The following is a 62,864-nucleotide window of genomic DNA, read 5'->3' as shown; positions in this document are numbered from 1 at the left end:
CAGAGGTCCATTTTGTCCCCCTTGCTATTCAACATCTACATGAAACCGCTGGGAGAGGTCATCAGGCAGTTTGGGCTGCAGAATCATCAGTATGCTGATGATACCCAGCTCTACCTCTCTTTTTCAACTGATCCAGGTGAGGCAGTGGCTGTACTGAACTGGTGCCTGGTCGAGGTAATGGGCTGGATGAGGGCCAATAAACTGAAGCTCAGTCCAGACAAGACGGAGGTCCTGTGGGTGGGTGGTTCGAGCTCCTGGGTAGGTGACTTGGACCTTGCCCTGAATGGGGTTGCACTCCCTGTAAAGGACAGGGTCCGCAGCTTGAGAGTGCTCCTCGAGCTGGAGCTCAGATGATAGCGGTGGTGAGGAGCACTTTCCTTCAGCTTCATTTAATCCATCAGCTGCGTCCCTACCAGGAGGACAATTGCCTAGTGACAGTGACACATGCATTGGTTACTTCCCAGTTGGATTTCTGTAACTCGCTCTACATGGGGCTGCCCTTGAAGACAGTCCGGACACTTCAGATGGTGCAAAACAGAGCAGCCAGGTTGCTGACGGGGACTGGGCATTACTCTCACATAACCCCAGTCCTCTACCAGCTTCACTTGCTTCCCATTGAAGTCCGGGCTCAATTCAAGGTGCTAGTTATTACTTATAAAGCCCTCAACAGCTTGGGATCTGGATGCCTAAAGGAACGCCTTCTTCCGTATTTGCCCTCCCACCCCCTGAGATCGGCAGCAGAGGCCCTCCTCCGGGAACCCTCCATAAAAGGCATTAGGAGGCAAAGTACCCGGAGGAGGGCCTTCTCTGCGGTGGCGCCCCGCCTATGGAATGTGCTCCCCAGAGAGGTCCGCCTGGCGCCGTTGTTATTAGTTTTTCAGCTCCAGGCTAAGACCTTTTTATTTCAATGATATTTTAATAACTTTTAATAGCAGTTTGTAGGTTTTAATATGCAGCCAGGGTGGATCTGGATTTTATCTGTATTATGTTTTATTTTATTTATGTAAGCCATCCCGAGGCTATGCAATGGGACAGCATAGAAATGCTCTAAACAAATAAAATAAAGATCATGGTAAAATTCAATCAGTTGGGGTTTCAAGGAAAATGTGCCTCATTTCACATTTCCACACCAATCCATGAGCCAAAGCTTGTTATCATTGCAAATCTGTGTCTCTCTGATTCAAGCAATGTGTACAACAATGTTTATATTGGAGAAAACTGTACATGAAAATATATTTGGTAAACAGCCAAACTCACCGTATTAGAAACATTCCTTTACAACAGGGGTTCTCAGACTTTTTAATAGGAGGCCAGTTGAAAGGCTGCGGTGACCCTCGTGGGCCGGTGAGGTGGGGGTGCCTGGGGGCGAGGGCCAGTGAGGTGGGGGTGCCTGGGGGCGCAGGCCGGTGAGGTGCCGTCGGGCATGGCGAGGCGGCATCGGGTGTGTGCGGTGGTGGCTCGCTCACTCGCTCGGAGATCTCCCAGCGGGTCCAAAACCATCTCCGAACGAGCCACCGCCTCCCCGCCTGCACTGCGAGGCAGCAGCGAGCGCGTGCATATGGGAGGCAGGCGGCAGCGGCAGCTTGCTCGCTCGGAGACCACCTCCGCGCAAGCAAGCCACCAGCTCCCTGCCAGCCCAGCAAGTGCGCGCACAATTGCAAATGGCACAGGCCGGAAGGATGGCCATGGCGGGCCAGATCCGTCCCGCGGGGCGTAGTTGGAGGACCCATGCCTGACAAAATAGGTATGTTAGGATATATTATGTATTAGAGGAAAGTTGCACAGAAAGGTGCCTATGTTTTCATTCCAATGTTTGCTTGCTTTTAAGGGGAAAATTGGGATGTACCAATTTAGGATTGGAAAAATGAGATACTGGGAGAAAATGGAATAGACCAGTCCACCCTCCCCTACTGCAAGTATGCTAAACCATCAAGAGTCGAGGTGCTGAGATCTATATCCAGTGTATTTCCAATCTGCCTTCACACCTGATCTATCCAGTTTACTTTCAGCTGGGGAAAAATAAACCAGGAACAGCATGTGCCAGATTCGCAGAAGGTGGGTGGAGCAGTGAGGAAACCGCCTGCTCAAAGGGATGGACGTTCTGATGTGCATTCAAAGCCACGTTCTTATCCACTGCTCCTTGGTCTGGACGTTCCAGCTGCTGCTGTAAGGGCGTTGCATTTCCAGGTAGCAACACAAGAACCCCAAAGCTGGCTGCACCTTGGGTAAATAGGAATGGCCAAGGTACCCCGTCGGTATTTGAGAGTGTGCGGGAGGCAAAGGGACAAAACGCCAGGCAATGGAGGAGCAGCTTGTTCACCAGTCCCTGGGAATGGGCTTCATTGCGGGGAGGTCTAGCAAAGCCGGAACTGGCCCTGGAGTGCATCCGGATCGTGACGGGAGGAGTGCTGCAAAATCCAATGGAATCTTTTATCCCATTGCCCGTCATGGGCCAGTCTGGGACCTGTGTGACAAGCCCACATTCAGACAATGAAGGTTCTACTTTTCCCCTATCCTTTCTCCTTCAGCCACAGCAATCTGGAACTGGAGGGGCAAAGAGCCTCCATCGGCAACGTGCTAAACGGCCCTTGCTAGATTTCTCCTCCTGGAAGAGCTGGTCTCCTCCGTTCAGCAGTCATGGCTCTCGGCACACCTTGTGCGTGGAGGACAGCCTCCCCCTGGCCTTTCTTGACTCCATTGCTGCTCTCTCTTGTTTGGCGATCCCAAACTCTAAGACTAAGAGCGGGAGGGACGAACAGCCCCATCCACTGTCTCCACACCACCCTACTGGGTCAGCCTTGCCCCTGAGCATGCGGACAGACACCCACACTGGGGCGGGCATTGGACCCTGTTCTTGCACTTTTGGGAAGTGGAACCAGGAGGCTGCTTTTTTACTTTTTGTGTACGTGGCGGGGGGGGGGATTTATGCTGACATGCACTTCGGCCAAAAGGTACCTCCACTCGAACATGTTACCGGAAATGCAAACACACATGAGTGTGACTGAATCCTCCCCAGAAGAAATCTGATTCCAGCAATGAGCAGATGATGGAAGGAAAGATGCCGACAACGTACAAAGCACAGTTGAAGGGGATTTAGCCAGCTGCACAGCTAGCTCCCAATTTGGGAAGGCATCCCCAAGAGGACTTGAGGTGAGAGCCAGATGGTTCAGCATTTAGTTGGCCACCAACCCTCCTCCCCATCCTACGGGGTCGGTCTTCGCTGGGGTTGCAACAATTTGAAATGTGGGGACAAGCTCTCTCAAGACGAGCTGCTCCAAGCTGCTCAGGGCACCAGTTGAGCTAAAACATTTAAGGAGCAGGCACCTCCCTCTTGTTCTGGCTGCTGACCTGTGGATGCCCTGAGATGCGTCTGGATTGCGCAGCCTTGGGCAACTTCCTCTTTGCTGGAGTCACTGTCGATCTCGTGACTTAATTGCTGCGGCTGGCTGGGGCTGGGGGACTTGGTCTCCCAAAGGAATGGGGCTCTGGAGAACAATTGTGCCATGTTTGGCGAAGGCCTTCCTTTGAAGAGCCAGCGGTCTGTTGTCAGATCAGCTTCAGCGGTCCTTTTGCGCTCAGGGACTGGCCTGGACATGCCTAATAGAACCCGCGCTTTGTACTTGTGTGTCTAGAAATTCCACCTCTTGGGGCAGGGGCTGGGTGTTCAGGAGACTGCCCTGAGCAGACACATCCGGGCAGGAGGGAAATGATCCGAGGAATTCTGAGGGAGGCTACAACGGTGGCAGCAAAAGCGTCACCTGCCAGGTCTCCTGAACCCAGAGCCCTCCAGATGTGTTGGAAAGCAGCTCCCGTCACTCTCCGCCAGCAGAGCCGTTGCACCACACTTCCTTCATTCCCAGCCAGCATGAGCAGTTGGGACCCGCAGAAAACATTGGCCCGATTTGGGTGCTCAGGAACAATGGCTAATCAATGGGTGGAGGGGGAGCAGGATCAGGCCCACTGTCCACCCTCCAGCTCTAGGCCCCAAATTCTGACTTAATTCAACAGTCTGCAGAAAGTAGCTTTGCTCAAGCAAGTGAAAGGATCTCAGTTTTCAGATCGCGAGGAATGAACACTCGGGCTCACGGGGAAGATCTAAACGTCTTGAACCTCTGCAGCTTTATTGAATTGGTGCCCCAGTTCCTGCAGCAACTAACAGCAGTGAGCCCCCAGGTAGAGGCAAACTCAACTACAAAATCACAGCCCAAATGCAGACATTTTTATAAACTGCGAGTCACATACACTGAACAAAGTGTTACGTTTCCCAATGATGTTATTACAATGGCATCTTGATGACCTAATGTTCTAAACCAATCAGAAATACTGGTAACAATAGTATGGAAAGTATTGCTGATCGCTTTATTGACATGTCATTTCAGTAGATTCCTTGCAGTTTGGATCAGCCCCTGTGTCTGCTTAAACATGCAAACGTGTCTGATTGAGGAACCATTCAGGAAAACTAGTTTGACACCTACACCTTGCAGGTTCTTGCCTCTTTTGAGCCAGATGATTAAATGGATCCATTCAGAAACAAATGGACACCTTTGTCTTGCTCTCTTCAGCTGATGGGAACACCAGTATTTCCCCACTGATAATGTTAGCCTACAGCAGCTTCTCAGTCCAGCTAAGAATTCCATCTTCTTAAAGTAACAGCGACACTAAACAACAGACACATAAACACATAGAAGCAGAGTGAGCCAGAAGGGGCCTCCCAGGCCATCTAGTCTGCCTGGCTTGGAATTCTGCTGCTTTCTGAGAAACAGGCACAGGTTTGATTTTATAACACAAAGGCACAGATAAGCAACCTTTTCTAGGATGTATCTGAATTTTCCCAACACAAGCACCCTCTAGATGAGTTGAGCTACAGTTCATATCATCCCCAGCTGTGGAGCACACCCAGCTGGGGAGTTTTCGTCTTGGGATGATGGAGTGGACAAAGAAACTCTCTTTGCAGTGGGCAGAACTGCTACCCTGGGAGACCAGATTTGCCTCGAGTGATTTTTCCAGGGAGGGACATGGAGGATTCCCTGCTTGAGAAAGGCATTCAATGAATTTGGGAGGAAGCCAGAACGAAGGAGCAGCTCCTCACTCCCCCGCACATGCCAAGAAATCAGCCTTTCCGTAAGGGAATGCTTCAGGGAAGTATGGAGTGTGTTACCTCCATGCGGTCGGCATGTCTCAGACTGCCAGGATCCTTCCGTTCCTTTGTCTATTTGCTGCCAATTTTCTTTCAATTACCTGAAATGGAGTTAATTTACAACTATGCACTTCCAAAAATCTAAAAATCCCTTCCAAATGCACATTTTCATGCTTCAGCCTGTGAGGGGAAATGCCATTTTCTTTTGTTTTATTTCTCATATTTTCTATGACTAGAATTGCATAAATCATGGAATATTTTTAAAAAGGCTCTGTAAATCCATGTAATCCAGGAAATTCAGGAAAAGAGGTCAGCTGCAGAATACACAGGTTGGGTTCATAGAAATCCAAACTCCTTTGAATCCTTCGAGTGCTCCCCGTGCTACCAGTCAAAGGTTTATTAAATGATTGTTTTGCTTCTTGTTCTCCCCAGAGCAGGTTGCGGAAGATATGCCTGGGGCGTGGGTGTGGTTGGGGTTATGAAAGTACAGATTAGAATCACTCCCCTAGAAGCTGAGGGGCCCCTGTATGTTATGAAGGCTCCGGGTCCTGAGAGGTTAAACCCTGGGTACTTTGGGAATTGGCAGGGGAACTCTCACATCAGTTGGCCTCAGACTTTGAGGCCTCATGGAAAATGGGAGAAGTTCCAGAGGATTGGAGCATGGTGCCAGTGGTCCCAGTCTTCAAAAAGGGTAGCAGAGGGGACAAGGAGAATTATAGGCCAGTTAGCCTAATGTGCATTCTGGGAAAGATGATGGAAAAGCTCATAACAGGGAAAGCTCTAGAAACCCTGATAGGGAAGGGAGGTTGGCATCCACACAACGTGGCTTCCACAAAAATAGGTCCTGCCAGACGAACCTGTGACAAGGTCATGCATGATATCCTGGTTGAGAAATTGATGAGCTTCAGGATAGATCGATGCACCGTCCAATGGATTAGGGCATGGTTGATGGACTGCAAGCAGAGGGCGACTATCAGTGGGGAGTCGTCAGGATGGCAGCCGGTGATGCGCGGAGCCCCCGGGGCTCAGTTCTGAGACCGACTCTGTTCAACCTTTTTATCAATGACATGGAGAGAGGATAGCCAGTCTGCGGACTAAATTTGCAGACGATGCCAAAGAGGGGGCAGTGGCCACAACTGAGTAGCAGATTCAGGAGGATCTGGACAGGCTGTGGGAGTGGGTGGGTGACAACAGGATGGCAGCCAATGTGGATAAGTGCAAGGTCTTGCATTTGGGACACAGGGATAGGTGCCATAGGTACAGGATGGGGGACAAGTGGCTGGAGAGCAGCACTTGCGAAAGGGATCTTGGGGTACCTGGCGATAGAAGTTAAACATGAGCAAGCAGTGTGACAAGGCGATTAAGAAGGCAAACGCCACCCTTGGATGTATAGCCAGAAGTGTGGCTCCCAGATCGAGGGAGGTGCTGGTGCCACTCCATCAGACTCTGGTGTGCCCACAGCTGGAGTCCTGTGCCCAGTTCTGGGCTCCTCACTATAAGAGAGACATACATAGGCCAGAATCAGTTCAGCACAGGGTCACAAGGATGGTAGCCAGACTGGGAGGGAGGTCATACGAGATGAGATTGAGGGAGCTGGGTCTTTTCAGCCTGGAAAAGAGGAGACTCTGAGGGGAACGTATAGTGACATAGAGGAGTGTGAAGGGGTGTCACATGGTGGAGGGTCATGACCTGTTCTCCCCAAAGGTGGAGGAAAGGACAATGATCCAGTGAGGCAAAGCTCAAGGAACCGGATGTTAGGTTGGATGTCAGGAAGTACTTCCTGGCGGTTAGGACCCATAGGACATGGAATGGGCTTCCAAGGGAGGTGGTGGAGGCTCCATCATTCAGGATATTCAAGGAAAGCTAGGACACTAACATGTTGGAAATTATGAGTGGAGCTGGCTTGTGCTGGGGGTCAGATTAGATGGCCCAGGAGGCCCCTTCTGACTTGCTATGCTTCTATCTCGTGCAGGTATTCCATCTTTTCTTATTTAATGGATTTTCTCTTCCATTAAAATCTCTTCAGATAGCCAGAAGCAGGTAGAAAAACATAGGAGGGTTACAAATGGAATGCAAGGACACATGGACACTGGCGAAATTCCACCAATGAGGAGGGGTTGTCATTGTCCAATTCTCTCCTAGAAGCACCTTCAGGCCAGGTGACTCAGTGACTAAAGCACCATCTGGCTGTGGATTTCAAAACCCTGCCGTGTCAGATCTTCACCTGGCTGGAGGTCTTTTCCTGCTTATTCCCAAGGCTTGTTCTCCAATAGACCAAGTCTGCCATCCCATGCATGTTTAGACAGGAGGCAAGTCCTGCAACTCGTGGACTGGCCAGGGAATTCGGGCAACCCCGGGGCATTTTCCTGCCTAAAAATGCATTGGATTGGGTTCATCCTCCAGCTGCTGGGCCACAACTCCCAGTATGGAGAGTGGCTGGGCCCAGTGAAGGAATGAAAGTGGTAGAAAACAGACAGTTGCTAAGCAAGCGTTTAAGAATACAAGGAGTGGGGAGAGCTGATATCATCTGATTTCTACTGCCTATTTGCACATCCTGAGACTCTTTGCAGAGGATTCATTATCAGCCTTTCACGAATTCATGGAGCCATCTATGTCAGCTCTAAGGAGTAACATGTTTCCTAAGGCAGATGTACCCTCCTTCCACAGAGTGATCTGCTCTTCCTCCTGGTAGCTCTCTTGCTTTGCAATGTTTTTGCTTCCTATGTGCCATCAAGTGTCAATTTTCTCTCTTAAGTTGAGAAAAGTGAGAAAGGCTTTGCAAAGCTAGGTAAAACAAACCCTCTTTCCAAAGCCTGAACTACTCTGCATATTCATTTGGAAAAGACTTTGGAAGAGCTGAGTTGCAAGGCATTTACATATCATAATTTGGTTAGGCAGCTGAGTTTGTAAACTTGTGGTAGAAAGGAATCTGACTGACCAAAAGCAGAGGGTAACCATTAGTGGGGAATCATCGGGATGGTGGCCAGTGACAAGTGGGGTCCCCCAGTGCTGGGGCCGATCCTGTTCAATCTTTTCATTAATGACATGGAAGAAGGGGTGAACAGTCTGCTGATCAGATTCGCAGGCGATACTAAAACTGGAGCAGTGGCCACAACTGAGAAGCAGGTACTCCAGATCCAAAAGGATCTGGACAGACTATGGAAGTGGGCAGGAGACAACAGGATGGCGTTCAATGTGGATAAGGGCAAGGTCTTGCACTTGGGGCACAGGAATAGGTGTCATAAGTACAGGTTAGGGGACAAGTGGCTGGAGAGCAGCACTTGTGAAAGGGACCTCGGGGTGCTGGTCGACTGCAGGCTGAACATGAGTCAGCAGTGTGATGCAGTGGTCAAGAGGGCAAACGCCACCCTTGGTTGCATAGCCAGAAGCGTGGCTTCTAGATCAAGAGAGGTATTACTACCACTCTATGCGACTCTGGTGCGCCCGCAACTGGAGTATTGTGTTCAGTTTTGGGCCCCTCATTACAGAAAGGATATAGCCAGGTTGGAGTCAGTGCAGCGTAGGGCCACAAGGTTGGTGGCCGGTTTGCAGGGGATGCCGTATGAGGCGAGACTGAGGGAACTGGGTCTCTTCAGCCTGGAGAAGAGGAGACTCAGAGGGAATCTGTTGGCGACATACAGGTATGTGAGGGGATGTCACATGGAGATGGGTAGAGACCTGTTCTCCCCTGCAGAGGAAGGCAGGACGCGCTCCAATGGAGCAAAGCTCAGGGAACCAAGGTTCCATTTAGATGCCAGGAAGCACTTCCTGACAGTTAGGACCCCGAGGGTGTGGAATGGGCTTCCACGGGAGGTCGTTGAGGCCCCATTGGTGAGTGTGCTCCAAGATAGGCTGGACATGCTCATGGTGGGCATGTCGTGAGTGGAGCCAGCTGGTGCTGGAGGTCAGACTAGATGACCCAGGAGACCCTTTCTGACTCGCTCTGTTTCTATGTTTCTATGAGTCTGCTTAGGCAACTAGAAACCCTTTGTCCAGTTCTTCAGAAACTGAGCTGCTTTCCACCTGAGTGCTGGGTTCCATCTTTAACAAACTCTTGGAGACCACAGCCTAGGGACTGGCTGGGCTGAAAGTAAAATGGGGCATGGCCAGAGGTACTCACATTCCAGCCAATCCAGCTTAAAGCCATTCCTGCCCATAACTGAGCTCCAGGAGAGGCATTTCAGCCTTGCAGATGGGACAAATACTGAGCAAAGCTGGAACGCCATCAAATAATCCATGGCTGGGCTAGGGGAAGTGGGCACAGCCATCTGGGGCTCTTTGGAAGGTGAGATGGGGTCCCCAAGGGCTGAGTTGGCCCACGGGCTTGAGGTTCTGCACCCAAGTATACAGAGAATGAACTGATGGGCCGTGTCGCTGCTGGGTGCAGGTGACCTCCTGGGGACGGCACAACACATGTGGCTGAGCCATCTCCTTGGACAGGGCGCATTCCACCTCTGCAGTCTCCTGCCAATTGTACTACAGATGACCAGCTCCTCAAGCTCATGCATTTCTTGGTGAGCAGTCCCTTTGGCAAACAGCCTGTGCACTCAGTGTCTTATAGGGCGGCCTGTGCCCCACTGCCTCGAGCACAGTCCTCCCTTGGAAGGGCTATAGGTTCAGTTTAGTTTCAAGACCAAGAGCCCTAAAGCAGGACCTGGCTGCAATGGATCTGAAACTCGGTCCAGTCAAGACCGAGATACTGAGTGGTTGGTTCCTCAGACCAGATTGGGGGGTGGGGGTTGATCTGTTCTGGGGGGGGGGCACCGCTCCCCTTGAAGGAGCGGGTTCGCAGCTTGGGGATTCTCCTTGCACTGCCTTTATCTCTTGAGGCTCAGGTGGCCTCCGTGGCATGGAGTGCTGTCCCGACAGGAACAGCCTGGCTTCAGAAATCCACACTGCGGTAATCTCCAGAGCAGATGTCCTCAGTGCGCTCTGCATGGGGCTTCCCTTGAGGACTGTTCACAGGCTCCAGACTGCACAAAATGTGGCAGCCAGGCTGATGACCGCGAACAGACATTCTGAATCCAGGCCATAAAGCGGCGCTTTCCTCACCACAGAAGGGAAGGAGGCTGTTCCCAAATCCCAGGCAATCGGACTCCTCCAGATCTTTATTCCGTGCCAGGGTTCCCAAGCAGACCCACCTGCACTTGCTCCTGGGGTAGCGACATCCACCCTGGAACCACTGGCCCAAAGCACGCCTGCGTTTTTTCCAACCCGTGGGAGGAAAATCAAGTGACACACTGGGGCACATGTGCCTGCATGCCGGCTGGCGTGCGTGCAGTGCGGCTTCAGCATCACTGGCCCCCGCCAGACCTCAAGGTCACCAGTCGCCCTTCGCCAGGCTGGCGTGACTCAGGGATACTTGAGTCATGCCTCCCGATTCTTCAGAAACTGGCGTGACGCGGGCCCAGCACGTGGTGCTGGCGCACGGTGCTTTCTGCCTCCCTTGCCAATTCGTGCAGGAGGGTCTGCAGCTCTGCCCTGGGCCCCCGGCCTCGCAGCCAGGCCTGCTTTCAGTTCTGCTTATTTCCCCCCACCCCCGTGCCAGGAGGAAAGATTCACCATTGTGCAATAGGAACCCCGTAGTGGAACGTGTGGTTGTGTCATGGGACATCGGCAGGTCAATCCCCGTGCAGGCACCGCAGAAAAAAGACTGCAGCCTGCCAAGAAAGCCGAGGTGCGAGAAGGCCGAGGCTACTCGTCTGTTGCCCGTGGATGGGGCTGAGCTCCGTACCAGCAGTGTGAGGGACTCCTTTCACTCGCCCCAGGTAGCAAAAGGTACTGGGCCGGCCCTGTCTGCCAGGACAAACAGTCCCATTTTGTGACTATATATTTCACAGAGAGCTTGTGACAGTCACATTAGCTCCAGAACAGCCAGCACCAGATCGGGGACTGGAGAGTAACAGATTAGCTGCCCAAACATGTGGCAAGCAAAGACATGGCCCCAGCAACTTGGGTTAGCAGAGAATCAGTCTGCGCACCAGCAGTCAGCCACAGTGCAAGGAAGGGCAATTCATTTCATGTCTACCTGAGAATGCCTTTTGTTTGCACTTAGAAATAAATGGCCTCTGCATCCAGGTGCTCCGAAGTCCCCTGCAAGAAAAGCTGAATTTGGACCTGCACCATTTATTTATTTGTATTTATAGGTGACCTTTAATTGCCGAGGCCTTCCTAGGTGGCTTACAATGCATAAAACATACTAACAGAGTAAAAACACATTAAAAACCAATTAAAACACAATGAATTAAACATCTACAAAAACAATTAAAAAGGGCTACAGCATCCAGGCTAAATGTTAAAAAAAATCCTAAGAAGGTATGTCTTTGCCTGGCGCCAAAAGGAAAACAGAGATGGCACCAGGCAAATTTCCCTGGGGAGGGAGTTCCAGAGGTGGGGAGCAGAAAGTTGTCCTCTCATCTGTATAATGGGGTTCTGCTTCCCTCATTGAGTATGTTGGGAGGGGAAGGAATTGCTCAGGGCACTAAAGCCCTCTTAGCACCAGGAATCTAAGTTTATCAGGAGCATTTTATCCCACACTCCCAAGAAGCTTAGGGTATCAGACACGGCTTTCTGCGCTCCTTGTTACTTCCACAGCAACCCTGCGAGGCAGGCGGGCTGCTCACTGTCCTCTGGCGGTTCTGCCACCTCCTTCTGTTGCAGGCATAAACCTGGATTTTATGGAATGCTAATAAGTCACGGGGTAACAACATGTGCAGCTGTGGAGGCTCGAAGCCTCTAGATGCTCTGCCTCCACAGCCCAGTGCTCCAGCAATGGTCCACTCGAGTCCCAGTCAGGCATTTTAAACCTGATGGGAAAGAGGGAACAGTTCCATCGCAGGAGCACCCCAGAGCATGCCCCTCACCTTGTCTAGAAGGTTTCACCTTAACCATTCCCCTGCATTTGGGGAGAGAAAGGCCTGAGCTGTGCAGTGGTAGAATCCCTAGGGCCAGTTCAGACCGTGGGTGAAGGATCCTACCTTGGAATTCTCCCTCTGCTAGAAAAAGAAAATCCCTGCAAGCAGCCATGAGGATCTCAGGAACTGTTCTGCTCTCTGAATGCTAGCTTTCTGTTAGCAAGGGCTTCTTGAAATATCTAAGAGCAATGAACGGCGTGGTTGCATATGTGGTTCAGTTCATTCTGCCATCTGTGCATTATTGGCATCTCCCCTTCCCCCATGACCATGTGAAGTGGATTTTGGACCAAGCCATGTGCCACAAGCAAGGGAAAGAAGAACAAAATCGTTCCTTGTTGATTGGTAGGAGATTCCAGAAAGATCCAGAGAAGAGAGAAGCACTTCTTTGCACACTGCACAGTAGATCTATGGAATTCACTTCCACGAGGTGGCGAGATGGCCACCAGTGTGGATGGGGACTGGACCAATTCCTAGAGAAAGCTACCAGTGGACGCTAGTCCAGGGGGCTACATGCTAGGTCCAGCCCCGGACGTGGCGAGTCCCTGTAACAGCAGCCGTGGGAAAGCACGGTGGAAGAGTGCTGGGATGAGGAGAAATCCACGGTTTGCTTGTGGTTCCCAGTGGGCAGCTGGCGGGCCACTGGGAGAACAGAATGCAGGACTGGGCAGACCCTGTGGCCTGATCCAGCAGGGCTCTTTTTAGGGCCTTATTTATTTTATACCTCCCCATAGGCAAAACTCTCTACAACAGCTAATAAAATGCAATAAAATGCAATATAAAATCTAATAACAGTTTTAAAAAAGTAAAATTACATTTAAAAACCTAAACTTTTTTTTTTGGAAACATAGAGAACTAAGACTAGTCTACACCACTGGGACTGCGAAAAACAGCTGGCGATCCCTCCAACCCCTATGCCATTTGGAGTGGCAAATGCCTTGGCAAAGAGGGCGATCTCAACCTGGTGCCAGAGAGATAGCAGAGCCGGCACCAGGTCGGCAGCAGTAGGGAGATCATTTCACTTTGGGGGCTACCACAGAGAAGGTCTTCCTTTCTGTTGGCACCAGCTGAGGGCTTTCTTACAGAGGGCTTTCAGACGCAGGCCCAGGTGTGGGGTGCAGCGTCCAGGTAGACTGCAGATGGGAGAAGCACTCCCTTGAGTATCGTGATCCCTTGCTGTGTAGGGCTTTATAAGCTAAGCCTATAGGTCAGGGGTCCTCAGACTTTTCCACCAGGGGGCCAGTTGAAAGCTGCTGGTGCTGGGCGCAGGCCGGAAAGGCGGTGCTGCCGGTGCGCGCGGGCCGGTGGCGCATGTGGGCGCACGTGCTGAGGCGAGGCGAGGTGAGGCGAGGTGTGGGCGGGTGCGGGCGCCCAATGAGGGGAAGCGAGGTGCAGGTGGGGGCAGGCATGTGCCGTGGGGCGGGCGCATGAGGCAGCGGCTTGCTCACTTGGAGATTGTTTTCTCCAAGCGAGCAAACCGCTGCCTCCCCGCGCGCGGGGTGACGTGGGCGGTGGCAGGCTCGGCAGGTCCAAATGGACATGGCAGGCCAGATAAATGGGCATGGCGGGCCGGATCCAGCCCCTGGGGCCTTAGTCTGAGGACCCATGCTATAGGTGATAGGCCTTGCGTGGGGGGCAGAAGTAGGTAGTGAGCCAATGTAAGTGGGCCAGAACTGGTGTTAAATGTTCAGACCTTCTGGTCCTGGTTCATTATTCGGGTTGCTGCATTTCTGCAAACTGAAGCTTTGGAACAGTCTTCAAGGGCAGCCCCATGAAGAGTGCAAGGCAGCAATCTAGTTCAGGGATTACCAGACAGAAGATTCCTGACGCCAGGCTGTCCCTGTCCAGAGAGGGGCATAGCTGGGTCGCCAGCCAAGCTCACAGCAGGCACTCCGTGGCACTGAGGCTGCCTGAGCCTCGCGTGACAAAGAGGGTTCAAGGAGCGCCCGCCGAGCCACAAGGCTGCTTCCTCATTGGAGCACAGGCCCTACCAGAATGGGTCGAGCACCCCCCAGGCACCCACTAAACGGCTCCCATTGTCTGGCCTGAGCTTCAGTTTGTTAGCCCACAGCCAGGCACTGGTTTGGCACATCCACAAGCTCGGCTGCTGCTGCTGCTGCTGAGGAGAAGTAGAGCTGTGTGTCAGCACTGTTGCCACACCCCCCAAGCCTTGAGCTTCAGGTAGATGTGGGGACGAGACCGACTCCTAAGGAAGCCCATGCCAGAGAACCCGTGGGGCAGAGGAGCACTCCCAGGTGCCTCCTTCTGGAGCCAACGCTCCTGGTGGGAACAGAACCTCAGCAACGGGGTGCGAGCCTCTCCCAGACCAGACAGCTGCCCCGGCAGCATAACCTGCTCGGGGGCACCGAAAGCCACAGAGTAGCCAAGAATATCAGCAGGGCCACAGTCCCAGTCTCCCTCCCAGCGCAGGTCACTGCAGATGACCAAAGCTGTTTCTGTGCCAAACCCCTGCCTGCACCCCGGCTGAAATGGACCGGACGGCCAGTCTCACCGTGTGCTGCAGATGGCTGGCCAAGGACCTTGTCTGGAAAGGGAATGCCGGCCACCAGCCTAGCGTTGTCCGGTCTTGGGGTCCGAAGAGGTCTCACCACCGCTGATTCAGGTGGCCAGGACCACTCCCCCTCGCGAAGAGGCACGGATCACCTCCTGGCCCAGCCATGGTTCCCTCCCTGCCAGCTTCTCGGCCAAGGGGGCAAGAATCCAGCAAGGGGGGGGGGCTGCACAAACCTGTCCAAGCACCTCCTCTGCATCCTCTAGCCCCGTCAACTGACCCCCGCCCCCCGAGGACTGGCCCAGTCGGTGCCTTTGCTCTTGGTCCGGCCTTCCCTCCCGAGGCTTGACTACGCCCAGCCTGAAAGTTCTGGGCAGAGTGACCCAGAAGGGCGGCCCGGGCGCTGTAGGGCTTGCAGGCCTTGCAGGGCAGGCGAGCGGGCGAACTGCCCTTAAGCATTTGTCGGAGCAGGGAAATAGCACCCGGGAGGCGGCAGAGCGCGGCCGTGCGGCCACTCCGCCGGTCCGGGCTAGTGCTGTCCTTCCCATCGCGCCGCGTGCGGGGAGGGCTGCCCACCCCAAAGTGGGCAGGAGCGGCGAGGCGAGGCGAGGCGAGGCGGGCGGGCGGCGGGGAGGGGAAACGCGCCGCAGCGCCGCGCCGGGCCGCGCTACATAAGGCGGGGCGCGGGCGAGGGAGACGTCGGCGGCGGTGGCTGCGGCTGCGACGGCGCGGTCGGCTCCGCTCGGCTCCGCTCCGCTCAGCCCCGACTCCCCGGCCCGGCCGGCTGCCGGGAGGGAGTTGCGCCTCCGCCTCGCCCTCCGCTTCCTTCCGCAGCGCTCAGTGCGACCTGTCGCCGACGCCGCCCGCCCGCTCGCCCGCCGCAGGTACGAGTCCCGCGCCTCGCAGGGGTGGCTCGGCCGGGCTGCTGCCGCCCGTCGGCGCCGCCCCGTCGGGCAGCTCGCCGCGCCGCGCCGCCACCGGCCGCCCTTCGCCGACGGAGCCCTCCGCTGGCCCGGCGGGCGCGCTTGCCCGCTCCAGGCTCCGCGGGGTCGCCGCGCGGAGGCGCCCCAGGCCCGCTGCCTCCTTTCGCGGACAGACGGGCAGCCGAAAGGCCGCCGCGCAGAAGCCGCTCCGCCGCGATCCGGGCGGGGCCGGGCCGGGGGTGCCCCGTCTAAGTTTTCTTTACCCCCCCGTGTTTTTTTTTCTTTATGCAGACAAAAAGCGTTTACAGGGCTGTTTTTATTTTTTGTAATTTGTAGGCGATTTTTTTTCGCCCGAGAGCCAGATGAACGCCCCCCCTTGCGTCCCCCTCCCCGTGGGCGTTCGGCTGGCCGCAGGCCCGATGGACGGGGGTGATAAAACCATGATGGCTAAAGAGTAAATTAAAAGGAAGACTTTGGGGGCATTGGATTGATGTCAGCTGTGAGAAAAGAGAATTTATAGATTAGTTGTTCCTGTCTTTTCTTACCCTTGCCCTTCTTACCCTTTCTTGCCCTTACAACTGGCATTCCGGCAGCCCTACTCCAGAATCATGGAAACAACCAATCTGCCATAACTGAGATTGTTATTCTTTATCATAGAAACTGTCATTAGACTGCACCTCACAGTGGTCTCTAACCTGCACAGAAATGAAGAAATGCAAGTTTCCCAGAGGGATTTTGTCGGGGCAGAAAATTCCGGCTTTCAGGGCTGTTTTGAGGTTCTGCCTCATCTGTGCACACACGTGTGCTTTCTTTGGTGCTGCACGCACCGTGCGGGAAGCGCTTGCGGCGTGGGCCAGCCTTCCCTGTGGTGATGAGGGGCGCTTGGCTCGCCTGCGCCCCTGGAAGCAGGGGTTCTTCCGAGCCCCTCGTGACTGGGGAGGCGCCGGTGCAGGTCCCCTGTCAGCCGCTAGGTGCCTTTGGGCCCATCACAGGCTCAGCCGCACCTGCTTGATGGGGCTGTGGTGCAGGTGACGTGGAGAGGCGGGACACAGCAATAATACCTGTCCAAAACAAAAATGACGCCACGGTGTTGCAGGTCCGACCTCGTGGGGCCCCCAGCTCGAGTTTCTTCCCCAGTGGAAGCTAATTTTGAGGGGTACTGAAGTTGCAGGGCAAAAATCAGTCCTCCCCACATCCTGCACCCCCCCTCCCCGCACACACAGTGCATTCCAAGTAGCGCTCTGCAAAATTGACAACACTCCGTTTTGGTGCAAACATTTCCATGTTTGGGGGTTTGCTCATTAGAAAACTTATTGGCTGCTCCCTAGTGCACACTTTCCGACACTATTTCAAGCGCATTGTTGTTGAAGAAGAATGACTGATTTGAGATGTTCTGGGACAGAGTTCAGATGAACTGAAGCAATTCACTCTCTTTCCTGTAATTTGGATGAGAAATTAATCAACTGGCAGTGCCTTCTGTGCAGCTGAAATAAATTCTAGTAATTCCTTCTCAATGTGCATATGGAGATATAAATTAATATATGCACATTTCATGCAGATTTGTTTCCCATGGGCCTGGGTTCTGAATCTTAGGTAACTTGCATGGCACCTGAGCAGCCATTCAGTCCTGTGTTGTATCATCTGCATGTTGCCGGTGCGTGGAGATGACTCCTGGTCCCTTGATGGGATGGATGAGCCAGGTGACCAAGTTACTACAGCCTGAGGGAGTTCAGTCTGGGGCACTTTGGAGACTGAATGTCCCCCCACCCCACCCCACCCCACCCCCATGTGCCAAAGGCAGTCTTAGCAGGCAAGTACCCCTGAGTTTAAGAAAACAACCCAAACATCAAAGGAAGAAACAGGGTGTGAGGGTCTGTTGTATTGTGAGACCAAAAGGAGGGGTGTCAGTTTATTCTGCCTTAAGAAATCCTGCAATGAAAGTGAGATCCTGGCCATGCACTAATTAGGGTTCCCTTGATTGTGCTTGGAAGGCCTGTGCTTAATTAGGAAAAGCCCCCTCAACAAAAGCCCCCTCAACAAACCTGGCAAACCTTGCAGGGGCCTTATCAGATGTGTGTTTAAATAAAGGTGCACCAGGAAAGGGTTCTGTTTAATCACTGTCTGTTAAATTTAGAACATACTGCTAAATGTTTGTGTTTGGGGTGGCAACCAGGGCGTGGAGTCCACTCATCCTGTGTTGCTGGGAAGGAGAGGATGATCTACCGGCCATTCTGGCTTCATGTTGTGTCCTGTAGAAAGTGGAGACATTCAGTCATGTCCTCTCCGATCACCACCCTGCACACCAGCTTCTGTTGGGAAGGCCATCCACCCGCAGCTTGGATCAGCCCCATAAGTGCTCTCTTGGGCAGCAAGTGCTGCCATTCCAGGGAGAGAAGCCGCTCGCCTCTGCATGCAACCCCAGCTTCCCCCAAGAGCCCCCAGGCGTTCCTCCTTCGCTTGGCCAGCTGCACGGCATGTGTTCCCATGGACTCTGCTAAACAGGGTCGGAGGCTGGCAATTCATCAGCATGCAGCTTAGCTCAGTGCTGCTCCTGGCTTTCAGATGGGCAATGCAGGGCTGCCCAGGATGCCAGGTTTCTTTGTTGCCTGTTCACCTTGCACCCAGCCCTTCCGAGATGGCTGCTGCTGTAGAGAACTTGCTGCATTGCTGGGGTCTGAGATCGTAGGAGGCATCTGAGCTCCAGGTGGCATGAGCAGAGGTGGGCAGCTTGCAGAGGAGAGGCCAGCAAAGTTCTAATAATGGCAGAGAATTTCGCCCTCACACATGCAGAGAGGGCTGCTTGGCGCAACAAGCAGCAGCACTTGATGCTTGGCTTCTCAAGCAAAGATGCAAAGATTCCACCAGTCCGGCAAGCCCTAGTTTCTTTGCTAGAAACTCTAATCAGCAGCCATTTTCTGAGCTCATAGTCCTGTGTTTTTCTTTATGAACTTTTTCTCTTAAACAAGGAAGGAAGGAAAGGAGACAGACAGGCAGACGGCAAAATCCACGTGTGTCAGTGTTTTGTCTTGTCAGGAGGTTAGACTGACCAAGGCTCCCCTTGGAGCAGGCAAGCTATCTGGTCTGTGCTGGCATGCACCTCTGTGGGTGTCAGTCTTAAGCTGGCACCCATCCTGAGCGATAGTCCTGATGGAGGGGAAGAAGAATCTGGGTAGTGCAAAGGGAGCAGCATCGGATGTGGACAGAGGAATTCCAAGCTTTGCAACGTAATCCAGCTGGCCCAGCACGTAGCCTGGCCTACCTCGCAGGGTTGTGGTTGAAGCTGAGCATTCTGCTTTGAGCTCCTCAGAGGAAGAGCAGAAGGCCAGTGGGATATAAATAGCCTGGGGTATCACGTCCAATTCTGGCCTCAACAGGACAGGCTGGGAAGCTGGGACCGGGGTGAGGGGCCTGTGCTTCCAGGAAGGCCGCACCGCTTTCAGTCCGTGAGCTCAAGGCTGTTTGCTGCCCTTTTGCTTTCTTTTCCCACCCGGAGAGCCGGCATACAGGAAAAGGTCCTCAATTACATTCCTGGCAGCTGATTGCTGGCTAGAGAAGTCTGGACTCAGGGGACACGGCGGGGAGAGAGAATTCGGAGGATGCACCAGTAAGGCGAACGTGTTGGGGCCGGCCCAGCCTGCCGCCCTGGCCATCGGCGGCGCTCCAGCCAAGCAGTCCTCCCCACAGAGCTTGCTTTTGAGATGCTGGGTGCTTTCTGGGGCAGCCGGAGCATTTTCGACTCTGGGCTTATGCACTCCCTACTCTTTGGATGGGCGCCTGCATTACTTCACTTATAAAAGGTGGCTTACCAGGTCTGACAGCTTGCCTTCCCTGCACCTTTGCTCCAAAGCTCTGCCTCAGTGGCACTGCTGGGATGGAAAGTGGCATCCACATGAAACCTGACAGGTCCTGCCTGGAGCAAAGTGCTTGAGCCTTGGCAAGGCTTGCACGGTTTCCATAAGGGTGCACATCCCTAGACCTTTCCTGCCACCTGCCCGCAGCTGCGCTTGGTCTCAAGCAAGGAGGAGATGAGCCACTCAGCACCTTTCCTTTCTTCTCCACAACCTGCAGGTTGCAGAAAGCCAGACGACAGCATGCCGGGCTCCTGGCTCCTCCTGGCTGCCTTGCTGTTGGCAGGTGGCGTGCTCGCTGCCCGGGCGTCACGCACGCGGAGGGAGCTGGCTCCAGGACTGCACGAACGGGGCATACGGGACGCGGGTGGCTCTTACTGCGAACGGCACGGGGCCTGCTGCCACGGGCGGGACGACGCCTGCACGGTGCCCTACCTCGATACCATCTGCTACTGTGACCTGTTCTGCAACCGCACCATCTCCGACTGCTGCCCCGATTTTTGGGAGTACTGCTTGGGCATCGAGCCCCCATTCCCCGTGCAGAAAGGCAAGGCTGCTGGTGGGGCAGTTGGCTCTTTGGGGAGGGGCAGTGCAAGTGGGCAGCAGAAGGCCTGCGGGTAACTGGCTAGCTGCTGTGCGAGGAATGCGATGCGTCTGTCCTCTTGCTGAAACGCTGGGGGTCTGGGCCGCATCAGGAAGGGAGCTTCTGAGCTTCCTTTCCAGCTACAGATCTCCCTCTCCCATGGTGGAAAGGGGAAGGGCTATATCTTGCAGTCCCTGGGGCACCCTTCTGGGGGACTGAGGATTGCAACCGTTGTTAACTGGTGGAACTCACGGCCACAAGGTGTGGGGTTGTAGGAAAAGGCTTAGACAAAGTCCCGGGACAGCATAGGAAGCCATGACAGCTAAATGAAACTCTTGTGCTGAGGGGCAGTTTGTGGTTCTGATTATTGGCTGGGGAGGGAGGGAGGAACAGGCAGGGTTCTCATGTGTAGGGGTCACCCCAGCTCCCTGAAACTGCTTGCAGAAAGGCTCGCAGACGCTCAGCCCAAAGAGTCCCTCTCCGGATACCCTCTTTCCCACAGCAGCTCTGCATCCCCTTTGCACCTCTTTAAAGGAAATGCGATTTCCTCGCTTCTGCATAATAGCGGCCTTTCTCTCTTGCCCTGGGAAGGGTGAGGGAGATGCCCCAGCGTTGCCACAGGGCTTTGCAGAACGTCCATCCTGGCCGCACGAGTCCACGGGGCGAGCGAAAGCACTCATTGGGCACATGGTGCCCCTCTTCCAGGGGCTGCTCTCACGAGCCAGCCGTGCCGCCGCTCTTCTGTGGCCCCTCTTGCGCGGTCTCAGGCACCCGGGTGCTGATGGGGAACCATTTGTCAGAAGTGCCCTGCTGAGCTGCTCCGATTGCTTCCAGTGACGTCGCTCAGGAGGCAACTGGTGGCAGAACTGAGCTCCCCTCCCCCCGCCCAGCTTTCCACACGTGCCCCCTCAAGCTGCCCCAGAGGCTGGGGGACCTTCCCAAGCAGATCTGGCAGGCCCGTGTGGGAGGCCACATGGGGGGCGGAGAGGAGAGGACTGCAAAGCCCTGTGTACAGAAGCCCTGTGCCACAAGCTTGGCATATAACACGTTTTTCCTCCTCTCCTCTTCCTCCTCCTCCTCCTCCTCACTGAAGGTTGACTTGTGATGCCTCTGGCCACTGGCCTGTCCGACACATGCAGGGGTCCCCCAGGTCTCCGAACAAGCCCTTCCCCAGGCTTGTTGTCTGGGTGCATTTTCAGCCGAGCGTACCTTCTCTCCGCCACCCTGGCACAGCCACTCATCCCAGCCCCTTGCATCTTAAAGCCCGAGTCTCGGCAAAGAACAAATGTTCCGGGGCTGAGCCTTGGGAAAGCTGAACTTTGTCTCTGAGCTCTTGATCCAAACTGTCAGATCAGGAGCAGGAACCCTTCTGTATGAAACAAAACTTTGTTTTTTCGACCTTCAGAAGTTTCAGCCACCCTTTGTCCTCTCTGAAGAGCCGAACCCTTCTCCGCACTTGCCGTGCCGAGTTATGGGGAGAGCAGAGATTCCAAACTAGGAGATATTGCCACTGCGGGAGCAGGGAGTGGAGGCAGTTCCTGAAGGGCACAAGAGGGTGTGAGGTGCCCCCGCCCACATGCTTGGGGAGGTTAAGGCTCTGCATGAAGGCTTCACCTCCCTGGCTGGCAAGCAGCGGGGTGGTGGCACTCGCTTAAGTGCAGACACTCCTCAGCATGGAGGGCCCGTGTCTGTCCCCCCCGAGCAGAACCCTGAATGGCAGGCCGTTGTGTAGATGCCGGCCAGCACACCCATTGTCATCAGCTGGAAGTCACGGAGTCCTAGCTGCCCGTTCCACCCCAGCACGGTTTACATCACAACGGAGGACCACAGAGGGTTGCTGTGAGCTTCATTCGCCCTCTTGGGGACTCTGAGGATTGTAGCTTAGCTGGGGGCGGTGGGGGTGCTCAGGGAATGCTGGGCGGGCTGCCAGCATCCATGCTCCTGAAGTCCCTGGGAGTCCAGGGGCCAAGAAGTTCCTAGAGCAGTAGTCCAGGTTGAGTCTGGATGGAGAGACACATGGAGCACAGTGAGGCGTGTGGTCCAGCAGGCAGACCCCGGGCTGCATCAGGTCTGTGGAGAGAGGATCTGCCACGCGGCCTCAGGTGTCTCGCAGCAGCTTCGCTCTCTTGCCTTCAAGAGGCTCTCTAAGCCCAAACCGCACATGTGGCTTCCGGACCATTTCTCTCTGCCCCCTCCTGCTGGCTGGAGCAGTTTCGCCTTCCCAGGCGTGGAGCGTCACATTCCAAAAGCTGGAGGGAGGGAGAACAACTGGAGAACATGGCCAGGTCAGCCTCATTCCAGGCTGGGAGTGAGCCATTCACTGAACGGAGGGCAGTCTCCCAGCAGCTGCAGCGGTGAAGAGAACGTCAGAAAGAGTTTGATGAGCACCCCGCCGGAGGGAGGCTTCTTTGTGTCCAAGGAGGCATGAGCAGGCAGCTTCTCACGCCCCTGCCTTCCTTGTCTCCTCCTCTTTCAGTCTGCATCCGCAATGGGCACAAGTTCCCCGCAGGTGCGACATATCGGGACAACTGCAACCTCTGGTAAGTCGGTCACTTTTGGGGCACAGCTTACCACCTAAGGGTGCGGCCGGTACGCTCCCAGGCCCAGCTCAAGGAGCTGGTTCTCACCCCTAAGCCTTGCCTGGCTCAGGACCACAACCCTTGATGGGGGTCTCGGCCTTTACCGTGGATTGTCTAAAACTGTTGTGTTCCTGCCTGCTGATTTTATTGTGTTTCTAGGGCTTTTGAAAGCGACCCCAAAAGGTGAGTGGCTGGGTGTCCTGCCAGCCCATGCAATGCTGAGCGCACATGTTTATGGGTGGGGCAAAGCACCAAGATCTGGGGGGAAATGGCCTGTGCAGGAATGCGACTTTTGCTTTTCTTTCCAACTGCCTCATGAGTCCTGCCTTCTCTGAAACGTGGGTGGAGGGACCACCCAGCAGCAAGGAATGGATGGTGAGGGAGAAGGCTGGGCCGTCACGTATCAGAACAGGCAGATGCCACGAAGGGAAGATGTGTGAGCCAGTGGATGCCGCTCACAGCAGAGGTGAACGGGGCACCAAGCCTGTGGGGTCTACTCTGTTTCCCTTCTGCAGCCCTGAGACCCTCCCACCTGGTGCTAAAGCCCTGAGGAACCCTGGCCCAGGGACGTGTCTGAGGGCCAGGACCGGCTGGCGCTCACTCTCCTCCCATGCAAACGTCCCCCGTTTTGCATGCAATGTATCTTCATCTCCATGGCATAGCTGTGGTGGAGGAGCGTGTCTTGGTGCTCTTGTCACCCAGAGATCTGGCGGCAGAGCCAAACCTACCTTCAGCTGACCCCAGGCATTTAGAATAACATTCTGAGGGCCCTCATCTATTGGACTGCAACTCCCAGCAGCCCCAGAAAGCATGGTCAGTGGCCAGGGGATGATGGGAGCTGCAGACTAGCAGCAGGTGGCTGGCCACGGCTACCACAGGCGGCAGCCAGCTGGCTCGGCACGGAGCGCCGTGTCCATCCATCCGCTTCGAGCGTGTTTGTCCTCACTGATGATTGTGGCAGGTGCGAGTGTTTTTTCTGGGGCTGCAGAGAAATGGCCTCGTGTGCATCTGACGCTCTTGCGGGGGGCGGGGGGCGTTGCCAGTCGCAGCTGCATGGGGCAGCCCTGGTTCAGACGCCTGCGCAGAGTGGCACAGAGCCCCCTGGTGCGACGGCCTGCTGGAACCCTCTGACCAGGATCTGGGCTGGCACTCCAGAGCCAGGGCAGTCTGGAGTCTTCTAGCCTCTCCCACAACAACCCGCCAGCTGGTCCACCCTGCTGCTAGCCACACTGGGCAGGGGGAGGGGGGGATGGCAGGGGGGTGAGGACAGCCATGCCTGCCCTGATCCTCCAGAGCTCCTCTGCTGCCCTCAGGTGTAGAGGAGGACGGGGGGGGGGGGAGATGCAGGTGCGGGGAGAAGTTCCTCAAAAATGCAGCAGAAGTGTGGTATGTGTGAGTATATGCATAAACCAGGAGTACCTTAGTTATTTTTTACCACCAGCCCCACCTTGGCACTTGAGCTTCTGGGGGCCGTCCCTCGTTTCCTGTATCTGCTCTCTGCTGCTCTGAAATAAAAAGCTCCCTGCAGGCCAAACTATTCTGTGCATGCTCAGGGTATTGCGCACCTGGACCTGGCAGGTGCCAGTTCCACCTCAGCCATGGGTCAGCCCTGGCCATCTTTGACGCGGTCTCTGCAGAAGAGGAGGCCACCCTCCTCCCCGAAGCCTCAACCTGGAGATATGGCCGTCCCCCTGAAAAGCCCCAGAGGGAGAGGACCTAGCAGCCCTGCCCCTTTTCCAAGGGGGAGTCCCCACCGAGCGTCTCGTTGCTACTGAGCAGGCCCCGGCCAGGCTCGGGCTGCAGGCCGGCCGCTCCCGCTGCCCGGCAGGTCCATAAAAGGAGATGCAGTTCCTGTCCCGAGGACGCCAAAGGAAGGCGGCTGGGTGGGGGATGTGTGGCGTGAAGGCGTATGGCTGAGCGAAAATGCCAGGCATCGTATGAAGCGTAGCTAATGCTGGAGCTGGCGCCTTGTCCACCGGGCAAAGTTTTGTGGTGGGTCCGCGAAAGGATCGCAGAGGGCATCTTCTGCGGTCTTAGCTGCGTGTATTAAACCAAAATGCACATTATTTGCCCCAGATTTGGTGACCACATCCAACCTGGTGCCTTCCAGATGTGCTGGATGCAACTCCCGTGGCTGCAGCCCAGCACATGTAGAGGAGACCAGGCGCTGAAGAAGGCCGTGGAGCTGAGCGTTGCATCCAGGCTCCTGGGAATCGCAGCTTTTCTGAAATGAGGGTCTGTGTTCCCTTAGAAAGACTTTCTTGTGCCCTGGTTGCATCTCATCTGCTGAAGAATTGCATCTAGTGCTGGCCACCGTACTGAAAGAAGAGTGCCAAAAAAAAAAAAAAAAAAGGAATGAGTTCAAGGGAGGACAACACAGGTGGTCGGAGGAATGGGAAAACTATAAGGATGAAGGAAGAACAGGAAATGTAAACGCAGTAGAAGGAAAAAATGGCCTTCTGCTAGTACCCAGAGGAGCAAAGAGTTGTTCTCTACGGTACCCAAATGCAAGAACTGGATCTAATGGGCTTATGTTAAAGGATGGTAGATTTGGGGTGGACGTTAGGAGAAGCTTCTTAACAGGAAGAGTAGTTTGATGATGGAACCAGTAACATGAGGGGTGGGAGAAGTTTTCCCCTCAGGCAGAGGCTTGGCAGCCCTCTTGTGAGGATGCTGCACCCCAGAATTCCCTTGCATTGAGTAGGGGGTCTTCAGGGGACCCTTCAGTGCTATGATTCTATGAAAAGACGGGGGAAGTTTGCACAGGAATTCTCTGTAACATGTAGTCAGGGATCAGCTGTAAAAGGTGCAACTCCATCTCTTCTGATCGCGCTGTGCCTGGCCCTGGTTGGCCACTGCATTTTTTCTCCTTCTCCACAAAAAGCTTTATATATCTGAAGCAGTGCAAACATTCTGGACTGCATCTAAATGCTCTTCTCACGGGTGAAGCTGTGAAGACGAATCCATCCCATTGAGGGCCCCAGTCGGGACCTTTTTGGCAGTGGCACCCCAACTTTGGAACCTTCTCCCCAGGGAAGTTTGCCTGGAGCCATCACTTTAATCTTTTCAGTGTCAGGCAAAACCCTTTTTATTTTCCTGACATTTTAATATTTAATTGGTTTTATCTTTGATTTTATCACTAATGGTTGGATGCAGTGTGTTGTTTGTTGGTATGTTGTTGTTTTTTGTAAGCCGTCCAGAGACTGTGGTATTGGATGGCATAGAAAAACTTTAAATAAAAAGATAGATAGGTAGATAGGTAGATAGGTAGATAGGTAGGTAGGTAGGTAGGTAGGTAGATAGATAGATAGATAGATAGATAGATAGAGCTCAGACCTGCCAGCCTTTGTCAGAAAGCCACGCCACCCTCACCACCCCGCGCTTCTTCTAGCCATAATTGGTGCCACTCCTGCTTCTGATAGTAACTTCTGTGGATCCAGACTTCCGCAGGTGTTGCCCTTTCGCGCTTGGCTCGGGCTCCGCCTGTGGTGCTGCGCCTGACCTGCTCTTCCCTGCCTTTCCTCCTCAGCACTTGCAGGGCACATGGGCAGTGGGACTGCGAAAACCACGCCTGCCTCATCAACAGGGACATCATCGATGCCATCAACCGCGGGAACTACGGGTAAGGATAAGATCCTCATTATCGTCCTGGTGGGTTGTGGGCTGATGGGAAGAATCCAGGAAAAGCTGTTGGGAAGAAGGTTCGTCGCAGGAGGTGGGGCTGGCCGAGGCTGAGGCTGAGAAGCTGGATTGGAGCCAGATTTAGTCACACTTGGGATGGACCCTTGGGAACTGATGGGGCATTTCCTTGCTTTGTCTCATCCGTATTGCACCTTTTCTTCCGAGGAGCCCAGGTACATCGTCCTCCGCAGTGGCCCTATGAGGCAGGCTAGGCAGCCCCTCTGGCTGGGAGGGGGGCCTTTGAGGACACGCGGGGGAGCTTGGGAAGGGCAGCTGAGGTGGAGGGGCTTCTGACGCCTCTCTTCACCCAGCGCGGGTCAGTGCAGGTGGCTTGCTTGCAGCCGCTCTGTGGGTGTGAATCCATCTTTCACCTGGTCTTTCTTCAGCTGGAGGGCTTCCAACTACAGCCAGATGTGGGGGATGACACTGGAGGAGGGGATCCAGTACCGACTGGGAACCGTCAGGCCTCCCACCTCTGTCATGAATATGAATGAGCTGCAGGTAAGGCTTCTTGCTGGTACAATCCAGAGCTCTTAATATAATACCAGGGGCCAAACGAACACCACCAGTCCTGAGTCTCAGTTTTCCTGCCTGTAGGGCTGTGTGAGCTATGTGCGACTGCAGGCACCCCCTCCCCCAATTATGGAGGGACAGCCCCCCAAAATACCACCGGGGCTTGTTCTGGATCTGAAAATGCATTTTCAAACTGGTACAAATTACCTGATGCTGAAAGGGTGGGCAACTTGTGGCAGTCCAGATGTTTTGACCTGCAGCTTCCATCGGCCTCAGCCATCATAGCCATGGGTGAGGAATGATGGGAGTTGAAGTCCCCATAATGGGAATGAAATTATGCCTTATTTCAAAGTAGTGCCAAGGGCTGGAGTTCCAAGAGGCCCGTGAGGCTCTGCTGCAAATTAGGACGGGCCTGCTGCCACTGCCGGTCAGGATGTGGGGCTCTGCCCCACACTTGCTAAGGGCCTCTCAGCAGGCCTGCATCTCCAACTGAGCCCCTCCATAAGTCCGAGAAGTGCCTTGGTGGTGGACAGCGACTGTATCACTTCTGACGCAAGGTGGAAGCCGAGTTTCCGACGGCACCTCCGAACGAAGCCTTTGCTGTGCATTCCCAGTTCGTGAAATTCCACAGGAGGTCCAGATGACATCGTGATCTTCCACTTGCGACCCTCCCGTGCTTTTCCTTATGCCTTTTTGCTTTCCACAAAATAATCCTTTAAGCAGGAACAGTGGGATCCTTTGACTGGCAGGACTCGGAGCGCCCTTGGAAAAGTGCTTTTTGGTACCACTCTGGGTGTGTGTTTGGAATGGGTTGTCGGGCAACCGCAATGAACTGTGGAATGATCACTGTCCTGGTTATGGCTTGTTCCCAGTGGGGAGAGCTTCCAGTCAGCTCCCAGTCGGGGGAAATCACTGGCACTCCCCCCGCTCCCCAAGTGGGGGGGAGCCGCGTGGCTTTGTTCGAAGGAGAGCCCCGGGGCCTGGGGGACATTTGGAAACCAACACAAACTTGGCAACTTCAGCAGTTCCAGCTCAGTCAAAGAGTTGGGGGTCCATCCTGTGCTGGCTGTGTTGTTTTTTCCCATCCTGGGAAGGCTGCAGCCCCTCAGGACATCTGCAAAGGGCAGCTGAGTCAGCAAACCCGGGACCCTGCTGCTAATACAGTGCATTACCCAGGACGTTAATCTGCACACGTATGCACGTACACACACACACACACACACACGCACGCACACACCATGCTAAAGCAAACATGAGGTCAGAGGCAGCCGGCCGAGCTATGAAAGGGAGGGAGCCAGGAAGAGCCCCTGACCTTTCTAGAACAAGGGAAGGGGCCGGACTGGGCCCTTGGAGCCCTTTCTGAAGCAGGAGGTGCCAGGGAAGCAACGGGGGCCCTGTGGCCCATCAGGCTGGGAGAACAGGCTGCCGGTCAAAGGGACCGACGTGGGTTCAGCCATGAACGTCATTTGATGTCGCTCTGCTTTTGCTTTTGAGCTGTTTAGAATTCAAGGTCATGCAAGCTGGGAGAGGAGAGTGTGGAAATGGTTTGGAGGTTTTGATGGGCTCACCTGGGGGGATTAAAGGCCCAAGTGGATGTTGTCAGGCTGGATGGACACATCCAGCCGTGACACCTCACGCCAACGCTCCTGCAGGGTGGTCCTGGGCCCCTTCAGGCAGGCGTGGCTGACCGGGGAACTCTGCAAGCCACGGCACCTCTTTTTGCCCAGCCCGCCACGGCTGCAAGCGAGTGCTGCGCTTCTGCGGTGTGGGGATGGTGCATCCTGTGTTGCGATGGGGGGCAGCGGGAACCGTGGGACTTCCTTCGGTCTCCGCGTGCATCGGGCTGTGCCCTTAACCACTCCCAAGCGGCACTCCTGTGCCAGGCTGTGTGAGGGTGAAGGGCCGGAGGAGGACTGGGAGAGCCCCCTTGAAACTTCCACTCTGCTGCAAAGCCCACAGGTTCCGCTTCGACCGTTCCCTCCGCCCCCCCTGCCCCCCCGCCCCCCCGTCCAGCAGGCCAACTGCACAGAATTGTTGGGAGGAAGAGGGGGACAATCCCAAGCCGCTGTCAGATCCTCTGGGAAAAGGTGGCACTTCAGCACAGCTGACTGGTCGGGTATGTGCTGGATCCTGGTGCAATGGCAGCTTTGTTGTGCAAAGTGCCCCCGCCCTCTCTCACACACACTGGCGTTCTGAACTCTGAGTGTATCTTTCTATCTGTCTGTCTACACACCTGCACACACACTCTAGACTGTGCCCTGCTTCTTCTTCTGTGCCCCTAGTCTTTATGTATTACTCATTTATTTAATTTATACCCTGCTTTTTTTTATGAACTCAAAGCATCTTCCATTGTTCTCCTCCTCCTGCTCACCATCTTTTCCCCACAACAACCCTGCGGGGTAGGTTGGGCTGCGAGTCTGGGACTGGCCCAGAGTCTCCCATTTGGCTCCAGATCCACGCAGGGACCCGAACCCGGGTCGCCTGAGCCTCAGCCCCACACTCCTGACCACTGCTCCGCACTGGCTCCCTGTTCTGTGCTTGTGAGCGCGTGGAGCCATTGCAGAGACACCAGGGCCCCTCCTCTTGGAACCTGATCCTGGAAAGCATAAGCTGTCGTGGCATCCTCTAGGCCTCCCTCCTGTGGCAAAGTCACCAGGCAAAAGGGATCAGCAACCCCGCCACGCAAGGGTGCTTCCAGATGGGCCTCCTGGGGACCATCGCCCTGCCTAGCGATGGGAGAACCAGCAATGTCAGAAATTGCTGAAATTCTCTGGCATTCGCTTTGGAGCTCATTTGGTACACTCCCTATTTGATCCTGTATTTTGGCTCCTTTGAAAGGAAGTAGTACGTATTTCTGGACATATCTTTCAAAAGTGCTCATTTCCTCCCTTAACTGAAGTATGAAAACACTTTTTCCCTGAAAGGTGCACATTTCCGAGTATGCATTTCCCTCCAAATATTCATCTTTGGAATACAAACTTGGGAACCTGCAAAACAAAAGCATTCCTGCTCACAATCCATTTGGGTTGCAAACAGGAAGGTGTTGGCCCAAACAGCAAAGGAAATGCGCCCTTCAAACAACCACACCCCTGCTTCACTGCTTCTCTGGAATTCCATGAGGCACCCCGAGGACAATGTCTTCACCCAGAACCCTCCTGCGCATTCCCTCCCATGCTGCTTCCATCATTTTTCCCACCACGGAGAAGCCACGCCAGAAGAAAAGGCAGCGCCACAGCTTGGTAGCCCCAGCAGCTCTTCATCCGAAAGGCTGCTGGTTGCTGGGCCGGGGGGCCCGAAGAGGGGAACCACTGTGGCTCGGCTCCCGTCCCCACTTCCCCCGCAAGGCCCACTTTCCTGCGCTCGGGCTGACTCACTGCATTTCCCGCTTCCTCTGTTTTCCACAGGTGAGCATGGATGCCAATGAAGTGCTGCCCCCACGTTTCAATGCCGCCGAGAAATGGCCAGGGATGATCCAAGAGCCGCTGGACCAGGGCAACTGTGCCGGTTCCTGGGCCTTTTCCACTGCAGGTAGCAAAACTCACAGGTGGAAAAGAGGCACGGTGTAGGTTAAGCCTTTGCAGTGCTGCCAGGGCTTACTGTGGTTTTGAACATCTCTTTCATATGGTAGCTTTAATCTTTTAAATGTTTTATATACTGAATGTTATATTTTATGTTTAATTGTAGTGGATTGCCAGTGAGTTTTGACTATTGGACAATATAAAAATGTAATATAAGCATAAATCCAATGCATGATGCAAGGGCAGGGCATCCACGACTCCGCTGGGGAGGAGTTGAAATTGGCCTCCCCACCATCAGGAGCTGCGCGTTGCAAGGAAGCTAGGGGGAAGCCAGTGGTGGCCAACGTGAGTGGCCCACCCCTTTTCTCCCTCCTTTTCAGTGGGCTGCCAGGAAAGGGGCAGATCCCCCTAAACGGAAGGCTGAACTGATGATGCACTGAGGGCTTTGGAACTGTGGCACATGGTCCTTCCCTGCTCCACATACTCAGGAACAAGGAGGCTGCCTAGTGCCAAGCCAGATGGGCCGCCTAGTTCAGCTGCATCTGCCTGGGCTGTCAGAGTTTCAGAGAGGCCCCCCCACCCCACCTGCAGCCTTCCCTGGAGAAGATGGGGATTGAAGCAGGGGCCTTTGGCACGCCCCCCGAGAAAGGCAGAGGCCGTCACCTGGGAAGGCCAATCTCGACCCACTGATGGCGACCGGAGGTGCTTGTTTAAAGTGTGTCTCCCGTGCCTGGGGAGAGCAGGCCCAGGTGCTTCACCAAGGTTCCCCTCATGGCAAGGGGCTCTTGGCTAAGCCAGCTGCCCATCACGCAGCCCTCGAGGCGGTGGGAACGTGTTCATTTCCCCCGAACCTCTCGCTCCGCTTGAGCCCTGGGTATGCTCTGAGTACCACAGTGCTTGGTCTTCAGCCCCGGCCGACGCCATGTGTCTTCTTCTCCCCAGCGGTGGCCTCAGACCGGATCTCCATCCATTCCATGGGCCACATGACGCCTGCCTTGTCCCCCCAGAACCTCCTCTCCTGCAACACTCGCCATCAGCAAGGCTGCGGCGGGGGCCGAATTGACGGGGCCTGGTGGTTCCTGCGCAGGAGAGGGTAAGCTGCTCCATTCGCTCTGGCCGTGGAGGAGCGTGGGACGGGCCTCCTGTGCAGGCCAGGGGCATCCTCGAAGCGTGCAGGCCGGAAGAGGTGTCCGTGCGTGTGCCGCCGGGCTGCTGCGGGCTGGAGCCTTCCTATGAAGCGCGGCCCAAGCAAGGGCATGGACTTGCATGTGCTGCTTGATACCAGAAACAGCCATCCTGATGTGAACGAAAATGCAGGCAAGCTCACCCTAGTGTGAGAAAACACGACTGGGTGACCTGACCCGTGAGCCAGGCCTCTTCCGTCCGCCCTTCAGGTTCTGTGGTTCTTGATCCTGACACTGGAATTGGGCTGGGCGACTCTTTAAGTGGAGAACACTTCAAAGGGTGTTCTTTGGCAGCTGTCCAAAGAGAGGGCTGTTTTTGGTAGGGAAAAGAAAAGGACATGTGGCCACCCTAAGCTGGCCAGATTTTGATGCTTGTGCACCCCAGGAGGCCACTGAGGAAGTGAAATGTTGAACTGAACCAACATTAAGAGTGGACTGTCCTAGCACAGAGCAGTGCTGCTCCAGCTGTTGACCTCTGCACTTCTGTCCTGGAGCAGAACCCTGCACAGGATTTGGGGGAATGTATTAAATCATGCCTGGTCCACATGGGGTGCAGCAGCTCGCCTGGGTTAGCAACGCTCTGTGGAATGCATCCTGCCATGTTGTCCTAGAATATGTCCAGGTCCTAGAACAAGATCTGCCCGGACTGCACCTGTCACCTGGCGAGAAAACCGCTGGAGAACCAACCACGCCCACGCACCGACCGCAGCAGGGGCTGGCATGGGCGGGGAATTCGCGAGGGGGCTTCCCCGGCCCTCCTCCTGGCTCCTGTACCCTCACAACCACCTTGTGGGGTGGGCTGGGCTGAGAGTCTGGGACTGGACACACGTCCCCCAGTGAGCTCCATGGCTGAGGGCGGACTAGAACCTGGATCACCTGAGTCCCAGCCCTGCACTCTGGTGGCAACTCCCTTGGCCAGCTCTTGCCGAGGAGGCGAGTGGGCTGCGGCGTTCAGAAGCAGCGTTGTGTCCGGCCCTGAGACCCAGAGGCAGTGAGAGCTGGTCGGGGTGGATGATTCTCAAAACGCTGCCAGTCGTTGTGGGCCGGGGCAGGGAGCATTTGGACTGGGAACAGTCCAGGTGTGCCTGGGGGATGCTACCATCGTCCTCCACTAGGATCCTGATGTAAATCCCTTCCCGCGTCCGAGCGGCTCCGAGCCCTGGGCGTAAACTTCACTGGCAGGTTAAAAGCACGACTCCTCCGTGATCGCTGTCTCTCGTGCCTTCCGTGCACGTGCACGTGTACGTACCCTCGCACGCGGCAAGTGTCCGATGCCGCATGTCGTTTGGCCCTTGGAGATGAGCCAGCCTGTGGCCAGGTCACTGTTCAGCACCACCCCCTTTTTCTCACCCTCTCCCCGTTCGGTCTTCCAGGGTGGTGACGGATTACTGCTACCCCTTCACCAACCAGGACAAAGACAGCTCTCTCCCTGCGCCGCCCTGCATGATGAGCAGCCAATCCACAGGCAGGGGGAAGAGGCAGGCCACGGCCCGCTGCCCCAACCCGCAGGCCCACTCCAACGAGATCTACCAGTCCACCCCTGCGTATCGCCTCTCCTCCGACGTGAGTCCCTTCGATGCTTCCGGGGTCATGAAGGGAACGGTTCCAGTGCTGCAGGGAGCAGGGTGGTATCCCGGCCGTGGCTATCAGTGCATGGGGGAGCTGGAAGGGTGGGTTGCTGCACGCAGTCAGCCACGGATGCTCCAGGTCACCTGAGCTTCTGCCACGGATGCTCTGAACTTCTGCCGCCATTCACATTTATAGCCTGCTTTCCCAATTTATTTGAATGGAGAAAACGCGCTTTTCCAGTGGGAAATGTGCACTTTCCTCCCATTGACTAATGGATAAAATCCCAATTTTGTGGGATTTTGAAAGTGTGGATTTTAAAATGTGTGCATTTCTTAGTGTATGTTTATAAATGTATGAATGTTTAAAGGACACGTTTCACTGTGGATTCAAGTCCAGGCATGCAAGCTGTGAACATATTTAGGGAAAAGTGCTCTGGTTTGGATTTCGAGTTTCTGTGCAGATCATTTAAGTGATCTGCAAAGAGAAATGAAATTCCCCAACGTGCCCACATTCAGCCTGGTTCAGCTTCCCTCTGCCACCAACAGGACTCGGATGTTGGGTGATTCGGTGCAAAGGCGGTTGGGATCCTGCACCCGTAAGCACTGCAGCACACTTCATTGACCGAAACCGAGCCTCCCCGGCCAAGAGACAGAATCCAAGTCCAGCTTTGCATTCAATCACCCAACTTCTGTGTGACGTTGTGCTGGAATATGAGAGTAAAATTGAACGGGGAAAGGCGAATTTGGGGTTCATGGGCCAAAAGGGAGGGCCACTGCTTATAGCATTGTGGGAGAGCCCCTCTTTGGCAAGCAGATGCCCCAGCTTCAATCCCTACCATCCCACCCAGGCTGGAAAAATCCCTGCCGGAAATCCCGGTTTAGCGCTGGGATACACGGAGCGACGGTTTGCCTCAGGGTAAGGCCGCGTCCAATATTCGTTGTTTACAGATAGAATCTGGGCCCTGAAGCAACTTTCTTGCCAGTTTGTTTGTTTGTTTCTAGAATATCCATTAGTCACATTTCTCTGGGCAGTTTACAAGACTAGAGAAAACTGTAAAATACAACAACATAGTAAAATATATTAAAACTAAATTTAAATCAATGCAATTGAAGAAGCAGCCAGGAGTAGCGCAAAGATCTAAAACTGCACAAGCACAATTTTCATTTTAGCAGAAGGGCCAAAATGCTTGAGAAAGCAAGGCCTTTTCCAAGCACCCAAAAGAGGGCACCGTGGGCACCAGTGGAGGCCTCCCGCAAGTGGGGTGCTCCCCCTCACGGCCATGCGCCTCCCTTTTGCATTAGGAAACCTCGGTGAGGCCTCTGTGGCCACAGTGTTCCGAGCCAGTTTGCATCAAAGGCCTGACAAAACGGCTTTGCACAAGGTCCCTGCCCTTTATAGCCACTGCGCTTTAAGAGGATTTTAGAGGAAAGTGAGCCAGCCTGGGGTAGTGGGACGTGTGGAGGAGAGGGCTGGAGGCACCAAAGGCCTGCTCCCACCTGGCCTGGAGTGCCCTGGGGGCCTTTGGGCTGGCCACGGATGCTCCTCCTAGCCTACCTCCCCGGGTGGCTGCTGTGAGAAAAAAATGGAGAAGAGGAGGATTATTACGTAAGTGACCCCGACGTCCTTGCAAGAGGAAAAATGGTAGGAATTCAGTATGATAAAATATATACATTGATGGAGGAAAGATCTGTCCAAGGCTATGAGCCATGATGACCAACTGAAAGCTCCCAATTGAGATACTAGACCATAAATGCAGCTTCGTTATACTTCCTCTCTGTCCTATGAACTCAGGTTGTTTTCTGGAAAAGGCAGGGGCCCTGAGTAGTCAGAAAAAGAGCACCGACGGTTAGCAAGGAGCTGCAGAAAGAAGGAAAGGTCTCTCCTGATTTTCCTAGGCTGAACTCTCCCCTCTTTCCCTTGTGTCTGCAGGAGAAGGTGATCATGAAAGAGATAATGGAGAACGGGCCAGTCCAGGGTGAGTTGTGACCCTCCCACGAGGCCCATGCGCTTCCTGCCACATACAGCCGGGCTGAGGCTGGTCTTGGGAGGAGGGAGAGCCCCTCCGGTGTGGTGGTTGGGAGGGAGGCCTGTGGGTGGCGGTCCCGGTTGCTGAGAGGCTAAGATGGAAGGGAGGAGAGCGATGGAGGCCGCTCAGGCCTCCTTGGAAGGAGAAAGGCTGGTATAAATAGGGTCCGTGCACGGAAGAAGTGTGGCAGGCTGAGGGCAGCGGTGCAGCGCTTCAGGCCCGGCACCCCCGTGTGGGGTCGGGAAGCTCCTGTGCAAAACCCCGAAGGGCTGCTGCGAGTCGGGGCCGGCGATGCCAGGCTGCAGTGCGCGTGCGCTAGGATCTGCCTTCCGTGGTTTCCCTGCATTTCCTCTGCTTGCCGGCAGGCGCACAGGAAACCAGTGTGCGCAGAGTCCGTCCAGCCGGGGCTGCACGTGGAAAACAGGTACCCACAGTAGTGGAACGCGGGTGTGGTGACGGGGCACCTGCGATCCGGAAGGGGACACAAAAGCCCCCAGAGCTGCTCTGGTCTTTCATTATGGCATAAAGGTGCGTTTTGGCAGTGCAAGGAAGCACTTGGGCTGCTGCCAGCCCGCCTGGAGGCTTGTAGAGGGCAGCAGGCTGGACAGAACGTTGCTACGGAAGCATCGGGGGAGTCCCTGCTGGGGGCTGGCGTGCGAAAGAGGGAAGCTCGGGGCCAGGCACACTCCCAGACTTGTTAATGATTTCATCAGGGCTTTGTTAATGATTAATTTAGGCAGAATTGGACTCTGGCTTCCAGCAGCTTCCAGAGGTCTGAAACGGAGCAAAGCGGCCTTCTTGAAGGCAGGGCGCTTGCTCGTGGGCTTGCTGGGCGAGTGGCGGGCACTTCCCTGACCCGAGCGTGCCAGCCGGACCCCATCGCTGTGCACAAGGGGCCGTGCACATAGACTAATGCCACACGAGCGGGATTCTGGCCCGGGTACAACCCGCCTCCCAGGCACCTCTGCGCCTCTGCGGAGGGGGCAGGTGCTCGTGACGGCCAGGCGGGTGCATCTGGCGGGGCCTTGCCCTCGAGCCCCACCAGCTCCTCACTGCTTCTTCAGATACGGATGGCTCCTCACTTGCGCCTCACCCCTAAGGTGGCAGCTGCTGTGGGAAGCAGTTGAGCCGATGTGCCCATTAGATGCCCAGGAAATTCAGTCCCACTTGCTTCTGAGTAGATCTGCAGAAGCTGGTCCTGCCTACTTCTGAGTAGGCTTAAGCCAATAACAATCCCATTTGGTCCCCCTGAGACCTCCCCCATTTCCCACTAGTTCCAAGAGCGGTGGGATCCGTAACGGAATGCCCAGTGCCCAGGCCGAGCCGCCATGCCCAGGCCCTGGGGAGCGGAGGAGCCATTCTGATGCGGGTAATCTTGGGGAGCAGCACGCCTCAAGAGGAGGCGCTTGTCCTCCCATTGTCTCAAAAGTTTTGGGAGCTTTTGCTGGAGCAGCCAGAGGGAGCAAGCCCTGGTTTTGCATTCACACAAACATCCACGGCACTTAGAAAGGAAAAGGAAAGTTTATTCATCAGACGAATACAGAGCAAGCACAAGCTTTAGCCCCATATGACCCACACACCAAACATTCGCATCGCATCCCAATCTTACTCTGTATTTCTAAAGAGAGCAAGAGCTTCCTTCTTAACGTAAGAGGGACACTAACAGAAAGGGGCCAGTCCTAAAGGAAATCAACCCTGACTGTTCTCTAGAAGGGCAGATACTGAAGCTGAGGCTGAAATACTCCGGCCACCCAATGAGAAGGAGGGACTCACTGGAGAAGACCCTGATGCTGGGAATGATGAAGGCAAAGGGAGAAGGGGGTGGCAGAGGGGGAGGTGGTTGGACGGGGTCACTGGTGCAGTGGGCATGGGGTTGAGTGGACTCCGGGGGATGGTGGAGGACAAGAGAGGCTGGCGTGCTGCGGTCGATGGGGTTGCAGAGGCCGTTTGTGGCAGAACAACAGCAGCAGAAAGTGGGGGGGGGGGGCAGGAGGCGTTACCTGTCCTGCAGTAACGCTCGTGTGTCCAGACCTCTTCCAGGGGGAGCAGGAAGAGAGAGAACAGAGAGCGTCCTTCCTAAGGCCCCGGCACGTGTAGCATTTCGCTCTGCCCACGTGGCCGATGGGAAAGAGGAGCATCCCAAGCTTACGCTGATTGCTGGGGTGGGGCCCAGGGGCTTCTTGGTGGATTCAGGGGTTGTTTCTCGGAGTACGAGGGGAGTTCCTTGCCTGCGCTGGCCCGGTGCTGTAGAGGAGGTGACTTCCAGGTGTCTCAGGTCATCCTCCTTGCAGGGCTGCTTTGCCTGAGCAACTTAAGGGGGAAATGCCTGACCCCTTGTCCAAAAGAATCCCAGCATCCGTGCTTCCCTCACGCAGGCTAGCCCAGGATACGAGGCCCGAATTCAAACCTCCACAGCATGGCCTGTGTCCTAAAAGCCTGTGTCCTAAAAGCCTGCCTGGGCCAGGGAGCTTGTGGTTATGGTGCTACGCGCATCACGCCACAGCGGTGCCAACGGATGGGGTCCGGAAAGGCGGGTGGTGCTGCATCAGGCAAGGGGCCCTCCCGTCCTAGACCGGCTGCTCACTCCATCACCTTTCCCTTCCTGTGCAGCCATCATGGAGGTGTACGAGGACTTCTTCATGTACAGACACGGTGTTTATCGGCACACTCCGGTAGCAGCTGGGCAGCACAGACGGCACGGCACCCATTCCGTCAAAATCACTGGGTGAGAGGATGTTTAATGGGAGAGGCTGGCTGGGGAGGCGTTCAAGACTTGCCTTTTTACTGACCACGGGGCGCTGTTCCACTCAGTCAGTCCAAATTCTCGTGCATTTCGGGAAATGCCTGGTGAATTGGGCTGAGGTCCGATTTAACCCAGCAATCTGCTTCTAGCAGGGGATGGCAGCTTCTTTGAAACTAAAAAGCAGGGTTGAAAATGGTGCCTTCTCCTGGGGTTTGAACCCTGGCTGGAACATCCAGCACGATGAAGCAGTCTTGCTTGAGGGAGCAAATCCTGTGATGTTACGGTTCGGCTGGGGGAGGGCAGTTCAGAATGCGAAAGCAGAGACACGCATCAGCCCACACAGTCTCGCAAGTCAATGATCAGCACATTGACTGGAAAGTGACGCTCGGACATGTGCCGTGCTGGGCCGTTTCACCACATGCCTGAGTGTGAGGGTGTGTTCAGAGCTGCTGTTTGTCTGCTTCATCATTGTGCTGCCCAAAGGCCGAAGCTCTCCAGGCAGCTAACAAAAGCTAGGCTTGGCAGGCACGGGCACCATTTCCCTGAGGCTAAACCCACGATCTCAGGGCTGTGCTCTGAGGGACCCTCAAGGCATCCAGTCTGCTGGGGCTCCGGCGTGAGCGGACCCGAGTCGTGCCGCTCAGACTGATGCCCGGGCCAGGAGAGGCAGCGGTGTGTGCTGTGCTTGTGTGCTTGCGCTCCAGGGTTGACCCTGGATGAAGAAAGCTGGAAGCCAGCCGGTGCCCTTCCCCCGCTCTCCTCCTTGGCCCGTGGACCCTGGTGAAGGCCTGACCCTGAGGCCCTCTGGATGCGCAGGGGGCAGCTCGCCTCCTCCTTGCAGTGCCGCGAGTTGGGGCGGGGGCCCTCTCTCCTCATCCCCCTGCTCTGCGGGCAGCATCTGGGCAGCTGCATGTGGAATGTTACGGGTGCCAGCTCTCCGCTGCTCATGGTATGAGGACAAACAGCTGCCAAGGGAGGCCCCGTCGGGGAGAACGGCAGCTCGGAGAACGAGTCGCGGCCAGATAAGGCCAGCGAGGCAGCGGCTTTTCTGTCTGACGTCAGAGAGCTGCCAGCCGCGTGAAGGGAGCCGTGAGCTGAGCAGCTGGAGTGGAGTCTCCAAAGCCCCCCCCCCCCCGCCTAAGCTGGAACAGCGTAATTGGCTGCAAGATACAGACGGCCTTCTGCTGCTTTGCAGACAAAACCAGACTTCCTGAGATTGTTTTCGGGGGGGCAGGGGGGAGCCACGATGGCCTCAAAGGTAGGATGGGCCTGTCCGCACTCTCTGTGGTGGCAGAATCCTTCGCAGACCAGAATCCAAGCCACGCACCTGACGAAACAGCTTCCAGCCCATGGACACACCTGCCTTTCGAAGGGGGTCATCCCACACGTCGGGATGGGAGAGGCTCTGCCACTGCCGGCACACAAAGCGTCGGCCCTCAGTCTGCTCCGTCTCCAGGCGCAGATGGAAGAGGCCTCTCCTGGGCAGCCACCTGGCCTCATCCGCAGAAGGCCACGGGGGATTCGGACAAAGTCGTCTTCCAGCTGGGGCCCTCCCTCGCCCTCCCACCCCACACACTGCTTCTGTCCTTGGTTCTTTTGCAGGAAATCTGTTAAGGAAGGAGAAATTAAAAAGCCACACAATGCCTTTTTAGTGGTGGTGCCGGGAGGGCCCCATCCCCCAGATGTGCTGGACTGGAGCCCCGTCGGAGTCTGACGACATGAATGATGTGGGGTATCCGGGAGGGGGCTGCTGCAGACGTGGGGTGTAGCCACACCTCCCCATAGGCTCAGACGACTCCTTCAGCAGAGTATTGCTGCGGGTCTTCATTTCCAAGGGGCCCGCAAACCGTTTTGGGCCTGGCAGCAAAGCCCCGGAACATCAGATGACCTTGGCAGGAGCAGCAACAAAGGCATAAACACAGAAGAACCATATCCTATAAGCAAGATTTTATGCTATGCAGCTGAAGGAAAGCTGGGGGGCGGGGGGGAGTCATCAAAATCCAGAGCCAGCAAACAGATCTTGAGCTGGCACCAAAAGCTTGTCCTGTGATGATTTTGTTGCATGTGTGGCCTCCTTTTTCCTCTTGCTAGGAACCTGAGGCGTCTTACTTCGTCCTCCTCTTCTGCATTTTATCCTCACAATGACAACCCTGTTAGGAAATGCGCATGAACGAGGGGATGGAATTTGACTCATCTGGAGCCACAAGAACCCTGGGAGGGCGAAGGAGAGCCTGGCAGGTGGAGTTGTGGAGCAGAGTTGTGGGGCTGCGGGCTCAGTGGCCAGGTTTGGCTCTCTGGGGCTCCCTGGATCGCCATAGCCTCTTCCTCTGGGCACCACCACCTGCCCTGCGCTCCTGCAATTGTGTGGCCATTTCCTGACCTTGGTGGAGCATTTTTCTCCCCCTAAAAGGCTGAAATGCTTCTTCTGGGGCTTCTTCTGTGCCAACAGCATGTTGGGCTCAGAGACATTTCCTTTCCTCCTGCTGCCCCCAGGAGTTTCTCTTACATGAAGCTCAGCTCTGGCTTAAACAGGATTCGGCACCCCTGTTGTAGGCAGCGGACTCACTCTTCCCATGCTCCGCTGCACCCTTGCTCTTCACATGCCTGCCTTTTGAAAACAAGCTTTACATTTCAGCTTGTGACCTCATGGGCTGAGAAATTTGCACTGGATCAGAACAAAACAAAGCAAAGTCAGAATCTAAACAGAGCCTTGGCACCAGGCGGCCCTTCTTGACTTGAGGACTGAAAGCGGCAGTGTGCTGCCACCGTTACCCATTCCAGCGAAATCAAAGCACTCGGCAGCGGGCGAAGACCTCCAGCTGGAATGAAGGAAAAAACTGAACTTGGAGGGCAAGCCAAGGAGAAGCACGGAGGGCTCCAGCCAGTGAAGCAGCATTTTCCACTGGCATTATCTCCTTGCAGAAGGAAACGGCTGGCTGGATCCAGAGCTCACTGGAATGCGAGGAAATGGGAGCCTCTGCAGGACAGGCAGCAAAGGCTCTCTTGCCTGCTTCTGGCGGCTCCTTTCCCAGCTGAGAACAAGCTGAATGCTGTGCGCCTGCAAGCTCTGCTTCTGCCCACTGGGGGCCTTTAAAAGGGATTCGATCCACTTGGAAAAGAAGGCTCTCCATGGCCTCAAGTCCTGACCATGGCATGGGGGTCTGCACCTCATGGGAGCTCTGGGTGCCTTAAATCCTTGGACTGAGGGGAGGCAGTGAGACCCAGTGCCCTGCATGGCTCCCACCAGCCAGTCTCTTCTGCCACCCAGTCACTGTGCGATGGGGACTCTGCTCAGACAAGCTGAACTGTGGGTTGGCCTTGCAGTACCGCTTGCTGTTGAAATGCGGATGGTTGCAACTCCACACCCGGCTCTGATAATACATCATGGCTTGTGTACCATGAGCAAGCAATCTAGAAAATGCATGGCTTGTTGTTGGGTTGTGAATTGTGGGCCGTTTGCCCCAGTTTGTGATCTCAGTTGGGTTCAGACCACACGATAACTGAAATTTCAACAACAACCCATGGTTCAATGACGACCCACACACAGGCCTTGAGCATGTGCCGCACTGTTTTCCGTGTGGTGCTGTTTCTGCGCATCCCAGGCAGAGCAGGGACTCTTCGGGAAGCAGATTCATTGCTTGCTCTTTGCCCAGCTCCAGCAGAGATCCTGACAAGCCAGTGAGGGCCAAATCATGCATGTGGAGAAGGCAGCCCCCCGCCCAACGCCTCATACTGGGGTGCTGCTTTTCTGGGTGATCGCTGGTCCAGGGGAATCCAGCTACTTGAAGGTGTGACTCGGCTGTTCCTCTCACTTCTGATGACCGGTTTGTTTGTTTTTTTTGGTAACATCGCCAAAAATTAGTGTTGAAGTATGTTAAATATGCATTGAATTGCCAATGAAATGTGCCTAAGGGGCCGGGGATGGGGGAGGAACTGCATTTGAAGTTCCCAGGAGGTTTTTGGAGGAGCTGGAGCTCCCCTCCCCACAAGCATCTGGAGATGTTCGACCCCTTTCAAGCAATTGAGGAATTGCGAATCTTGTTTCGTGTAGCTGGTATGGCTGTTCCCCCAGATTTGGACCTCTGAGCAAACGTGCAAAGTACGAGCGGTGCCACTTTCTGATGGCTCCTCCAAGGGCTGGGGAGGCTTCAGCCGCTGCCTCGGAGCCTCTTCAGTAAGGAGGCTGCTCAGTGACGCCCTCTCTTTCCCTTTGTGCCGCAGGTGGGGAGAAGAGCGAACGGCTGATGGCTCCAGGGAGAAATACTGGGTGAGTGCTGCTGTGCATTTCCAGGAATTTCCAGAGAAGGATTGCTTTACAGTCCCTTATAGCCCATCTCTCTTGAACCATGGAGCTCATGATAACCCACGTGGGCCTCTCATCCATCCACTGACCAGACGCTTTTGAAGAATTACACTTGTGTAGATATCTGATCCACTCTCTGCCACTGAATTCAGGAAACCCCTGGCCATTCCCTGGAGGTGTGGAGGCACTGGCACGGGGCAGCCACCAAAGGCCTGGCCTCCTGCGTTGCTTCTTTTCCTAGATGTCCATCTTCCCAGAAGGTCCGGGGAGGGGGAGCGCTGAACCTGCTGGAGTCCATTCTGGGTTTCCCTGCCGTCCTTCTCAGGCAGAGCAAACGAACTTCCCAGAACTGTTAGCATAACCTGCTCCTCAGACTTGGTTCTTGCCAAGGGCTGGGCCACTGAAGGTGGCTGCCGCAGGGACCGTCGGGCCCTTGGTAGCTGTGAGATAGCAGGCCTCTGGATCCCTGGCTTAGCTGCCCATTATCCCACTGGTACGACAGGGGCTCTGAGGAACTGGATTAACCATGTATAGCTTTTTGGAAGGCTTGCATGAGATAATGCAACGCAAGCATTGCATAGAAGCTGAACGGGATTGCAGTGGAAGCACTTTGTGGTTAACGATGCCCTCCTGTCGCCCTTCTGTCCCTACTGCCAGATCGCCGCCAACTCCTGGGGCAGGGACTGGGGTGAGCACGGCTACTTCCGCATCGCCCGGGGAGTCAACGAGTGCGACATCGAGGCCTTTGTGGTGGGCGTGTGGGGCCGGGTCGGCATGGAGGACATGCACCACAGGAAGTGAAGACGGGGGCCCTGCCTCGGGTCAGGCCACCAGAGAGAACTGCCTTCTGTCATCCTGGCCTTTCCCTTCCCCGAAAGAGTGTAGAAACGGGATCAGCCCACGGGGCACCACGCAGCTGACTCTGACCGCTCTGTCTGCCTGCAAAGGAAGGGCTCTCGGCTGCAGGACAGGTGGGGCCGGGAACTGCGCCTAGGCTCGCCTGTGGCTTGGGCGGCCCTTCTTTGGACCACCTTGGGAAGTCCCTTGAGAATTCAGATGGCTGCCCAAGAGTGCGTTTCACTGGAGAAGCTGTGCAACCGGAAACCCTGCCGTACAGACCCGTCTCAGACCGAAGGTGCCGCACAGACTCCAGATGCAAGCAAAGAGTGGCAGGCACGGCCAGGGGAAAGTGGCCCCTCCCTGCTGAGTGCCATTCATCTCTGGTGTCCTTGCCAGGTCCTCGTCCCAGATGTGCTGTTGCCTCGGGCCTGGCCAACTCTTCTGGAGGCTTGAGGAGGGGGTGGCCCCTCGAGAGCAGAGGAGCAGGACTGCAGCCGCAAGGCCACTGTGGACTTCCTGTTTGCCAAACAGCCCGGCTCCTTCCCTGGCTTCACCTCGACTTCTGTCTCTTTGCTGGGCTTCCCATTTTTCTGCAGTTTTCCCCTGTTTGGAAAGGTCGAAATGCCCCCGCCCTGCCCCCCCGAGAGCTTGTTCACTGGCAGTCGTGCTTTAGACAAAACCGTGTGGGCATTTGGGGCCCGGCCTGCCACGGGAGTGCAGTCCCTGGAAGATTCTCAGAAACGCTTCTCGGCCCTTGGGTGGAAAGGGGCCGAGCAGCCCTGCCTCAGAGGGGCTTTCCAGCGGCAGTCGTCGCCCGCTAGGTGCCGGTGGCTTCTCATGTGAAATGCTTTGCGACATCAGGAAGCGTGGGAATCCCCGCAAGCTGCTCTTCCGCAGCGTGGACACACGCCAGTCCCTGCGACGTCCACACAAAGCAGCCGGGCCTCACAGCTCGTCCTCCCGGCTTCTCGGCATGTCTGTTGCTTCTGCTCAGCCTAGCAACTCCAGCAGAAAAGGAGGGAGTCCCAATGTTCAAGCTGCCCGGGAGTGACCCCGAGGGCCAGAGGAGCTGGGCCCAGGCGGCAGCAGACACCAGAGAGGAAACAGCTGCTGCAGTTTCGACTGGGCCTTTCCCGAATTGCTCCCTTCCTTGGAGGGCCGTTCAGAACACGCAGCGTCTGCGTCCGGAGCAAAGAAGCAGCCACAGTAACTGGGGGTGAGGATGGCGTGCTCGAGGCATCGTTGCCCATGGCGCATTCACACAACACAACCAGCAATCCTGTGTGCTTACCAGGATGTTTTTTGTTTTACCATGATCTACCTGACAAAGGGTCAAGTGGTTCTACTTTATAGTGGTTTCCACTGCTCAGTCCTCCTGCTGTTGGTCCATAACCCATCAGCCCCCATGCTTGCCTCTTCCTCATGGGTCTGCACCCAGAGGTTGAATGGCTGGAGCGCCTTCTGAAGTTGCTGCTCTTTCCAGAGGACTCTGTGGTAGTTGCATGCCATGCCTGTGGAAGTCGCAATCCCAAGTTCGAACCACACCGCAAGTCACAGTGGTCCAGACAAACCATAGAACAGACAGTCGTTTCTTAGCATGGTTTCTGAAGACCAAACTTACCATATGGAAACACCATGACTGGGTTTAGACAGCATGACAAACCTACCCTAGTGAAAAGAACCTGCCACCCCTTGTTGTGTTGTGTGGATGCAGCCCCTGTGAATGTTGTGCAATGAAGCTCTGGTCAAATGAGCTTGAATCACAACAGGACGCGATATTTCAGTGAGAGGAGAGGAAGCGAGTCGTGGCAAGCGGTCCACAGCCCAGGCTCTGTATCACGTGCCCCATGTGCCCCTGCCCTATTTCCCATCCAGTGTGAAGGAGAGCTAAGGAGCTGGAGCAGGACAGCACAGAGAATCAGGAAGCCCAAAGGACGGAGAAGCCGCGATTCACACTGGCGGAAGCGAGGAATGTGGTGCGGGGCTTCAGTGCTAGTTAAGAGGAGCTTCTCAGCCCGAGGCCTGCGGTCGTGTGGTCCTGCCCCAGGACAGCGATGCCTCCACCGGACCGCCGGTGTCTGCCTCCGCTCGTGCGAGCCTCCGGACCCGCTTCAGCCCCACACAGTGCCATTCCTCTGCCCTCCTGTGCTAGAAATAGGAGGAGAGGCTCTCCCTCCCGCCGCCTTCCCGGCGTTTCAGCCGTCCGTGCGGTTTCTCACTCCCCTCGCCAGGCCCACTGGAAATGCAGTTCTGCTGACACAGAGCGCGTGGTGCAGCGGCCCGGAGCTGATCCGTATTGAAAGCATTCATCCACCCACACCGGCTTTGTGCTGCCCCACTGGCTGCCCCCCCCCCCGCTTGCTTTGGGGTTTAAGCTCCTGTCCCCAAGCCCTTCTGTGCAGGATGTGGGGATCCTTTGTCCTTAATCCCGCCCGGGCTTAGCAGCCCCATTGTCCGCGATTAGATGCCACTGAAAGGGAGGTTTTGCTGGCCATCGCGGCTGCTTTGTCAGTTTTTGCAAGCTTCACAAGTGTCAGAGTAAACACCAGACTTCCCCATTCATGTGAAAGCAGCAGAGAGCGAACAGGCGCAGAGGTGGACGCATCCGTGCAGGGCAGGGGCGCCCTGGCTCTGGAGTGGCTGCCAGTGCCAGCCGTCCTTCCTGCGGGGCCGAAAGCGGGCGCCACGGCGGGCTGCCTTCTGGGCCGCTGCTCCGCCCCCCCACCCACCCAGGATCCAGCTGGGGGCGGACCCTCTCAGCGCGGCATTTGGCCACGGTCTCAGCGAGGTGGTGAACCTGCCTCTCAGCTGTACCACTTCAGAACGTTAGGAGTGCCGTGGAAGGGACTCGTGGGAAGGGCTGCAGGTGTGTGCGTGCGTTGAAGAGGAATTCTGCACACAGAAAGCTTGCATCTCGGGGGACAGGCTGGGCTTGGCGCGTCTCCCTGACGTTTCGCAACATGTTTCCGGTGGAGGTCATCTGTGGGCAGTGCTGCTTGGGATGAGCGTTTCATTTTGTGCGCCTTCCCCCGCAGTCCGAGCAGGTTCTGCCCAGTGGCTCGGGCCAGCCCAGTAAGCAGGCGAAGCGTCCGCCGCAGGCCCCAAGCGCCCGCCGCGCCGCCCGCCCTAGGCTGCGCTGCTGACCTTTCCGCACTGCCGGGAGAAGCAACCTGCGCCAGGAAATCCGCCTGCGCTCGCGAGCAGAACCCTGGTGCCGCTCCTTTCCTGGCTGGAGCCCGTGCCCCATCCTGCTCTGCTGTTAGAGCCTTTTAAGGAGGAGAAAGAGGAAGGTGCCATGAACTGGCTCCATCGCCAGCGTGGCTGCTGTGCTGAGGCCAGGAGCTCGCCCGACTTCTCTGCCGGGTTGCTGCATGCCCGGCTGGCAGCCACACGGGCGAAGCGAGTGGCCGTGGGGTGGGGTGGCCTCTAGAGCTCTCACGTGTTCGGAGGACATGTGAAGGGGTTGCAGAGACACAGCAGGGAGAGCTCCCCCACCGGTTGTGCATTTCGCAGCTGTGCAAAGTGGTCTGAGCACACAGGAGTGGGAATGAGGCCGTGCGGCCCATGCCTTCCTCCTTGCGTTCGTTTCATGGGTGAAGGAGTTGCAGGGCACCCACCTTCCCCCACCCCTCCAGCCTGGGATGCGACCTCTGCCATGGCCCGCCATGATGCAAGTGCACTCCCATAGGCGGGGCCGGCCTTGCACACCCAGAGGAGGCGAAGCGGGCCGAATCGCTTTGGATTAAGGACTGAGGAGGCCGCTGCTGGACGCTCCCTCACATGAGAAGAACGGAACCTGCGCGAGTGAAAGCCTTGTGCCGGGTGTGCGGCATAGAGCAGGGCACTGAAAAACGTGACACCCCCCCCCCCCCCACAAAACATCCGGCCTGAAGCCCTTCTTTCCATCTCAGGACTCGGCCCTCTCGCTCCGTCGCAGGCTCAGGCACGGCTCTGCCATGGCTGCTGCCGGCACACGTCGGGCCGTGCGGGGCGAGCACACGGGCCCAGGAGGCGAAGGGCCGGTCCCCAGGACCCTTCGCTGTCTGGATGCCGGCTCTTTTTAGGTGCTGCTTCAGCACAGCGGTTAGTGCACTTGTGTTTATTGGGCGCATTTGCTCACCCCTCGGCCAGTGAGGCGCAGGTGCCATACACTGTCGCAGCTGTCCTTGACCAGGTTCCGCCAGTGAAATCGCCACGACTTCCCCAGAGGATCCTGGCAGAGGGGCCTGGCAAAGGCCCGCAGGTCCCGGCCCAGGAAGTGGCAGCTGCAGGGACCCTGACTGGTCAGAACAGGTCGTTTTAGCCAGGTCACAGCATCTGCGCATTATCCACTCTCTGGCCTTTTGCATACAGAGCTCCCCTTGCTTGCTATGAATAGTGAAAACGTGACATGGAAAAAGTGACGCACTCCCTTCCCGAATTCCCCAAGCAATGATTTACATTCCAAAGAAGATGCCTCCGATCGGGCGTAGACAAAGCCATATCCAGGGGCAGGAGCGATATTCCTATCTCGCCCGAGCAGAAGGTTTTGTATTTCCATGAGCCTTTTTATATTTATTTTCCTTTTCGCTATTTGTAAATAAAGTGTATCAAAGACACTGCCAAAACGCATGTGTGACTGGTTTCTTTTCTACCGCCTCCTGCTGCATCTCTGCATCCTCCTGCTGAAATGTGATTATCAGACTGATGTTTTAAAGCTTGAAGAAGTGGCGGTTTAGAAGGTTTGAGGAGACAGGAGAGATCATCTGCTGGTTTTGGTAAAGCAGCATTAAGGTTTCCCCAAAGACATTGCAGCCTGCAAGTTTAATTACAGTGGAGTGAAAAGGGGTAGAACGAGGAAGAAAAAGTTCTCTGAACAATATTGTTTTTAAAAGCTGGTTTCATGTATAAGTATCGTAAGGGGAAGGGTGAGCAAGCAGAATGGGGCGCTGTTTCGCAGGAGAACCGGAGCTTCCCTGATGAGTTTGTCTGCTCAAAGAGGCTGCAACAGTTCTTGGGCACCCCTCCTGGAGCATCGCCGCTCCGTGCGTCCGCGCAGGTGTGCGTCCGCAGAGGGAAGGGCGAGCCTCTCGCAAGAGCCACACTGCCTGCAGGTCTTAAAAAAGCCAGTGATAAACAAGTTGGAAAAGGCCAACAAGCCATCATGCATTTCTTACGACATCTGCTGTGTAACCAGACACCTTCCAACCTGGATCTGTTGGCGACATACAGGTATCTGAGGGGGTGTCACACGGAGGTGGGGAGAGACCTGTTCTCTCTGCAGAGGAAGGCAGGACGCGCTCCAACGGAGCAAAACTCAGGGAGCCACGGTTCCATTTAGATGCCAGGAAGCACTTCCTGACAGTCAGGACCCCGAGGGTGTGGAATGGGCTTCCATGGGAGGTGATTGAGGCCCCATCGTTGTGGGTGTTCAAGGATAGGCTGGACGTCCACATGGTGGGCATGTCGTGAGCGGAGCCAGCTGGTGCCGGAGGTCAGACTAGATGGCCCGGGAGGCTCCTTCTGACTCGCTCTGTTTTCTATGTTTCTAACCTTCCCCATGCCGCACCCTTCAAATGGGTTGGACTGCAACACCCATCATCCACAGCCAGCATGGCTCTTGCTGGCGTGGCATGACGGAGGTTGCAGTCCAATGCACTGGGCTGGCTCCGGCTTGGAGAAGGCTGGCGTGCTTGGAGATGCTGCACGCAGGGAGTTGGGCTGCGCTTCACCGCAGCCAAGGAGGCCGGGGTGCGGACACAGCCGGGGGCTCAGCGGCTCAGCCACCTCCCTCTCTCCTCCACCTGAAAGGCTGCATCAGTGCCGCTGAAGGGGCAGGGAGGTCGTGCACCTGGAAAAGCTGCGCAGGCCAGATAAGTGTTCCGGCCTTTGTCTGGCTTCCTGTTATGCTGGGACACGCCGACCTTGGGAAAACTTCTTCACAGGCCCCTCTGCCAGGAAAGAACAGCTAAGGACGCTGGATGGGGGAGGCCACGGGACTCCCCTCCCTGCCATGGCTTGATGTTTCAAGCACGGATCAGTGGGGGGGGGGGTCTCCTGATTGATGGAGTTGGCTCACGTGTTCGAGCGCTCCTGCACATGCTTGCCAAGGTCACCCACACGGTTGGGCTCCAGTCACCATGTATGGGGTGAAAACTGTACGTTGAAGAAAGCCAACAGGAAGAAAATTGACGCGTTCAAATCATGGTGCTGTTTGGGGGGTTGTTTTGTGAATAGCTCAGGCCTCAGCAAGACAAACAAGTGGGTCCTAGGCTGAATCAAGCCAGAGCTTTCCCTACGAGCTCAGAGAAGCAAATGTGGCAAAACAGGCTGCCCTTCAGGCACATCGCAAGAAGGCAAGACTCCAAGGGGAGTCACGCTGGGGAAAGTCGGAGGCAGAGGAAAGAAAGGAGGACCAGATACGAGGTGGATGGGCTCCATAAAGGAGCCACAGCCTTGAACTTGGAGGAGCTGAGCAGGGCTGCCACGGGCACGACCTTTTGAAGGGCCTTCATTCGTAGGCTGTCCATAAGCCGGAGGTGAACAACAATAGGAAATGCATGCACATGCCCCCTGCGCATAGAAAGCTAGCAGATCTAGGCACGACTGGAACCTCTTCCCCATCAGACAGTTTTCTATGTGCAGGAAGGCTGGGGGTGGGAACATGTTCAGTGCAAACTGGAGTAGCTTCGCCACCTCCACAAGACAAGCCTCCAGCAGGTGCTCCGTCTTTACTGCAGGGCTGGGGCTGGAACCGCCTCTGCCTGCTCCCTGTGTCTGGTTCTGCGGATGTGTGTGAATTAGACATCAAGGAAGCCCCAGTGGGAAGTGCCACCAGGAGAACAACTGCTTTTCGAATTTCGCTTGAAATCTCTTCGGGCTGCAGCCCTGTTCTCCCACAGCTGTGACTCCCATTCAGCACTTGTGAGCAGCGCATGAGGAACCACCACTGCTATGACCAGCACGGCGGCTACTTTTGGCAGCCTCAGAGCATGGTTTCAGGAGGCATGCACACTTGGGCTATACGTAGATTTGCTTTTTTTAAAGTTTGGATAAGGATGCTGGAGAAATTCTCCCACCCTGGATGTGGAGATGCACTTGAGGAGGAACAGAAAAATGAGTGATGCGGTGGAATTAAATAATGCTGACTTGCACAGTTTGCGCTGCACACCTGGTGATGTCTGACGTCCTTTGCAGGCTTCGGTGCACGTGTGGCAAAGCAGAGCAAACATCTCCCCGCCAAGTTTTCGGTTCTCTGAGCAGCCTGACGGTCCCGGTGCCTGGAGCGGGCTCCTTTGCTGCCTTTCCTGCCGTTGCTGCTGCAGTGCTGCCCCCTGAGGAGGAGGTCCCTGTGGGGCCCGTCTTAGTGCCCCCTGCCATCCTCATGCTCACGAAGGGGGCATGGCAGAGTCACACACGGCATCTTGCTGCACTGCGCGGGTGGTATCCGAGCGGGGGGTGCTGCTGGCAGGGGTGGGCACTTTCTCGATACTCTCCGGCTGGCTAAGGAGCACCCCGCGATCCTCCAGTGCGCCAGCCTGCTCCTTCGGGAGGGCTCAGTTGCGGCTTTGCTGAATGCTGCCAATCTCCACCTAGCACGTGGTCCAGGGCCACCTGGGAGAACCTTTGGTTTTGGAATGCGACAGAAAACTGCCTCGTGCCGTTCAGGGGCAGCTCTTTTTATCAGCATTGTGGTTTTAGGCAACTGTAAAACTCTCCCAGATCGATTATGGGCTCCTATATCAATATTTCAAATAAACGCTCCCCCCCCCCCCCCACCATCACCTTCGGCTAGCAGCCACTGTTGCTTCCTCCACGGCCCCAGGAGGAGGACAAAGAACGAGCGCCACCTTGTGGGCACAAGACAGGATCCCAGCTTCTTTGCCAAGCCTTCTGAATCTGAAGCGTTCCAACGTCACCTTTAAAATGAAATCAAATAGGATTCCATACTATGGCGATCCAAAAGAGCTGAGCTTTGCCAATATAACGTTCTGCAAACGGAGGAAATTAGCTTACTGCTTCTGATTTGCATACATCGTTTACAATGGAAAAGCTACTTAGCATTGAAACTTCTAAAGAATTTTCATGACTCTTAGCTGATCCTTCCCTTTTGAGATTTTAACTGGTACTGACCATAAATTTTAAAGGCTTTTCCCCCTTTTTATGCTTTAAAATTTTATTAATTAAATAAACAAACAATGCAATGAATATAATATTAAGAGCCAGTGTGGTGTAGCGGTTAAGAGCATGTGACTGGGACTCAGGCGATCTGGGTTCGAGTCCCGGCTCAGTCATGGAGCCAACTGGGTGACTTTGGGCCAGTCACAGACTCTCAGCCCAACCTACCTCTCAGGGTTGTTGTTGTGGGGATAAGATGGAGGAGGAGAAATTATGTAAGCTGCCTTGAGCCCTTTGTAGGAAAAAGGCAGGCTATAAATTGAAAAATAAAATAAAAATAAATTATTAATAATGTCCCAGTATTGCTTGTATCATTTCTTTACTCTTCATTTTCTTTATCCAATAATATATTTACTCTTTGGTACTTCTCTCAATCTACTCCTCAAATTCTCTGGGAATCTTTCTAATTTTGTAATTGGATATGGCAAAATCGATGGGCTAAATCTGTCCCTATATTTATCCCACATTCTGACCATATTCTTAAAAAAGTGGTTTCCTATCATTTTAATAATTTTTTTATTATCTTGTTGAAAAAAAATATTTAATAAGGATCCCTCTACACCTTGATAATTTACCCCATATTATCTTATCTTGCTGTAGTATAATATCTGGTAGATGCTTCCTTTGATTTGCTATATAATTAAAAGAAAAAACCTTGAAGGCTTTAAGAGGCACCTTGGGGAGTGAGGTGGAGGAAAGCCAAGGGGTGCAGAGAGATGGAACGGTGACCCAACCATCTTCTGCCCCAGTTTTGCGCTCTCTGGGCAATCTGGCACACAGACAGCCCTGACGTTGAATGACTGCTTCATGTCACAGCCCACAGGTGAAGGCTGAGGCCAACCAGGATGCACCCAACCAGGGTTTGGGGGCTCCTGCATCGTGTGCCCCCTGCCCCGTCCCATCCAGCAGCTTTCTTTAGAACCTACCAGTGGTGATCCGGAGCGAAAGAAGACAGTCCCAAGGATCAGGTGGCAAAGCAAGAAAGTACGGAGAGGGAGGGTATCAGTGTCCAGGACGTGGGCGGCTGACTAACAGACAGAGGCAACCAGGTTGGGGCACAGGGGTCTGTCTGAAAGCACAGTTATCCAGTCCAAGGTCAGAACTGGGGGCTGAAGCATGAAGCAGAGTCTGTTCAAGAGGTTGTTGTTGTTGTTTAGTTGCAAAGTTGTGACCGACCCATTACAGCCCCCTGGACAACATTCCTCCAGGCTCTCCTGCTCTTCACCATCTCTCGAAGTCCACCCAAGAGCACATCCACCACCCCGTGACACCATCTAGCCACGTCAGCCTCTGTCCCCTTCTCTTTTTGTGGTAAATCATTCCCAGCATTAGGGTGAGTTGTTCCTTCTCATTAGGTGGTCAAAGTGTTTGATTTTCATCTTCAGTATCTGGCGTTCTAAAGAGCAGTCAGGGTCAATTTCTTTTAGAATTGACTGGTTTGATCTCTTTGCAATCCAAGGGACTTGCAGGAGTCTTCTCCAGCACCACAGTTCAAAGGTCTCAATCCTTGGGCGCTCAGCCTTCCTTATGGTCCAGCTTTCACAGCCATACATTGCAACTGGGAAAACCATAGCCTTGACTATACGCACTTTTGTTGGCAGGGTGATGTCTCTGCTTTTTAGTATGCTGTCTAGATTTGCCATAGCTTTCCTCCCAAGGAGAAAGCGTCTTTTAATTTCTTGGCTGCAGTCCCCATCTGCGGTGATCTTGGAGCCCAGGAAGATAAAATCTGTCACTACCTCCATTTCTTCCCCATCTATTTGCCAGGAAGTGAGAGGACCGGATGCCATGATCTTAGTTTTCTTAATGCTGAGTTTCAGACCAACTTTTGCGCTCTCCTTCACCTGCATCAAGAGACTCTTTAGCTCCTCTTCACTTTCTGCCATGAGAGTGGTATCGTCTGTGTATCTGAGGTTGTTGACATTTCCATTCAAGAGGCCAGCATGGTCAAACAAGCCAGGAGTCAGGAATGCGAGGGGAGAGGCAAGAGGCACGAGTACCTTGAGGGCTGGAGCGGGCGGAGGAGCACGCAGGGGTACGGAAGCCAGGCAGGATCACAGACAGACCTTCAGGAGCAAGCCCGAGAGGCCAGCAAGCCAGGGGCACTGCAGCAGCTCAGAGAACCATCCTTGCCAAGGCAGCTTCCGGGGGAAGAGCCCGTTCTTACACAGCTTTTCCCCCAGGGCTCCCAGGTGGAGCCCATGACAGCCCTGGAAGCTGCAGTCGATTGGGGGAGTGATCCTGCAGCTACCAGGGCTGCTCTTCCAATGCATGCCAGCAGAGAGAGCCCTGAGGCTGCCTTGGGTCTTGGCACATGGCCTCTTAAAATAGGGCACTTCACCACTTTGTGATGCTCTTAGGCTGATGGAGGAAGAACTCAATGACCACAGGGCCCTTCTCTCTCCTTTTTCTTCATAGTAAGAATTTACCCGATCCCAGATCAGAAAGCAAAGGGCAATCATTAATAATTGATCTTTAAATTTTAAATTAAATTAGTTAAAGTTCATATTGCATTATTACATCATGATCTTATTTCTGCACCTTCCAATAGCCGCAGCTCTCTGGACAGTTTGACACAAGAATTGTCTAATTCTTCGAGTCTCCATTGTGTCCGGAGAGGCTGAGGCAGCCCTTGGGGTGGCGGGGAGGAAGCTCAGGGCCTCCCTGCCCTTCCCTCACTTGTCCCTTCCTCGGTGGCCTACAGAGCTGCTGCGATGTGGCACGGCGGCCACGCCGAGCACGGCAGCTGGCTCCTCCTGGCTCCGGCACTTCCACTCCGGAAGCCACTCCAGGCTGCCCCTTCCAGCTGCCTTCCTTCCCGGGCTGCTCAGCAGCAGGCAATGCCAGAAGCAGAAGCACCCTGTCAAGCGAGCCTACCCTGCTCGTGGGCGGGGGTCCCAGGCTGCAGCTCCCCCCTTTCTGGGCCACTGCCTGTGCCATCATGCATGGAGCCAGTCTCTGCAAGCACCAGTATCCTGCTTTCCCCCGGTTCCTCGCTTCCACGCTCTTCCCTGCCTGTTGAATCAAAATGTTGCTTGTTTGCCTCGACAAGGCAATGCCCGGACAGCTATCGGGCAGTACAGAAATGAGATAAGTAATCCTAATCAATAATCACAACTATACCAACACCACTTGGTGGCTCCTCCGGATTTGTTCAGAGGCCAACATCGTGATGTCCTACGCTGCTGATGACACCCTCTAAAGGCAGGCAGGGCACGCCGCGTGTACTGAAGGTAATTTCCGTTTTCCCAGGCAAGCCGCTTTTCTGACTGGAAAGCTTCTGAGCTGAATCACAAATCTTTCGATGGAAGCTATAAGAATAGCCAACAAACAGCAAGACAAGCAAGCATAAAAGTCTTTTGACATCTCACTGCCCCCACAGAAAAAAAATCCCAGTGCTTTATTTCACAGTTCAGAATTATGCGCAACAGAAATACTGTCCATGGACACACTTGGCCTGTAGAGGAAGAACACGGATGTGTCCAGAGCCATTGTCCTTCCTCCATCATGGAATTTCACGGGGTCCAGATGATGTGTCTGCCACTCACAAACCTTCTGTTTTCTCACGGCTTCTTCCATCATTTGTCGCCATGGAAAATCCATGGGCACTGATCCTGCAGCACTGAATGGCCATAGGATTTTTGGGAGACCTACCCATGAGTTTGGAAAATCACTCTGACCTCATAGCAGGGTCTTCCTGCATGAAGAGGTTCTAAATACCATGGTTTCTAAAAACTTACCATGGTGAAATAGCACGACTGGGTTCGGACAAACCATCATGGTCTGCTCTGCTGTCTGAACCCAGGCAGAGTTCATGGTGTTCAGAAAATCACTACATATCAGATCACTGTTCTGCGTGTTTCATGTACCAAAGGAGGACAGTCAAATCTAGCAGCAATTCACATTTACCATGCCAAAGACGCCACCCACATTCTTTATAGGACTACAGTTTGGATGAAAGCTGTTCCTAGTCTGCATCCAAGCCCATCATCCGTGGCCACGAAAAGGGTCCTCTTTTAGGGAGCTGCCAGGACACAGGAGCCTGCTGCAAAACTCTGGCCCAGGATATCACCATGCCTCTGGCCTGCTCTTCTTCCAAGAAGCAGTGATGAGAGGGGCAGATAAGTGCATCCCAGCAGGCCTGGGGCTCAGGACTCCCCCCCCCTCCCCAGGGCTCAGTGATTTAATCAAGCAGAAAATCTTCCAATACAGCCTTTGAAGAGCTCTTGGCTCATGCTCACTGAATGGCTTTCGTTTGATATTCCTCAGGACAAACGTTTCCAGCTGATCGTCTGTGTTGCAAGATGCTGTGCAGCCTTTTTGTCGGCCAGATTAAAGGGTCGGCCGTCCCCAGTTTTATTTGGGGAGGTCGGCTGGTGCTCCCATGGCCTTGAGAGTCTGCCTGTGTACTGGTGAAGTGGAAACGGCGCTCCCTTCCCTCCCATTTGCAATGTTCAATCTGCAATTTGTAATCAACCAATTGCCCCTTTTGGCCCCTTTGCTGAGCCGGGCAGTAGATTTGACACGAGCTATATATTAACAGAGAGGGCTCTTGAAACTTTACTGGCAGGGCCAAAATTCCTGTCAGGAGCAGAGATCAGGAAGAAGCCGCTGCAACGATGGCTTGAGTTTCTTGTCCCAGGGCTACCCGGGTTTCTGCGGGTTGCTGAGGTTCCCTGCTCTCGTGTGTGCATTTGCCTCTGTTCTATCAGATTGGTAAAGATTTCTGCCCAATAATCAACCAATCGCACGTTAAACATGCTTATCTATAGTCTCTCCCCTAGTGGAAAGCTTCTGTTCCATATTTGCTGTTTCTGCAACAGTATGATTGAATTCATGTAATTGGTAGTTATCTTTGTTCTTTTTAATTCAGAAAATGTTTGCTAAAGGTAAAACACATTGCTAAACTTTTAATTTCTAGCGTTTAGCTTGTATAATGAACCATTATAGATTCGATATACTGCAGCTCCCTCTGTCTCTTTGCAGAGCTTTCAAAACAGCGGGGTTTTGCAAAGCACTCAGAAGCTGCTGGCTCTAAAATTGACCAGGTGCATGAATTGCTAAAGAGAGCAGGCAGCAGATAACATCTTCCTGGCTCTAACGCTTTGCAAAAGCATTTTATTTCATGTCACTGAGGACATGCACATGAAAAATACATAAAATAAAAGAGCATCTAGTAGAGGCTTTAGAATAATCCTCATAAGGCCCATGCAGTGTCATCCACCCTCGGTGCACGGAAGCCTCCAAAGGACGGCTTCCAGAGCAGGGCCCAAGGCAAGGCGGGGGGGAGGTGACTTCTTGCCCCTCTGTTGCATTCAGATGAACATTTTTGCCACTTTGCCACGAGGAAGAAGCACTGCAAAGGCAGAGAGAAGGGGACTGGGCACTGTTTGGGTACCGTGTAAACCAACAGCCTCAGTCTCCTCCCCTCCTTCTCACACACCAGCAGCCCCCTTTCATACCCTCCAGGACTGGTTTCCAGCCTGGGAGATGCAGCCAGCGCTGGCCATGGTGGGGACATGGTGGGGACCCCCCCCCCATTGAAAATCCCAGCTGAGTGGCTGGTGGGGCTCCAACTCCCAGGTGCGTGTTTCCACGGGAAAAGTCTCCCCCCCTGCCCCCCCCCCCCCCGGCCCCCGGCCCCCCCCCCCCCCGCTTTTCCTGTTGGAATGTGCCCTTAAGGCTCTGGCCAGCGCAGCCTCCAGTTCATTACGTGGAAACAGGCAGAAGCTGTTTCAGTGGCTTGACAATGAGATGGCAGGGCAGGCTATTGAGCGCAACCGCGAGCACTCTCAGAGGCAGAAAGGCCTACGTCTCCTAGCCTGGCCCCACCAGCAGGCTTGTGACAATGAGACACACGCACGAAAAAGGTTCCGAACACATTAGCAAACAGCATCCATCATCACCCAAGCAAACTGCAAGCAGTGGCTTTTGGAAACTTAATATCTGATGAATATGTAAATGCCCGCAGCATCCCGTGCTCTCTCTCTCGCTCTCTCCTTCTGTTCCTGCCCTTTTCCCTGCTAATTTGCTCACCCACCCTGACTTTGCGTTAATGCCTGTGCTTAAAGGCACAATCCTACGCATGCTTAGACAGAAGAACGACCTGCACCTCTCAGCGTGCCCAGCCAGCCGCAGCCGGCACACTGCGGAGCGGAGGAGGCATTTGCCGGCTAATGTGCACAGCGCTGCGCCCTGAACCGTCCCAGCGCGGAGCTGCTGCAGGCAGAACAGGATGGCGGAGCTTTGCAAGAGAGATCGGTATCTTTAGCCACTCAGGGCCACACATTTAAGAGCAGTCTAGTTCTCAGGAACTTTTTCTGGTGCAGTCATCTTTATCGACGCTTCTGCCTCTCTTCCAAAGAGTCTGTTCTTGATTCTGCCGCCAGGCTCCCCTTCAGCTTAACCCAAGAAGTGCTCTTACGCACAGGAATAGAGGGGAGCCAAAGCGGGTGTGGGGACCGCAACCCGGAAAGTGAATGGGGCTCGCAGGACCTTTTCCAAGGGGCACAGTGGCGCTAGGAGGGGAGTCCGCCTCTGCCAGGACCTCTGTGGGGGTTTAGGTGCTGCAGCCGGTCCCTGTCCACAGAGTGGAGAACCGTCCGACCGACCTCTCGCAAAGGACTTTCCGTGAGGAGCAGCGATACGCGTGAAGAAGGGCTGGGAGCGGGCAGACCTTTTGCCACGGGCACAGCGCCCGGGGTGGCTTCCGCGTGGGTCATGCAGTTCGCAGGAGGCTCATCCTCTGCCAACAACACGCCAGCAAAGGGGCTCCTGACTGTCCCATGTTGGAGGACAACTTGTGCCTGTCCAGTGCTTTGGCTCACAAACCCCATCAGCTATGCTGGCTGGGGCTGATGGGAGCTGCGCACTAGAACTCCAGGAGGGCTGCCGGTTGCCTGCCCCTGCACAAAGGCGAAAAAGAGGGGACAGCTGTGAAATGACCATTGGCTTTCGCATCGAGAGGGTGTCTGGCAAGGTGATGAGAATAGGATGGATCCGGACACCAGTCATGAAGATTATAGGGGCCCCCGATGCCCTGTTGACTTCCCCTTGTAGACCTCCTTGATTCATAGAATCCTAGAATAGAAGAGTTGGAAGGGCCACGAAGGCCATCGAGTCCAACTCCTGCCCAGCGCAGGGCATCAAGTCACACCATCCCACCCAAATGGCTGCCCAGTTTCTTTTTGAATCCCTCCAGTGTGGGAGAGCCCACCACCTCTCCAGGCAGCTGGTTCCCCCATCATATTGCTCTGACCGTGAGGAAGCTTTTCCTGATGTCCAGCCTGAATCTGGGTTGTCGTAGCTTGAACTGATTCCAGAGTGTGTCCTGCACTCTGGTATGAGTGAGCAGAGATCTTCCCCTTTGCGAAAGCCTTTGGGGTGCTTATATAGTGATATCATGCCCCCCTCCCCAGTCTTCTCTTCTCAAGGCTGAACATGCCCAGTTCCCTCAGACTCTCCTCACAGGGCAGTGCTTCCAAACCCTGGATCGTTTTGGTTGTCCTCTCTGGACCCTTTCTAATTTACCTGCATCTTCCTCAAATCCTCCCTCTCCTTCTCCCTACCAGAAGAAAATCAATTAAACAAGAGTCCTGTCCGTGTTTCAGCAGCATAAAGTCCTGCAACTCCTAATAGTTCCCTCCCAGACATGCAGAAGATTGTGTCCTGAGAAAACAATAACATGGAATATCTGCCCAATATCTTTTGAACTAGTGCGAGGTGCCCTTTGTCTGGCAGGACCTGAGTCATTTCACTGGTACTCGTATTTGCTTTCCCTGCCGGCTAAGACCAGCTTCATTCTGCTGAGCCGCATCACAGCAACTCTTGCTGTTTTTATTTTCACTTGAAACTCTGCAGAAACATGGGTGGGGGGGGGGTCCCTCAGTGTGTCAGAATGTGGTTGCCGTTTGTCATTCATCAGAAACATTACAGCATTTTGGTGTGAGCTCCTAGGATTATTCTTGGCACTGAGCCCCTGCAGGCAACGCTGTTCCCCCCCGCCCCCCCGCCCGAGCCCTTTCCCTGCAAGGTAGCTGTTTATTATGCTGCCAAGAAGTACAAAGGGTTTTATCTCATGGTCGAGTTTGTAGTAGAACATTTGGCAAGATGGAAATCTGGACCCTCCATGCAGTGAAATCCTTCTTGGGAACACTGCCAATTTCCCAGGAACAGTCCCTATCTTTTGGTACCTGTTTCTGAAAAACCACTGTTGCTGTTTTTTGTCTTTCAGAAGAATTGCGGGGGTAGCCACAAAAACAGCTTGTACATACCTGGGCAAGAGCTGCTAGTCTACAGGTCCAACTTCTAGCTCACTTCCCAGAGTCCCAGAAGTTAAATCTATGGAGACACCACTATTTTTCCTCTTGTGAGACTAATAGTACTTTGGGAGACTTTGACCAGGGAAATAGGCCATTGGAAAGGGAAGCCATGCATAGGACACTGAGGATTTGCACGCAGCCATATGAAGAGTTTCTGGGGAACTTTGCTGGGATCCATGTAATTATTCCCTGCTTTAATCTAGAAAACATCAAAACCATTGAATGAAGCTGTCTCTATATCAAAAAAGGAAAGGGAGTGATCTCCCTCTGCTTTCGCTAATCGAAGAGAAGGCGGGAGATGCTGCGAGGTGGACTTGGAAGGCCTGAGTTGGTGATGGGGGTGAGAAATCGGACTCTGGGCAGGGCGGCTTCCAGGTGGGTCCCCGGGCAGCCGAGGAAAGGGCACCTTGCAGCATTCCGTTCGGCCCTTCCCTCCAGAGCGCTCGCTGATAAGAGCTCCTGCAAGGACAGCAGAAAGCAGCTGATCGCTCTGGTTGCTGGGGGATGTGGGCGGGAGGGCCCCTGCAGGGATCCTGCAGGCCACTGGCCGGCGCTGCGTGAGCAGAAGGCTGAATCAGAAGGACCCAGGTCCAATCCAGCAGGCTCTCCTGGGGTCTCTCAGGAGAGGAGGTGGGTCCAGCCTCTCCCCCCCTTTCAGCTCCGTGTCCTTGGGGGATGGCTGCTGCCAGACAAAGCTGAAATCCCCGCTGGGATAAACCGATGAGGCACATCTGTAGACAGTGGCAGAGCAGCAGCAGAGAAGCGGAATCGAACAGGTCAGGCAAAGGAACAGCCCCAGCTGGCTGGCCAGTTCATCCTCCCCTCATGAATGAGAATTGCAGCTTTGGAGGAAAGCACAGGTGTGTACCTTTGCACACGTGGATGGCGGCTGCGTCGTCACGGAAGACGGGGAGGGAATGCTCCCCAAGGCGTCCGTTGCCGGCTGCAGCTTTTCAGATCTTGTATTAAGAACTCATTATTCTGAAGACTGAAGACTGCTGCCTGGTTGATTGGGGACGGCTTTTTAGTAAATCAAAAAGGGTTTAACTCGATAAACCATTTAAATGAAATCAACTTGAAATAATACAAACTGAGTTGACTCCTCAGTTTAAGGTAAGAGCCCTATAACCTCCAGCATCACCCAGAGTTCGGAGAACCAGCACTTTGGGTGCTTGTCTGTTCCTCTTTTCAAAAGAGGGTGGGCAGGCCCGGGAAACGAGCCATTCCTGCCTTTCTGGGCATCCTTCACCTCCAGAGAGCAAACCACAGCCACCCGCAACTGCCAGCTGGAGGGCAAGGAGCAATCTCGATCAGAGGGGACTGGGCAAGACTCTGGGCAGGTCACTGCAGTGGCGGAGCAAAGCACATGGCCTTTCACATCGGACCTACCTGGCTTCTCCTCACCCTTCCCACCCTCCCACGACCTAGGGCCCGTTTTCATAAAGACAATCCCCACAGGCAATCCAAAGGAGGGACAGAGGAAATCCAATATATCTCTCTTTAGAGGGTTCAGTCACAGTCTGGACAATGCTATGTGTGTATTCCACACAGGAGCTGAGGAGCTGTGAGAGGAGGCAGAATAAACATCTGGAGATTTAAAGAATGCATGTGTGGGTTGCTTTCTGAAAGAAGCTTGCCTCGTGTCCAGACTGTTATTTTAACTGCCTGGCTTTTTCCAGAATCAACGAATGGATACAGGAGTTTCTCCAGACGTAGCCAGAACCAGGGCCAGGTACGCGGTGATGTCAGTGGCTCATAGCCGAGATGGAACACAGGCCCATGCCTGGAAGTTCTCTTCTGTGCCAGAGAGAAGCTGGACGGGGGCCTCTTTGACCACCGCCGGGAAGAGACCAGCAGGCCATGAACAAGGTGGTGGCCTGAAGCTGAAGGGGACAATTGCCCCTTCGTCTTCACTCCCTGGCACCGTTTCAAGTGGAGGCAGATGGATGTGGCCTGTCCTGTTCCTAAAATTTCCCACTGATTTGTGTTCCACTTTGCCACCTTCTGCTGCTTTTTAGAGGATTTATTGAATCCTAAATGGTGTAGAATGAAAAGCTGTCATTCTCTCTCTGAAGTGCATTTCAATTTATATTGAAATACGACGGATAGAAGGATGGATGGATGGATGGATATGGAAAATATATACGAAACCCTTTGCTAGACTTTCCACTGATGAATGTTTATCACCTGGGTTTAAGCTTTCAAGAGGCTGTCCCTTGTCGGCCTTGTTGTTTATACTCTGCATGGGGCCTGTAGCAGTGGTATAAGGAAAAATGTCTCCTATGAAGCAAGGAAGACATGAACAAAGGATCCAAAGCTGCTGCTATAAATGCAAATGATGTGGTGCTTACAGGGAAAAAACCTGAAACATCTAAATTAGAGGTGGCAAAGATATTACAAGACTATGAAAATTGGCCAGGTTATAAACTAAACCTGTTAAATCTGGAAGTAATAGGTATTAATATGGCAAGGAGGACTAAGGACAGGATTGGAAAAGAATGTAATATCCCACAGAGAACACTTGAACTAATGTATCTATTCGGATAATAGAAAATCTTTTTGCCATGAATGAGATTAAGCACAGGGACTGAGTCTGAATGGTAATGGAAAATCTTAATCAATGGTCCAGCTTGAATTTAGGATGAGAGAATACCCACCATTGGAATGAATATTGTCCCATGCTCATGTTCTTCTTTCTTTTTCAACTCATCAATGTTCCTTGGACAGAAGGAGGGCCAGGTAAAAATCATGGCAAGAACTGATATGAGCTTTCTCTGGGGTGGGCAGGGAAGGCCCCGGATAGTGTGGCTGTTAGAAAGGAGGACAGGTGCACCTTCATGGTCTCATAATAGGAGCCAACCAGGATGGCAAATTGGTCAGAAAGGCTAATTTTTGAGATATGAGGAAAGATCAGGAACGGGAGCCTCTCCCTGTTTGAAGGATGCAGTTTGATATGGAGCAGGCAAGGGTGGCAGAATGTCAGGACCTGTGTACGCTGGAGATGCTGAAGGACCGGGAACCTGCCCAGGTCATGCCCAGGGAGCAAACTCCTCCCATAGGCATATAGAAACAGAGAAACAGAGCGAGTCAGAAGGGGCCTCCCGGGCCATCTAGTCTGACCCCCGGCACCAGCCGGCTCTGCTCACGACACACCCACAATGTGCACGTCCAGCCTATCCTTGAACACCCGCACCGATGGGGCCTCAACGGTCCTGACTGTCAGGAAGTGCTTCCTGGCATCCAAGTTGAACCTTGGCTCCCTGAGCTTTGCTCCGTTGGAGCGCGTCCTGCCTTCCTCTGCAGGGGAGAACAGGTCTGTACCCACCGTGTGACACCCCCTCACATACCTTTATGTCACCAACAGATCCCCTCTGAGTCTCCTCTTCTTCAGGCTGAAGAGACCTAGTTCCCTCAGTCTCGCCTCATACGGCATCCCCTGCAAACCAGCCACCAACCTTGTGGCCCTACGCTGCACTGACTCCAACCTGGCTATATCCTTTCTGTAATGAGGGGCCC

General features: G+C 54.5%; 1 protein-coding gene across 1 annotated transcript; it reads left to right on the top strand.

Annotated features, from left to right (window-relative positions):
• The first annotated feature begins 15,268 nt into the window (after positions 1 to 15,268).
• On the top strand, positions 15,269 to 47,477 carry TINAGL1 (tubulointerstitial nephritis antigen like 1). Its single transcript, XM_044424819.1, has 12 exons — positions 15,269 to 15,444; positions 19,552 to 19,878; positions 22,391 to 22,454; positions 26,023 to 26,115; positions 26,561 to 26,675; positions 30,092 to 30,215; positions 31,148 to 31,298; positions 32,763 to 32,952; positions 34,888 to 34,933; positions 37,595 to 37,709; positions 41,949 to 41,994; positions 42,688 to 47,477. Exons 2-12 carry the CDS (start codon positions 19,575 to 19,577, stop codon positions 42,829 to 42,831), a joined length of 1,392 nt encoding a protein of 463 aa, XP_044280754.1. The 5' UTR covers positions 15,269 to 15,444; positions 19,552 to 19,574; the 3' UTR covers positions 42,832 to 47,477.
• The last annotated feature ends 15,387 nt before the right edge of the window (positions 47,478 to 62,864 follow it).

This window comes from Varanus komodoensis, unplaced genomic scaffold (assembly GCF_004798865.1).
Source record: "Varanus komodoensis strain SLA01 unplaced genomic scaffold, ASM479886v1 scaffold15, whole genome shotgun sequence".
Lineage (NCBI taxonomy): Eukaryota > Metazoa > Chordata > Lepidosauria > Squamata > Varanidae > Varanus > Varanus komodoensis.
This window is presented reverse-complemented; position numbering and strand designations above follow the sequence as displayed.

Excerpts from the sequence above, each read along its gene's own strand:
- TINAGL1 (XM_044424819.1), top strand. The coding sequence starts at position 19,575 with ATGCCGGGCTCCTGGCTCCTCCTGGCTGCCTTGCTGTTGGCAGGTGGC. Across the intron at positions 19,879-22,390 it reads CCCATTCCCCGTGCAGAAAG|TCTGCATCCGCAATGGGCAC; the intron begins GCAAGGCTGCTG and ends CTCCTCTTTCAG. Across the intron at positions 31,299-32,762 it reads TGGTTCCTGCGCAGGAGAGG|GGTGGTGACGGATTACTGCT; the intron begins GTAAGCTGCTCC and ends TCGGTCTTCCAG.